The following is a 72,089-nucleotide window of genomic DNA, read 5'->3' as shown; positions in this document are numbered from 1 at the left end:
TAACGAGGATATGACCAATCTAGATGAGCAATTCGATGAGTTTCTTCGAGAAGGTGATGAATCACCCTATCAATAACTACTTTGCACAACATCCACCTCGATTCCCCTCCTTCCACCCTTTCAAAGGAATCTCGAGTTTGCACTCGATCCTTTTGTTTCTCCTGTGCTCCATAATTTTGTGCTAAAACCATATCCTCATTGTTTACAGGCTGTCTTTCTACAACTTATCCATATCCACCATATTCTTCAAAACAATTCACTTTTCCACACTTATTTACTAGAACACCCACTCATTCAAAAATGAAAAATAAGGTGCATGATAGGTTACATAATAGGGTTATCCGACTTCGCTTCCATTTCACTAGGTTGAGTCATAGGAAATCTTGGTGCTTGATTGTGTTTGGATATGTTTTCTGTGATATTTATTTATGGAATGATCCACAATTATTTCGGTTGTTGATATATGATAAACTGCATGTTCATACATACGTCTAGATAAACTCTCGAGTATCTGACTATAAACGACTCAACTTTTGTGTTTGGTGCATTTCCTTTCATTTCCATATATTGGTGAGTGCACCATTAAGGTAACCGGCCCATCCTATGGAGTGTGTGGCTGTAAGTACGGATCCGAAGTCCACGTTTGACATAATTCACGTTTTCCACTCTTGCATGTTTTCTCGGATTTTTTGAGTCATGTTTCTCTATGGGGTGAATTATGTCTTTATTGTTTATTGTTTTCTTTTTAAAATTAAATATATATATATATATATATATATATATATATATATATATATATATATATATATTAAAGAATAAGCATAGTAACCTAGGAAGTCTCGGAATCGACTTTAAAAGACCCATTGCTAAAACAAATTTTCTAAGCTTCGTTGTAAAAATTTGTTTGGGGTGGGGTGTTAAATGTTTCCGCATTACTAAATATTTATGTCCCATTAGAGTTGCTTAGGCCGTTTTATTGTATTACGATTCGGGTTGACATAATCCATGAATTTAGAGTTCAATTGTTCGTGATAACGTACGTCATGCACGCACTTCGAGGCGTTTTCCACTATCTTATATGTCATCCACGGTTGGAATAGAGTGTTTTATGGATCAGTGGATTGGAAATTCTCTCCTGATCATTTCCATATCTCATTCGCAAAAATCAGACTGGTAACGAAGCGGCAATTTTGATTTGAAGTTTTCGCGAAAAATCAAAAAATCACAAATTTCGATTTTTGGCTTGGGCCCAACCCATTCAATCGACCGGCGCGACCCAGCCCTTCACCTTCACCATCAATTCATTTTTTCTTCTCCATCCGCCATTAGCGACCAAGCTCCAAAACCTAAAAACAAAATCAAAATAAAAAGAAAACAAAAATTTACCCACGGCCCAAATTAAATCCCAACCCAAATCGATTCCAAACACCACCGACCACCACCACTACCGATTTCCATCACTAAAAACCACCGAAAATTCAAAATTTTGGTGATGCCGACCACCACTCCACCACCACCACCACTGGTTGCTTCAACCGGTCTATTAAAATCACACCACTACATCACATTTAAACCCCCACTACATTCCAAACTTCCAATGGCTCAACAACGCCGAATTTTGCAGGAGCAAGCTTTTACCGTCGACCACTTCGCGCCATTTTACAGTGACGAGATGATCAGTCGAGACTGGAATAGCTTGTGGTACTCGACTGAAGCCTATTACCACGAAGACTTAGTCCGACGGTTCTATGATACGAGGGAGTTGGAAAGGACTAGGATTTTTGTTATTGTAGCGAAGAGGCGGAAGGAAGTGACGACTGGGTTGTTGGCTGAGATTCTAGGCATTCCGCCTAGAGTCCATCTGGATGTCACCCTACAGGAGTCCCAACATAATGGGGTAGAGCCATTGATGCACGAGACAGTTATTGGAGGGGACTACAATGCAAGATCGCATTGTGTCCGACAGGCTTCCCTTAGGACCAACCAGCTAGCTACAGCCCAGTGGATTGGTCGGAATGTCCAGGGGAAGGGGAAGGTCAGCGATATCGGCCTGAACTGCCTCCATATCTTATGGATACTCCAAGAGCGGAAGTATGACTTCTGCATCTTAGAGTTTTTACTGAGCATGATTAGGGGAGAAGGGAGGACTGTTGCCCCTCTCCCTGTGTTGATAACAAAGATCATGCTTAAGTTGAGAGCAGCTCAGGCGACTGATCGGACATACATCACTCTCCACCGTAACCCTCGCATCTATAAGGAGTGTGTCCAACCGGTTTGGAGATTGGCTGAGGATAGAGAAGAAGAAGAAGAGGATGGAGGAGCTGAGAATGCCGAGGAGGCTGGGGGACATCAGGATGCCTCCGAGGATGAGGAGGACTTGACCTGTTTTGATGCGGATGCCTTGGAGAGTCTTTGGACGTGATTTAACGCATGGCTGTGATCCATCGAGGCACGCGTTCGCTTAACACTATCTATGAAGACCTCCGGTTCGATAGGCAACGATGCATCACAACTTCGAGCTCCGCACCCGGAGAGAGAGGACGGCGGTGGGAACAGATGAGCCGAGAGCTAGAAGCTCGGCGCCCGGTTCGAAGCGAGTTCTGACCACGATTCCCACCTCACGGGGACTCTCCTTCGAGGACACACCATCTAGGCACGGCGTCGTCGCCGGCGATCTAATGGTCCGGGCTCTTGAGGGCTTCGGGAGCGATCTCGGGAGCATGTTCCTCCGCCACCGATTCGGAGTAGCTAGGGATAGTATAGTTTGATGTTTTATGTTTTATTTGTAATTTCTTTATTGTTATTTATTTTAATGCAAGTTTATTTCCGTAATTTGAATTTTTGTAGTGTAATGTACTCCGAATGAAAATTTTAATATAAGGGGTTATTTTCAGTATGCGTGGTTGTTTCATATTGATTCCACTTTCCCAACTTGTTTGGGGGTGGTTTTATCAATTCAAGCATTATTTTTATATAACCCTCGTATTAGAATTTATTGCGGAGTCAAGGTGAAAATATGGTCGTTTAGGCATATCTATGATTAAGTATCATTGTAGGATGAAATCTAGATTAAATAGGTACATTCTATCATAAAATCAACCTAAAAGATACTGGGTTTGAATTAGAATCAAGGATATGAGTTGTTTCCATTTTCGGGTTTGAATTAGAATCAAAGCGTAATTTTGAGATGACATCTCCAACATTGATACCAGAACAGTCTTTCGAAGATTTGTTCCAAAGCACTACTTATGGTGCTTGGTTTCGCGAGGCGATCACATTCGTTGGCTGGGAGGCGCTTATGGTAAGACCGGATGCACTTTATTCTCCAACACTAGCATCTTATTTTTATGATAACTGCATTTTCTTTGAAAGACCAGATGGAGAACAAGTGTTCTCCATCAACATTGATAATGAACCAATGGAAATTACCGGGTTCTTGCTAGCATTTGTTCTTGGATGGCTATGCGCTGAAATACAAGACCCATGGTGCTATTGGGTCGATAATATGTATGTCTACACTTATGAGTTTTGCATGAGTCGTATGGCGGGCATTTTCTGTATTGAGGACCAAGGGGAATATAACGTCGCCTTTGGTAGCCTGTCCATGAACATAGGAACTGTTATGTTTTGGATCATGCTAAACATTTTAGGGGAATGGCGTTTTTCTTCTGTGAATGATGCCACTTGCAGGGTCTTCCTTGCTTTAGCCACGGGACGTATGTGTCACGACCTTCCCCAAACCTTGATGTCTAGTTTAGCTCGATCCCATAGCATGAGGCATAAGTACCTTCTTATGCCCGTTCTAGTTTCCCGTATTATGCTATGTTTCTTTCCTGTTTTTTGTACACGCTTCACGGATTGGATTACGGTCGACACTGTACGACCTACCAATAGTATTATTCGATCTTTCCGTGGAATGACTTGGCAAGTGTGGAGGATACAACCTCATCTGGTTGCACCCTACACCCCATCAGACCAAGTGGCTCTTAATAGGTTAGCAATCATAGATGATAAATGGCGGGAAGCCTGGCAAATTATCATGGCATGGCAGGACGCGAAGGAACCTCACTTCTTTATGGAAGAAGAGGATAAGTAATGCGGGGGGATAAGGTAAGTTTTCATTCTAGTTAGTGTCTGCTTATGTCCCAAGCAATTTCATTTTTGTTAACCCCATAATGGGTAGAACTTCGTATAGAGTTGTGTCAGGTTTTTATTTCCTATATTAGCATGCGTTCTAACCTTGTTTTCTGGATGTTCCTGAATTTCGGCGCTTCAATGGTATTTTTCCTACCCTCTTTATTTAAATGCTTTGAGGACAAAGCATGCTTTTTGTTTGGGGGGGGGGGGCATAGAAACACGTGTAATTAAGGCATCTGTTAGGATTAGATAGATATAATATGCATTTGTTTTCTAGTTAAAATTTTAAAAAAAAGTTCAAAAATATAAATAAATAAGTTCATGCTATACACTTAGGAATAGTGGTATTGTTTTCTTTCTCCATGCTCTTAACAATCTAGAAGTCTCACATAGGTCATTTGCATGATCGGAATAATTGTTAGAAACTTAGGTTAATATATAGGTAATAATCTTTGCATCTATCTATAAATATATTACATGAGTATCTATGATTGTTAGCTTGATAAAGTTTCTGAAATCTAGGCTAGAGTACTTATTCTACAAATCCTGTGAGAATATAGCCTAAAGCCTTATATGAGCGAAACATTTGAGAAATGACACAAGGGAGAAGTAAAATCCGGATAGAGATATCACACGTCCACTTGCTTGATCACTATGTCATATCTTAAGCGAGAATTTAGGCCCTCTTTGGATCGATATAGCCAGAAATTCAAACCTATGAATTATTTTCCGCTAGTCGCCCCTCTGAGCCTTTCTTTAGCCTTCCATAAACCACAAATCCTTTACCCTATTACAAAAACAAAACAAAAAAAAAAAAAAAATTTCAACCCACCCAATTTAGAATAAGTCTGAGAATAGAATGAGGAAGAAAGAAGAAGGGAAAAACCTGTGTAAACAAAAGTTAGTTAATTTCTTCAGAAAATAAAGAAAAGAAGTTTCCATCCAAGGAAAAGAAAAATAAAAATAGAAATAAAATAAAAACTCCAAAAATAGAATAAAAGGGAGTCAAAAGCCAAATAAAAAAAAAAAGAAAAAGAAAAAGAAAAAATATGGCTAAGGATGGAAACAAAGTGTAGAAGCAAAAGTAAATAACAAGGTTTTCTCTAGTTACATAATATGAAGACTCTATTATCTCAGACTTGTCCTTTTTGAATATCCATTTCCTTCCTTCTTAAACCATCTCCTAATCCCCGTAACACCTAATAAAGACCTCTAGCTCAATTAGGAATAGGTTAGTGTGATAGTAAGTGGCAGATGTGTTTGATCGACTCCGGCTTCCTTGTTGTCATTGAGATTGTAAGATAAAGTGTGCCCAGCAAGCACTAGAGTAGCTTGAAAACTTGAGTGGAAAAATCAGGGTGTTGTATCTTGACTATTATTGTGAGAACCTACTTAAGGACGCTTATTCGAAGTTTTTAAAACTTAACCGCTAGACATTTCATAGTATTACTCATTGTATATATGTTTATTATAGATGATTGATTATTATGCATATATTAGCTTAGGTTTTGACTTGGTTATTCTTGTTCATAGCTAGTGAGATGTATAGATAGTTTGGAGCATGAATAAGGAAACAATAGTTTTATTTCTTAGTCGTTGTAGTATAGATGAAGTTTGTGAGTACCTTCACTGGAAAACTCTCCGCGAGGCTATAACTTCGTCCACTAGGGAATTCCTAGTGGTTTAAGGCCTTGTTGCATATGGTCAAAGCAATCGCATTTTCGGAAAAAGCGAGAAGTAGATAGAACTCCATTTTTGGTCACTTATGTTAATTTCTCATCTTTGCTTGAGGACAAGCAAAATGCTGTTTGGGGTAGTTTGATAAGAGCCCAAAACTGTAGTTTTAACCCTTTTGATCATACTTTTAGACCAATTATGTGAGTAATAATTAAGAGTTAACGATTCGTGTTTTATGCATTTCAGGCTTCAAAGTCCATTATATGCAGAAATGTGCCACTTTAGCGAGATAAAGGAGCAAAGGTCGGTTACTAAGGAGTTCCGTGATTAAAGGCCAAGTTTCGAGAAGACAAAGCCTTTCTAAAAGCCTGGTCAAAAGCTGAAAAGTCGACGCGGGCAGAAACAGACACAAAGTCAGTAGAACTTCCGAAGGACATATCTTTGGACTCAGACCTCGAAATGGGGCCTACCTTATGTCAAAACGACCGGCTCGGAAAGAGCTTTCCAATGGTCTAAGGTTTGACCTAATCAGAAGAGCATAAGTGGACAGAAAGTCTATTGAAGCCAAATGCAGCTGAAGAGGCCTTTTTGGACTGAAAGATTTGGGTTTTGGGCCTGATTCTCTGGCCCAAAACATGGCTCCAAGCCCATGCACGATTTTTTGATATGAATGTATAAAAACAAAAGCTTAGCTCTTTGTTAGGGAGATGGTTAATGGTAGATAGTTAGACCTAGAAATAGATTAGATTAGTAGCCTCCATTAATGAATTCTAGATCTAGTTTTTCATGTAGATTAATTAAGTTTAGTTCCATTTCAATTATTGTATTAGATTAAACCTTTGAATCTTGTTCTTCATTTTGATTAGATCAATAAAGTAGTATTTTTATCAATTTCGATTTTTGTCATTTCCATTTCTAGATCCAATTTCAATTCCTGTCCTTATTGCATTTTAGTCATTAAATTAGATTTCATTATTGTTTAATTAAGTAAATTTCAATTCTTTATATCATGTTTAGTTTAAATTTAATCGAAATGATTGTGTAATGATTCTCGGCTAAACCTCCATTAGAGGGGTTGAGAAGCCTTGATGAAAGCTTGATTCCGATTAACGTAGATTCGTCGTAATTTCCTTTCCACTCTAGAAACATTTAGTTCACCATGAGAATGGGTTTAATCGTTCACATGCTAGTTATTAATTGGTAGAAATGCCATGTGTAATTAGGGATTAGGAAGAACCAATTGTTCGCAAAAGCAGTTCAATTTGGATTACTGACGATTTGTAGTTAATAAGATTAAGTCGAAGTTAAGGTGGAATCAATTCCCTCTAACTCCTTATCATCGAATCAACGTAGCATTCCCTTAGTTATTCCCATCGTCGACTAGTTGCATTTAGGTGGGTAGTTGCATCGTAGTCTAGTTGCCTTTTAAGTAAATCTCTCATTAGACTTTAAGTTTAGAGTACTTACACTTGAGAACATAGCATGCGGAAGGACTAAGAGTGGAACGAATCACTCTACTCCACTATATCTCATAGACTTGAGAGTAGAATCTTTGATAAACATAGACCCATAAGATTAGTTTAGTTTACTTACGTTTTGAGTTTCATCGCTTTATTCATTAGTAAAAGTAATCTTTTTACGTTTATCACTATCAGGTATTCCTTTCTTCCATACCTCGCATCTCCAGTTAGAGGTTTATACTAAAATATCAAGATTGTTTGGAGTGTTGTCGTGTTTAGACTTAGACTTGCATGAGATTAAGGTCTGGTCAGAGAAAAACACCGAACGTAATTAACCGTCAATGTCAACAAACAAATCTATCGAGTATACCAATTACTACACCTCTAGCTACTATTCCACCAACCACACCTGACATAATGGCTGAAGAAAGAGAGACTCCTCTCTCCGACTTTTACAAAGTCTTGAGCGATAGCCCTAAATCTTACATCGTTCTAGCAGACCCAGTGGGGGATTTTTGAATTCCCCCAAACATATTTAATTTGTTACCCGTTTTCCATGCGTAGGATTGAATAAGTCCTTACAACATTCCATCATCCTACGGTTGGTGCGGAACAAATTAAACTGAGGGTATTTCCCTTCACCCTTAGCCGATAAGGCAGCGTCTAGATTAACTGCCCAAGCGCCTAACTCTGTGGACTCGTGGGCTAAACTTGTTCAGCTGTTTATGGAACATTTTTACCCACCCCTAAAGACGGATGAGATGCTTTCCAAGATTCATTTTTTCCGACAGAATCCTCATGAATCATTTTCTGAGGCTTGGAATCGTTTCACCGATCTACTTATAGAGTGTCCACACCATAACCTAGCAAAAGACACGTTAGTGCGTGCCTTTTTCAAAGGACTTCAACATCACCATAAAGAAGTCCTTGACATAATGAATGTGAGTAGTTTCCTAAGTAAAGGAGCCTCGGAGGCTTACAAATTTTTAGAAGAGCAAACTAAACGCAATAACAATTGGGGGTAGTGATGATATCCCCCGCTCTGCTAGTTCTTCTTCAACAGTTAAGGCCGCCGGTATGTTTGAGATGAAATCCGATCAAGAACTTAAAAATTTAATCGAATCTCTAACTAAAAAGGTTGAGGCTATTTCTGTACAACAAAAGCCTATCCCCGTCATGAATGTAAACTCCAACCCATGTAATTTCTGTTTGAGTCCTGAGCACCCTGACTCCTATTGTCCTCTTGATGAGACTCAGTTCTTGAGTCTAAATATTAATTCGAATTGATCCTTTGATTAGTGATCAGCTACCAATAGTCTTTTGATTAGAGACTAAAACTACCTTTTTCTATAATATGAATTCAATTCCCCTTAAAGAACAATCCTACGACCTTTATATTGGTCCAAACCCTAACAGTTTCCTACTATAACTAGGAAACAATATTCAACAATATTCTATAAATAGTAAGTTACTTAAAATAAACTCTTAGGACACATAGGTGTGTGATGCGCGTAGAGCTCTAGCTGTCTGTCTAGTGAATGGTCTGGCAGCTGGAGTTGGTGTCTCAACATCCCCGCGCTCTACAAACAAGGCTTTACCGCAAGGCTTAAGCTGAGGAAAACGCTGCATCGGTTGGGAAAAATCTTCCCAAGTAGCCTCGTCGATGAAAATCCTTCCCATTGCACTAACCACTCCATTGTACCTTCATTAGTGAGCTGCGTCTCTAAAATTTGGTGTGGAATCCAAGTTGTCTTGTCGGGGCCGTGGCGGCAGGTCATCTGAAAACAGTTGATTTGCCCCAAGGACCTCTTTAATAAAGAGACATGAAAACTGGATGAATCTTGCAACCTCGATGGTAACTATAATTTGTATGCCATCGCTCCAATTTTCGGATAATTTTAAATGGTCCGTGAAACTTTGGAGATAGTTTAGTATAAGCTTGAGAGGCAGCAGCGGTTGTTTTGCCTATACTTCCGTAATCTTAAGTAGACCAGATCATCTAAATCAAACTCGCGTTCTGTTCGCTTGGTGTCTGCCAAAATCTTCATACGCTCTTGAGCTGCAATCATATTTTTCTTTAGAATCCTCAAGGTGTCATCTCTGCTACGTAGGTTTACATCTACTGCATGAACAGCGGTTGTGCCTGGTATGTGCTATAGAATCGAAGGTGGAGTTCTGCTATAAACTGCTTCAAACGGAGTCATCTTGATTGTAGCCTGATAGGTAGAATTATACCACCATTCTGCCCAGGGAAGAAATGTAACCCAAGTAGACGGTCTGTCACCTGCGAAACATCTTAGGTAGCATTCCAAAATCCTATTTGTTACCTCTGTTTGACCGTCAGATTGTGGGTGATATGCTGAGCTGCGACACAACTTTGTGTTTTGTAACGAGAAAAAAGACTCCCAAAAATTACCTATAAATATAGGGTCACGATCACTTACAATTGACCTCGGAGGTCCATGAAGCTTGACAATGTCTCGAACAAAAATCTCAGCAATCTTGCTTGCAGTATAGGGATGTGCAATGGCGCTAAAATGAGCATATTTAGAGAGCCTGTCAACCACCACAAGAATGACTGTTTTGTTGTGCGAACGAGGTAGACCTTCGATTAAGTCCATAGATAGGTTGATCCAAACATCTTCAGGTACTGGTAGTGGGTTAAGTAATCCTGGAGGAGCCACGGATTCTGCCTTGTTTCTTTGACAAATATCACAACGAGCAATAAAAGCTTTAATTGAAGTCTTCATTCCGTGCCAAAAAAAACTTGTTTGAAGTCGCTTGTAGGTCCTTAGAAACCCAGAATGTCCTGCTGCAGGAGAGGCATGGAATTCTTCTAGCAATTTGTTACACCAGTGAGAATGGGGGGCTACTACCAATCGTCCTTTATAGCGCAAGGTGTTAGCCTCATAAGTGAAGAACTTACGTGAAGATGGATCTCGCGTGATGGCGTCTATTAAGGCTTGCATGGCAGGGTGGGAAGAACATTATGTTGCTATTTCTGTCAAACTGACCAGTATAGGGCCGGAGAGTGTGAGTACTTCACTGACTTGAGGGAACCTTGACAAAGCATCAGCAGATTAATTGTGCTTGCCAGGGCGGAAACATATCTCATAATCATATCCTAAAAGTTTGGATACCCACTTTTGCTGCTCTAACGAATTTAATCGTTGCTCGTTGAAGTATTTCAACGTTCTATGGTCTGTGAAGATCTTGAAATGGCGTCCCAGCAGGTAGGGTCTCCACTTTTGTACCGCGGCAATGACTGCCAGCATTTCCTTGTCGTAGATAGGTAGAGACAGATTTCTTCCTGCTAATGCCTTACTGAAATAAGCAAGTGGCCTGCCCTTTTGCATTAAAGCTGCACCCAAACCATGTCCTGAAGCATCGCATTCAATATAGAATTCCATGGTAAAATTTGGTAAAGCCAACACTGGGGTTGTTGTCAGAGCAAGTTTGAGGTCGTTAAATGCAACAGTGGCTACAGGACTCCATTCATATGAATCCTTTTTAAGCAGCTGAGTGAGAGGGCCGCTAATCTTGCCATAGTCCTTTACGAATTTTCTATAGTACCCTGTCAACCCGAGGAATCCACGTAATTCTTTGATGTTGGACGGAAGTGGCCATGAAGTCACTGCGTTAATCTTTTCACTGTCAATGGAGACACCAGTTGCATCTATAATGTGCCCAAGATAGGCAATAGAGGGTTTTCCGAACGAACACTTAGATGCGTTGACAAATAGTTTGTGTGTCTGCAATATTTCCAATACTTTGCGGAGGTGTAGCACATGTGAGGACTCGTCCTTGCTATATACCAATATGTCATCAAAGAAAACCAATACGAACTGTCGAAGATAGGGACGAAACAACTCGTTCATCAAGCTTTGGAATGTTGCTGGTGCATTAGAGAGGCCAAAGGGCATGACTAAGAATTCATAGTGTCCCATCATGGGTCCTAAATGCTGTCTTAGGAATGTCACTGTCATGTACCCGAATTAGATGATAGCCAGCCCTTAAGTCGAGTTTAGAAAATATTGTGGCATTGTGAAGTTCATCCAATAACTCGTCCACAACTGGAATTGGAAAACAATCTTTGATTGTGATGGCATTAAGGGCTCTATAATCAACGCATAAGTGCCATGAACCGTCTTTTTTCTTGACTAGTAAAACGGGTGAAGAGAATGGGCTGGAGCTAGGTCGAATAAAACCTGACAATTGGAGTTCTTTAACAATTTTTTCGATTTCGGCTTTTTGAAAGTGAGGATATCTGTATGGTCTGACACTGACAGGTGAGGAATTTGGTTGGAGGGGTATGCGGTGGTCATGTGTTCGAGGAGGTGGTAAGCTCTGTGGGACTCCAAATATATCAGCAAATTGAAGAAGTAAGCTTTGTAGGGATACCTGATGTGGTTGTAGATGAATTTTCTGAGATGCTCCCACATTCGAATAAGTAACCGGTCGGCCCAAGGAAAGTAGGTATACTTGTTTCTCTTCTTTGGATTGCCTTTGTCATTGTTGAGAGTCGATGAGCTTGACCAATGGGGAACCATTACCCATTATTGTAAAGACTTGGTTATTAGCAGAGAATTTCATAACTAACGCCCAAAGTCCCATTGTATCTGACCCTAGTGTAATGAAGCCATTGTGTGCCTAGCACAATGTCGCATAACTTTTGATAGCAAGCAATCGTGAAATTCGTGGTGAAACTAAATCCTTGCACTTCTACTTTAATGCACGAACACACTGTTATTTTGGTAAATATCCACCATCTGCGATCATTACTTGGAGTGTGGCATAACTGGTGATAGACAGACCACAACGGCGAGCTGCTGTCGGATGGATGAAATTGTGAGTTGATCCTAAATCGATGAGCACGGATAGAGGTGTATGCTTAATTAGCGCTGAGGTGCGCATTGTGCTAGACCCAAATGATCCCTCGAGCGCATGCAGAGATACTTAAATGATGTCTTCTTGGTCTTTGGACTGTTGATCATCATTGAAACCCTCTTGGTCTTGCTCTGGTGAGTACGCATTCAGTAGCAGCAATTGAGTTGTCATACAATGATGGCCTGGCTTATAAATTTCATCACAGTTAAAACAAAGGCCTTTTTCTCTCCGTGCTTTCTGCTCAACCCATGAAAGGCGTTGAACTCCCGTTGGCAGCGAAGGATTCGAGGAGTTAGGTTTAGGGGTATTGGTCGGGTTGGGGTGTTTGGTATATTGGCGATAGGGATTGGTTGTTGCATGGAACGACTTAGTAGCCACTATCGCGTCCTCTTGACACAATGCTAACTCAAAAGCATGGGACAAACTTGTAGGTGTTAGAAGGCGGACCTGCCGTACATCGAGTTCTTAGTCCCGAAAGGAAACGGTGACCGACTTGGTGAGCCTCTTGTAAATCCGGAACCAAGTTAACCATTGTTTCAAATTATGAGATATAGGCAGAGACTGTACGGTTTGCACCAATTTAGATATTGCACTCATAGGATCCAAATTTTTTCTCGAACGAAATCGTTTACAAAGGGCCCTAGAAAATTGATTCCACGTTAAATCTTCCATCGAATTATGGAGCCACCGTACCAGTTTAATCGCTTCTCCACGGAGATGAATAGAGGCCATGATGACTGTTTTTGCAGGGGAGCCATAGGATTCAAACTAAAAACTGTTCCACTTGAAAAATCCATCCTTCAGGTTCCTCTCCTTCAAAGCGGGGAAAATCCAGGCGAAGTGGTCGTCCCTGGATATTGTGCTGCTGTTGAAGTCGTTGATGAGGGTTTAACGGAATAGGATTAGGATTATCAACCCTATCAAGCAGGAGCTACATGTTTGTGGTGAGATCGTTGAGGAGGGTGGTGTGATTGCCTAGCGTGGTGGTGTGGGTGGCAAGGGTATCCGCATGTCTTCCTGTAATCTCCTCAAGTTCGTTAACCGTCATGGTGAATAAAAAAAATTTTGAGAGAAATCGGCGCTCTCATTACCAAGATGATGAGACTTCGGTTCTTGAGTCTAAATATTAATTCAATTGATCCTTTGATTAGTGATCAGCTACCAATAGTCTTTTGATTAGAGACTAAAACTACCTTTTTCTATAATATGAATTCAATTCCCCTTAAAGAACAATCCTACGACCTTTATATTGGTCCAAACCCTAACAGTTTCCTACTATAACTAGGAAACAATATTCAACAATATTCTATAAATAGTAAGTTACTTAAAATAAACTCTTAGGACACATAGGTGTGTGATGCGCGTAGAGCTCTAGCTGTCTGTCTGGTGAATGGTCTGGTAGCTGGAGTTGGTGTCTCAACAACTCTCGCCTATGAACAACAACAATTAGAGCAAGAAAATGTTTGCTCCATTAATAGCTATCCTATTCCTAATGCCCCATGGAGACAACATCCCAACTTTAGTTGGCGAAACAATTAACAAGTTACACCTCCAGGGTTTATTAACCAAAATGTTAGGCAAGCAAACAACTATAACCAAGCTCCACCTAGGCAAGGACAAGGACAAGGTCAGGGAAATTATAATAATTATAACAACCAAGCGTAACCACGACAAGGTCTAGCACAAGGTCAAGGTAATTATAATAGTTATAATACCAATAGAGGTATCGTTCCGGTTAACAATAGTAACTATCACAACCTTGATAGTTCCAGTCGCACCACCTGTGACTACTACACCATCACAACCGGATCGTATAGACGCCTTTATACAGATTACCCAACAACTTTTCCAATCAATGACTCAATCAAACCAACAGATCTTACAATCCATAAATCAGGGCATACAACAATTAGCCCAAGAGAAAACCCAACCAAAAGGCGTGTTTCCAGGACAAGCGATAACAAACCCTAAAACAGCAAACACAACCTTTGAGGTAAACGGTAACACTAGTACGGAAACTACAATTGTAGGTGACCTTAATGCCATCACCACTCTCCGCTCTAGAAGAGTGGTTGATAACAAAATAACTATGCCTATAGTTACCCCATCAGTACTCCCTACACCGGATATCGAATTAGATACCGAAATAGAAATTGAAAAGCCTACCACTGTAGAGGTACCAGTTCAACAACAAACTAAGAAACAGAAAGCCAAGGTTACACATCAAGTCGAGCCATGCGCTAAATATAGAAGCGAAACCACCCGTTCCCTCGAAATTAGCCATGCTAACCAAGGATACAAACTTTAAGGAGATTAGGAGCGTTTTCAAAATCTAACGATAAACCTTCCTTTTTCGAAGCTATTAAAAGCTACCTAACCACACTAAGTTTCTTAAGGAGTTGTGCACTACTAGGCGTAAGACAAACATACCTAAAGGCGCCTTTCTAACTGAATAGTTCCCAACTTTATCGAAAAAAATAATGGAATTGTTAAGTACAAGAACCCGGTCGCCCTACAATAAAATGCACCTTAGGAGATTCCCACACGACGCTTTATTAGACACGGGGCGAAAGTGTTAACTTACTTCCATATTATTTGTATAAACAAATAGGTCTACAGAAATGCAACCTACAAAAATAACGTTGCAATTAGCGGGACGGTCAATTAAGTATCCTAAGGGTGTAGTGGAAAACGTGCTTGTTAAGGTTCAGGATTTCTACTATCCTGTGGATTTTGTTATCCTCGATACAGAAGTTGCTAACGACTCTGTACCGATCATCTTAGGGCGCCCCTTCTTGGCAACTGCCAACGCGCTTATAAATTGCCGCGATGGTAAGATGTCCTTATCTTTTGGCCATCTTCTTGTTGAGGTAAATGTTTTAAAATGATGAAAACAGTTACCAGATTCGTCTATAGATGGGGAGGTTAGCATGATCGAGAGCTTAGCTCAAGATTATTTTAACAACACATTTCCCGAAAACAATATGTACAAATTCCTTTCTTTGGGAACTTCAGATTTTGAAAATGACTCCTACTTAGAGGAAGTCAACACCATCCTTGAGTCCACACCAATTGTAGACCCTTCGGTTGCTCCATATACTGAGTATGAAGACTTGCTACCTAAGCAAGTATTCATTATGCAAGATGAGGACCCTGACGAAACATCTGTTGATTTTCCTTCCACCCCAGTGCTTAAACCTCTTCCCCCAGAGTTAAAATATATTCAACTTGATCCGGATGGTAGTCATCCGGTAATTATATCTTCTCTGTTATCTAAGAATGAAGAGACACATTTAATCCGGGTGATTAGGGAACATCGGTCTGCGATTGGTTGGTCTAGCAGCCGACATTAAGGAATTGACCTTAATGTTTGCACTCATCGTATCCATTTGGAGGATAAGCGAAGACTTCTCGCGAACCTCGATTCGTCGCTTGAACCCCTGCCATGAAAGAGGTGGTTAGGGAAGAAGTCTTACGATTACTTTCGATCCGGGTATCATATACCCAATCTCGATAGCGAATGGGTAAGCCCCATTCATGTAGTTCCTAAGAAATCGGGGAGTTACCATGGTGCGTAACGGAAGGGTGACTATGTTGTCACACAAGGTCCTATGAAATGGAGGATCTGTATTGATTCTGACGTTTAAATGCTATGACACGAAAGGATCACTTTCCTTTACCTTTTATAGATCAAATGCTCGAGCGCCTAGCTGGTCATGCTTTTATTGTTTTACGGATGGCTAATCGGGCTATTTTCAGATTATTATTGATATTGATGACCAAGAAAAGACTATCTTCACATGTCCCTTTGGAGAATATGCCTATAAGCGAATGCCTTTTGGCCTTTGTAATGCTCCTAGTACCTTCCAAAATGTATGCTTCATATATTTAGTGATATGGTAGGCTTTTTATGGAAGTTTTCATGGATGATTTTTCTATCTATGGAGACTCCTTCACAGATTTGTTTGTCTAACCTGTCTAAGGTTTTGACACGGTGTGAAGAAAAGAGCCTCGTTTTAAACTGGGAAAAGTGTCATTTCATGGTGAAAAAGGGCATAGTACTAGGTCACATTGTATCTAGTGATGGCATCGAAGTAGATAAGGCCAAACTAGATAAGATAGCGACTCTACCTAAACCACGGATTGTCCGTGATATTAGAGCCTTTCTAGGCCATGCAGGTTTTTATAGGCGTTTTATTAAAGACTTCTCGAAAATAGCTAGGCCTTTAACTAATCTGCTTTTGAAGGATGCAATCTTTGATTTTAATTTTAACTGTAAGCAGGCATTTGAAACTTTAAAAGCCGCCCTAACCTCTGCACCAATTATACAGCCCCCCGATTGGTATAAACCTTTCGAACTCATGTGTGATGCTAGTGACTATGCAGTTGGTGCAGTCTTGGGACAAAAACTAGATAATAAGTCCACTGTTATTTATTATGCTAGTAAAACCTTAAACGATGCTCAACGGAATTATTCAACTACCGAAAAAGAATTATTAGCCGTCATTTATGCTTTAGATAAGTTTCGTCCTTATTTGGTTGGTTCTAAAACTTTAGTTTACACGGACCATGCAGCCCTTAAGTACCTTCTTGCAAAGAAGGATGCTAAGCAGAGATTAATCCGATGGATCCTTCTCCTGCAAGAGTTCACATTATAAATAAAGGACAAAAGAGGGGTCGAAAACGTAGTTGCCGACCACTTATCTAGACTTACAAACGACGATAATAGTGATTCTGAGTCCATATCGGACTCTTTTCCTGATGAGCATCTGTATGCTATTTTTTCAGCACCATGGTATGCTGACATTGTAAATTATTTAGCGGCTGATATTATGCCTTATAATTGGTCAAGAAATGAACGTAAGAAGTTCTTGGCCAGAGTTAAGTTATACTACTGGGATGAGCCCTACCTTTTTAAGTGTGCGGATCAGATTATTCGTCGTTATATTCCCCAGTGGGAATATAATGAAGTTCTATCGTTCAGCCATGACAAAGAGTGTGGTGGCCATTTTAGTGGGATGAAAACAGCCACTAAAGTTCTTCAATGTGGATTTTATTGGCCTACCCTTTTTAAGGATGCCCAAGTGCATTGCAAGACGTGTATTCGTTGCCAACAACTTGGGCGAATCACGAAGCGTAATATGATGCCATTAAATCCAATCTTGATTATAGAAATTTTTGACATTTGGGGTATTGATTTCATGGGTCCCTTCCCTGTTTTCCACGGTTTTATTTATATTCTAGTTGCCGTGGACTACGTGTTTAAATGGATAGAGGCCTTAGCTTGCCGTAGCAATGACCATAAGACCGTTGTATTTTTTATTAAAGAATATATTTTCTGTTGGTTTGCCATTCCTAAAGCCATCATTAGTGATGGTGGAACACATTTTGCAACAGAGTTGTTGCATCCCTAGTGAAAAAGTATGGAGTTACACACAAAGTAGCAACTCCTTATCATCCACAAACTAGCGGACAAGTAGAAGTTTCTAATAGGGAAATTAAAAATATTTTAGAAACAACTGTAAACCCTGATAGGAAAGACTTGTCGAAGCGTCTATCAGATGCCTTATGGGCGTATAGAACTGCTTTCAAAACTCCTATAGGTATGTCTCCCTTTAGACTTGTATTTGGGAAACCATGTCATTTGTCCGTTGAATTAGAGCACCGTGCTCTGTGGGCTATAAAAAGCCTTAACTTCAATATTGATGAGGCAGGTGTCAAACGCAAGTTGAAATTGAATGAGCTTGAAGAAATCCGTAGCGATTCTTACGATCTCGCGAAGCATTATAAAGCTAACATGAAACGTGTTCATGATAAGCAAATCTTGCGCAAAGAGTTTGTGGTCGGTCAAAAGGTCTTGCTTTACAACTCCCGTCTACATATTTTTGTGGAAACTAAAACCCATTTAGTCCGGTCCTTTTTAAGTTCTTGAAGTCACCCTTACGGGGCAATCACCTTGGTAAATCCCAATGACAAACAGTACCTTTCAAGTTAATGGTCAACGGTTAAAACATTTTCACGAACTTCTGTCCCCTGATGTAGAGGAAGTCCTTTTACAGGACCCTGTCTATGAGGATTGACCCTTGTCATTTGGTGTACTTCCTTCCACTTCCATATAGTGGTAAGTGCACCATCCAGGTAACCGGGCCCTCCCTATGGAGTGTGTGGCTGTAAGTACCGGATCCTAAGTCCACGTTTCACATAATTCACATTTTCCACTTTTGCATGTTTTCTCGGTTTTTGAGTCATGTTCCTCTATGGGGTGAATTATGTATGTATTGTTTTTCATTTTTCTAATAATAAACTAATAAAAAAATAAAAAATTCTAAATCGTAGAAATAGCAATCCAACAAGTCTTGGGAATCTGACTTTAAACGACCCACGTTAAAACAAATTTTGTGTTTAAAAATTTGTTTGGGGGTGGGCAGTCGATCTTTCAATCCGGATTGCTCGAACTTTCCATTTGTGTTGCTTAGGCCCAGTAGTGTAGTTCAATTGGGTTGACGTTATCTAAAACTTAGATTTCCTTCGTTCGCATAACTTATGTCACACACGCACTTTGAGGCATTTTTCCACCTTCTTATATGTCACCCATGGTTGGAATTGAGTGTTTTATGGATCATTAGATTGGAAATTCTCTACTGATCATTTCCATAACTCATTCACCAAAATCGGGCCAGTAACGAAGCGGCAAATTGAATTTGAAATTGCGCGAAAAATCGGACAATTTCGGAATTCAAATTGGGCTTGGGGCCCAAACCGCAAGATCGGTTGGCGGACTGCGCGCCCTACGTTTCCATGAACAAGATCGCTAACAACCCACCACTGCCAACCCCAACAATTTTAAAACTCTGAAAACCTAACTACACCCACGCCAACCATTTTAATCAAACACAAATCTTCTCCAAACCATTACCACCACCAACCCCAACAATTTTAAAACTCCGAAAACCGCCACCAATTCAAGCTTCAACCACCACCGTACCCACCATCGCCAACACCGTGTCTTTGGTTGTTTTACATCAAACTCGCCTCCCCCACCGTCTACAACCCATTGGTTGTTTCAAACACTTCAATGGCGATACGACGAAGAATTTTGCCGAAGCACGCATTTGCTGCAGACAGCTTCGCGCCATTTTACGACGCGAAGATGATTAGGAGGGATTGGAACGGATCGTGGTACTTTAATCGAGGAGTTCTATCACTATGATTTGGTAGAACAGTTTTTTATAAGAAGCGAGAATTGGAGGGGGATAGGATTTTCATAAAGGTAGCAGGAACGAGGAGGGAAGTAACGAGACAGTTGTTGGCTGAACTGTTAGGAATTACGCCTGAAAGCAAACTAGAAACAACCATTCAGGAATCCCAGTATACTGGAGTTCCTGCTTTGATGAAAGATACTATCGTGGAGGGTGAATACAATCTGAAATCTCATTGTGTCCGCCAATCAACCCTGAGAACCAATCAATTGGTTGTAGCTCAGTGGATTGGTCGGAACGTCCTCGGGAAAGACAAAGTCAGCGATATCGGTATGCAATGTATGCACGTTCTCTGGATTTTGCAAATGAATAAGTATAATTTCTGCATCCTCGATTTAATTTTTAATGTGATTAGAGGAGTGGGAAAGAGCTTGGCGCCTCTTCCCGTATTGATCACTAAGATCATGCTCTCCTTTAGAGCTGTCGCAAAATCTGCTCCTATTAAGATCAAATTGCATTCTAATGCAAGTATCTATACGGATTGCAACCAAGAGACTTGGCCGTTGTCCGAAGAAAAGGTGGTTGAGTCGGAGGATGAAAGGGAGGATATGACATGTCTAGATGACGATGCATTAGATAGTTGTAGTTCTAATTTAGAACGCATGCAAGTGTTGCAAACTGCCTTGCGTTGCGTTTATGGTATTTGTGAAAATATCCGAGATAGACAGATTGTAATTCGAAATAAGCAAACGAACCTTCAGACGAGACTTGAAATGCTCGAAAGGAGTCAGGACGATATCTTGTCTAACTTGGAGACTATCCACCAGCATCACCAAGCCCAGTATGCAGTACTCAGGACTGAGATGGAAGCACAGCGCTTGTTCCGAATAGAGATGCTACGACGCATGGCACCCGTGGAGGATTGTGTTTTAGCCGAGTCTCAAAGGCATGAGCATCGTCGCCGAAGGACAGATGGTTCAAGCCAATCTCCATCTCAGGGTCCATCTTCACCACATAACTAGGTGTTCGCCATCAGTTTGTGTTTGCTGTTATTTCATGATTTTGTTTTATTAGTTGGATTTTAATTCAGTTGTTAAATTTAAATATTAAGGTGTTTGTTTTATGCTGTTTGGTTTTAAATTTTAATTTTAATATAATTGGTTATTTTCGAGTTCTACTTGTTTTTATCATTAATCTCACCTTCCTGACTTGATTGGGGGTGGTAATATTTATACCGAGCATACTTCGTTATATGATCATCTGCTGTAAAGTTGTCTTAGAGGAAAGGTTGAGAATTTGGCCGATATCGGCATATCTAAGATTTTGTGTGGTGGTAGCATGAAATCTAAGAGAGTTTAGAAGTTACTATTCTAAATCTAGTATAAAAGATACCAGGATTTTTAGAAAATCAAGAAGATGGTTTGTTTCCGTTTTCGGGTTTGGAATTTTTCTATTTCCGGAAATTGCCTTAAAACAATTTGGCAACTTGCCGATTCGTTTTGGAAGCTCAGAACCTATTTAAACTCCCTTCATTCTACACTAACAAACCACACTACACCCCACCATCATCCCTCACCTTTTACTCCAAGTTTTTCCTTCTTTTTCCTCTAAACTCCTGCTTTAGCACTTACGAGCGCGCCTGCGCCTCAGTAGAGTGCACCTACGCCCTGTACACTTTCAGAAACTTTACTCAGAGCGCGACCGACCCTCCTTGGCGACTTCTTCAAACACCTGTAATTCCAAAACCCCACGAGCGCCGATCCCGGCGACCAAAAAGCGCACCCCGCCATCTGTGAACACAGAAATTCCAATTTTCTGAGGGTCATTAAAGGATTTTTGGAACTGTTCAAAGAGTCGTTGAGATGACATCTCCTATAGTCATACCTGAACAGTCTTTTGAAGACGTGTTGGGAACCGAGACCTATGGACATTGGTTCCGACACAGGATCCTGCAATTAGGATGGCGTCATCTACTGGTAAGTGATGACGATTCATATTCACCACACCTTACTGCTTATTTCTACGACCACGTTAAATTCTATTGTAATCAAGATGGAGAACAAGAATTCTCCGTCGTAGTCGATGACACGACACATAAATTCAATAAAAATGTGGTCGCTTTAGTTTTAGGATTACCAATACCTGATCCTGTTCACACATGGGCATATATGATCGATAATGCATACCTTTATGATTATACATATTTCCATGAGTATTATGGGGGAGGGGTATTTCGAGTAATGGACCAGGGGCGATATAGCATTGCCCTTGGTAACCTTTCCCTAAACGTAGGCACCACCATGTTATTCATCCTGATGAATATTTTGGGGGAATGGCAGTTCATTTCTGCAAACAGTACTGCTGGTGACATTTTCCTCGCTTTAGTTGAGGGACGTCGCCGATATGACTTTCCCCGAGTTTTAGTCGCTAGTCTTAAGAGAGCCCAAAGCATGAGGCGTAAGTATCTTCTTATGCCTGTTTTAGTAAGCCGCATCATGCGTAGTTGTTTACCTGTATTCTATGCACAATTCACAGATTGGAAAAGGGTTGAAGTCATGAGACCCACCAATTGGAGTGGTTAATTTCATTCGCGAATAATGACTTGGCGGGATGGCGAGTGCAGACCTCATTTGGTTGCCCGTACATCCCATCGGACATAATAACACTTAACAAGGTTAGCATTAGTAGATGATAAATGGCGCAAACTTGGCAAGTTATAATGGGATGGCGGGATCTTGAAGGAACCTCATCTCTTTAATGGGGAGGAGGATGCTTAAAGCGGGAGATAAGGTAAGTTTTTAGTTTTGTTATAGTCCTGATTTTATGTCCCAAGCAATTTAATTCTGTTAACCCCATAATGGGTGGAACTCTTATAGAGTTGCGTCGATTATTTTTATTTCCTATATTAGTATGTTCTAACCTTGTTTTGCGGATGTTCGAATTTCAATGGCGTTTTCTATGGTATTTTTCTACCCTCTTTATTTAAATGCTTTGAGGACAAAGCATGCTTCTTTGCTTGGGGGGCATAGAAACACGCGTGTAATTAAAACATCTGTTAGGATATAGATATGTATAATATGCATTTGTTTTCAAGTTAAAATTTTCAAAAATATAAATAAATAAGTTTATGCTATACACTTAGGAATATTGGTATTGTTTTCTTTTCTATGCTCTTAACAATCTAGAAGTCTCCGTAGCTTTTGCATCGAGAATAATTGTTAGAAACTTAGGTTAATATGTAGGTAATAATCTTTGCATCTATCTATAAATATATTACATGAGTATCTATGATTGTTAGCGATAAGTTTCTGAAATCTAGGCTAGAGTACTTATTCTACAAATCCTGTGAGAATATAGCCTAAAGCATTATATGAAAGCGAAACATTTGAGAAATGACACAAGGGAGAAGTAAAATCGGATAGAGAAATCACACGTCCACTTTCTTGATCACTATGCCATATCCTAGCGAGAATTTAGACCTCTTTGGATCGATATAGCCAGAAATTCAAACCTATGAATTATTTTCCGCTAGTAAGCCCCTCTGAGCCTTTCTTTAGCCTTCCATAAACCAAAATTCCTTGACCCCTGTTACAAAACAAAACAAAAAAAAAAAAAAAAAAATCAACCTACCCAATCTAGAATAAGTCCGAGAATAGAATGAGGAAGAAAGAAGAAAGAAAAACCTCGTGTAAACAAAAATTAGTTAGTTGCTTGGAATAAAGAAAAGAAGTTTCCATCCAAAGAAAAAGAAAAATAAAAAATAGAAATAAATAAAAACTCCAAAAAAATAGAATAAAAGGGAGTCAAAAGCCAAAGAAAAGAAAAAGAAAAATATGGCTAATGATGGAAACAAAGTATAGAAGCAAAAGAAAATAACAAGGTTTTCTCTAAGTTACATAATATGAAGACTCTATTATCTCAGACTTGTCATTTTGAATATCCATTTCCTTCCTTCTTAAACCATCTCCTAATCCCCACAACACCTAATAAAGACCTCTAGCTCAATTAGGAATAGGTTAGTGTGATAGTAAGTGGCAGATGTGTTTGATCGACTATGGCTTCCTTGTTTGTCATTGAGATTGTAAGGTAAAGTGTGCCAACTGCACATTAGAGTAGCAAAACTTGAGCGGAAAAATCAGAGTGGTTTTTGTCTTGACATTTATGTGAGGACCTACTTAAGGACGCTATTTCGAGTTTTCAGAAACGAACCTGCTAGGCATTTCATAGTATTACGCATAGCATATATATTTGTATCATAGATGATTGATTATTATGCGTATATTAGTTTAGGTTTTTGACTTGGTTATTCTTATTCAATTGCTAGTGAGATGTATAGGTAGTTGAGACATGAATAAGGAAACAATAGTTTATTTCTTAGTCGTTGTAGTATAGATGAAGTTTGTGAGTACCTTCACTGGAAAACTCTCACGAGGCTATAACTCGTCCACTAGGGAATTCCTAGTGGTTTAAGGCCTTGTTGCATATGGTCAATGCAATCGCACTCAGCGAAACGAGAGTAGTTAGAACTCTATTTTTGGTCACTTATTCTAATTTCTCATATTTGCTTGAGGACAAGCAAAATGCTGTTTGGGGTTGGTTTGATAAGAGCCCAAAACTGTAGTTTTAACCCTGTAACAGTCATACTTTTAGACCAATTATGTGAGTAATAATTAAGAGTTAATACTTATTACGTGTTTTTATGCGTTTCAGGCTTCAAAGTCAATTATGTGCAGAAATATGCCACTTTGATGAGATAAAGGAGCAATGGTTGGTTGCTAAGGAGTTCAATGATTAAAGGCCAAGATTCAAGAAGACAAAGCCTCTGTAAAGCTCGGTCAAAAGATGAAAAGTCAAAGTCAACGCGGGTAGAAACAGCACTCAAAATAAGCAAAACTTCCGAAGGCCGTATCTTTGGACTCAAACTTTGGAATTGGGCCTACCTTATGTCAAAAACGACCGGCTCGGAAAGAGCTTTCCAATGGTCTAAGCGTTGACCCAATCAGAGGAGCAGAAGTGGACGAAAAGTCTGTTGAAGCCAATCAGAATGAAGAGGCCTTTTCGATCGAAAGATTGGGTTTTGGGCCTGATTCTCTGGCCCAAAACATGGCTCCAAGCCCATGCATGATTTTTGGATCTGAAAACATATAAAAGCAAAAGCTTAGCTCTTTGTTAATGGTAGCTAGTTAGACCTAAAAACTATATATAATTCTAGATCTAGTTTTCAGTAGATTAATTAAGTTTAAGTTCCATTTTCAATTCTTGTTTTAGATTAAGTTCTTGAATCATTGTTCTTGATTTATTAGATAAATAAAATAGTTATCTTGTCAATTTCGATTTTTGTCATTTCAATTTATAGATCTAGTTTTAATTCTTGTTGATTATCATTTCGTAGTTTAAGTAGATTGAAACATTGTTCGTTAAATTAGTTAAGTTAGAATTTTAATATGATGTGTAGTTATAATTCAATGGGAAATGATGGGTTGATGACTCAAGGCTAAAACCTCCATTAGAGGGGTTGATGAAGCTTTGATGAAAACTTAGTGGTATAGTGTAGAAGCGTTGTAGAATCTATTCCACTCTAGAAGGTCGTGATTCGCCATGAGAATGGGTGGACAACCTCACATGCTAGTTAGTATTTGGTAGAAATGCCATGAACACTAGGGATTAGAACTCGAAATTCTTGTCGTAAGAACGTAAGAATCGAGATACAAGAATCTATGCTAGGTTATTAAGTTGGATTCGAGGTGGATTCAATTCCCCTCTTATCCTTTATCTAGATTCAAAAACAATCATATTTCCATAGCATTCGTAGTTTAAATTCAACATAATCAATTTCATATTGTATCGTAGTATAACACCCTTCATAAAGCTCTCATTGGGCTTAAGACCGATTAGTTAACTACGAAAGCATTCCATGCTAGAGAACTAGGAGTGGAACGAATTTGTTACTCCACTCTATTTCGATAGAATTGAGAGTAGAAAACTTGATAAATATAGACACGACAAAGTTTTAGTTTACTTACGTTTTGAGTTTCATCGTTCATTTCGTAGGTAAACTATTGATTTTATCATTTATCACGTCCTTAAGTAGGTCCTCACATAAAAGTCAAGACAAAAATCACTCTGATTTTTCCGCTCAAGTTTCGCTACTCCAGTGTGCAGTGGGCACACTTTACCTTACAATCTCAATGACAAACAAGGAAGTCGGAGTCGATTAAACACATCTGCCACTTACTATCACACTAACCTATTCCTAATTGAGCTAGAGGTCTTTATTAGGTGTTGCGGGGATTAGGAGATGGTTTAAGAAGGAAGGAAATGGATATTCAAAAGGACAAGTCTGAGATAATAGAGTCTTCATATTATGTAACTTAGAGAAAACCTTGTTATTTTCTTTTGCTTCTATACTTTGTTTCCATCCTTAGCCATATTTTTCTTTTTCTTTTCTTTGGCTTTTGACTCCATTTTATTCTATTTTTCGAGTTTTTATTTATTTCTATTTTTTTTTCCTTGGATGGAACTTCTTTTCTTTTTAGAAGCAACTAACTAATTTTTGTTTTACGAGTTTTTTTCTCTTCTTCTTTCTTCACTCATTCTATTCTCGGACTTATTCTAGATTGGGTAAGTTGAATTTTTTATTTTGTTTTGTTTTGTAACAGGGTAAAGGAATTGTGGTTTATGGAAGGCTAAAGAAAGGCTCTCGAGAGGGGCAACTAGCGAAAATAATTCATAGGTTTGAATTTTCGGCTATATCGATCCAAAGAGGGCCTAAATTCTCTTTAGGATATGACATAGTGATCAAGCAAGTGGACGTGTGATTTCTCTATCCGATTTTACTTCTCCCTTGTGCCATTTCTCAAATGTTTAATTTCATATAAGGCTTTAGGCTATATTCTCACAGGATTTGTAGAATAAGTACTCTAGCCTAGATTTGAGAACTTATCGCTAACAATCATAGATACTCATGTAATATATTTATAAATAGATGCAAAGATTATTACCTACATATTAACCTAAGTTTCTAACAATTATTCTAATGCAAAACTACATTGAGACTTCTAGATTGTTAAGAGCATAGAGAAAGAAAACAATACCAATATTCCTAAGTGTATAGCATAAACTTATTTATTTATATTTTTGAAATTTTTAACTTGAAAACAAATGCATATTATACATATCTATATCCTAACAGATGCCTTAATTACACGTGTTTCTATGCCCACCCCCAAACAAGAAACATGCTTTGTCCTCAAAGTATTTAAATAAAGAGGGTAGGAAAAATACCATGGAAACGCGTGAAATTCTGGAACATCTGCAAAACAAGGTTATAACACACTAATATAGAAAAGAAAACTGACGCAACTCTATAAGAGTTCCATCCATTATGGGGTTAACAAGAAATAAATTGCTTGGGACATAGCGGACACTAACTGAAACTAAAACTTACCTCGGCTCCGTTTATTTCGTCATCCTCCTCTTCTATAAAGAAGTGAGGTTCCTTCAAGCGTCTGCCATGCCATGATAATTTGCCATGCTTCACGCCATTTATCATCTATGATTGCTAACCTATTAAGCGCCACTTGGTCGGATGGGGTGTAAGGTGCAACCTGATGAGATTGTATCCTCCACCCTTGCCAAGTCATTGCACGGAAAGATCGGATAATACAATTGGTGGGTCTCACAATTTCGACCCCAACCCAATCCGTGAAACGGGCACAAAAAATAGGGAAGAAACATAGCATAATACGGCAAACTAAAACAGGCATAAGAAGATACTTATGCCTCATGCTATGGGCTCATGCTAAACTAGACATCAAGGTTCTGGGAAGGTCATGGCACATACGTCCCGTGGCTAAAGCAAGGAAGACGCTGCAAGTGGCATCATCCACAGAAGAAAAAAAAAACGTCATTCCCCTAAAATGTTTAGCATGATCCAAAACATAATAGTTCATATGTTCATGGACAGGCTACCAAGGGCGACGTTATATTCCCCTTGGTCCTCGATACGGAAAATGCCTGCCCCATAAGCCTCATGCAAAAAGTCATAAGTGTAGACATGCATATTATCTACCCAATAGCATCATGGGTCTTGTATTTCAGCGGGAATGGCAAGTCCAAGAACAAATGCTAGCAAGAACCATAAGCAGTTCGGCCTACGTGTGTGATCACCTTTATAAAACCAAGCACCATAAGTAGTGCTTTGAAACAAATCTTGAAAAGATTGTTCGGTATTATTGTAGGAGATGTCATCTCAAAACTACGCCCTCTACGGGACAGCTGCAAATCACCCGGGAACAACCCTTGAGAAAACTGGAAATTTCCGGTTCACGGAAGTCGTAGCAGCGCTTCCACTTGAAAGCGAGTCGCCTCGAGGTGTTTTGACTTACAGTGTTTTTAGCGAAGTCGCTCAACTTGGGTGCAGGTGCGCTCAGTGTAAAATTTCAGAAAATGGCTAGGGCGTAGGTGCGCTCGGAGGTGCTGATTTGTGAAAATGGTGAAGAACAACGGGAAACGTGGGAGTGAAAGGTGAGAGATGGAAGTTAGGTGTAGTGTGGGTTGTGAGTTTAGAATGAATGACGTTTTTATAGGTTTTGAATTGTTAAAACGAATCGGTAGGTTGCCAAAAAGCTTTATGGCAATTTCCGGAAACAATAAAATTTCCGAACACGAAAACGGAAACAACTCATATTTTTTATTCTATAACAACCCTAATATCTTTTATACTGGATTTAGACTAGTAACTTCTAAACTCTCTTAGATTTCATCCTACCACCACATCTAATCATAGGTATGCCAATTACGACAATATTCTCAACCTTCACTCCAAAACAAACTCTAAAATGGAGGATCTTCTACAAATCATGATAGAATAAATAATACCACCCCCAAATAATTTGGGAAGGTGGGATTAACAATAAAATCCATAAACAATTTGAAAAGAACAACATTATATTAAAATTGAAATTCAAACAACATTTAACTACCAAATTCAAAGTTAACTACGGAATTTAACAACGTAACATCCTATCTACTAAAAATAATAAAAAACAACATCAAAACAACAAACAAGGAGAAATCTAGCTACTCTTAAAGGGAGCGAGGTGGGGATAAGAATAGGAAGTTTAGTGATCAAGCATGGAAAAACCAAACACCCCACCCCCCAAACAAATTTTTGAAAACAGGTTTGTAAAAATTTGTTTTAAAACGTGGGTCTTTTAAAGTCAGATTCCCTAGACTTAAAGTGATATATATGTATTTACATGCAGTTTCCCATATATCAATAATCTAAACAATTGTGGATCTTTCCATAAATAGTTAACATGGAATGCACCACCAAACAGAATCAAGCTCCAAAACTTTCTACGACGCAACTTAGTTGTATAAGAAGGTGTCCAAGTGAATGATCATGAGTAAATGAATGGTTTTGGAAAATACTTGGAATGTGGATAAGTGTTAGAAGAAAAGGGTGGGAAGAATGATTGGATTTTATGAGGGATTAACTCAGGTGGATGGTGGTAGGGTGGTGCTCTAGGTAGTGCTTCAGAAGGTGGATCGTCACAGGCTCTTAGAAACTCGTCGAATTCCTCATCTAGGTTGTTCGCATCCATATAATTATGGTATTCATCTCCATCTTTAAGGAATTCATCTATCTCATCTATTGTGAGGTTTAGTCCATCTCTTCTATGGTCAGAAGGCAGGGTTGAAATTCTTTCTCTACTTCAGTTATGTTCAAAGAGTCAAAATTGTGATATTTGTCTTCTTCCCTAAGAGGGATATGTACTAGTGTAGGGACGACATCGTCGGAAGCACTAATGTGATATACAAAACTCTCAATAGACTTAACTTCACCTTCTACAGGAAAATCTAGTTGTTCATGCGGTGTTTTATCCCTATACCTAATATGAGGGGGAACATATTTGTTAACCGTTGCTTTATCTTTTATCACTTTCCAACTAGGTTTCCATATTGGAACCTCTACAGGTGTAGGGTCTTCAATTTCTATGACAGTATTTGGTATGGTATCATTTATAGTTTGTGGGTGATCTTTAGGCATAGTCACTTGGTTATCAACTACTCTCCCTGAACGAAGGGTAGTGACTGCCTGTAGGTCCCCTTGGTTTATATTACCATTACACTGAATACTTTTTATTTCGAAGGCGGTGTTTGTTAACTTAGGATTAGGCATCGCTTGACTTGGAAACACGCCCGGTTTGGTTATTATTTTGGTTAGAAGACATGTCAATAACCTTTTGGCACAAAAGACGCATCATTTGCATCGTTTGTTTCATCATATTAGAGTTTTGATCATGCTGATCTTTCATCAAGTTGGAGTTTTGTTGCATAATTTGATTTTGTTTCTCCAACAAGGTCACTACTACTTTGTCTGTAGATGGTTGTATTGGAATTAAAGCTTGTTGAGCGTTCATGTCTTGATATTGATAGTTCTGGGTTATGGGTACTAAACCTCTATTATGGTCACCTAAGTTTCCTTGTCCTTGATGTTTAGTTAACTGGTTGAAGTGTGGTGGTTGTGGTGGTGTTTGTGCATAGACAAGAGGACAATAGAAGTCGGAATGCTCAAGACTACAACAGACATTACAACTACTAGAGTTAATGTTCATGACTGGAGTGGGTTGTTGTTTAACAGAGATGGCATCTACCTTTTTAGTGAGGGCACCGATAAGAGTTTTAAGCTCGGGATCATGTTTAACCTCAAGAGAAGAAGGAGAGGAGCGGGAGGAATCGTTTCCTCCCCAATTGTTGTTCTTCTTAGATTGATCTTCTAAGAATTTATAAGCCTCCAAGGGTCCTTTACTAAGAAAACTACCCCTACCATGATATCTAGAACCTCCTTATGATAATGTGAAAGCCCCCTTTGAAGAAAGCACGAACAAAGCGTGTCTTTTGCAAGATTATGATCTTGGGCATTCAATGAGAAGATCGATGAAACGATTCCGTGCCTCCGAAAAGGATTCATGAGGATTATAGTGGAAGAAATGAATCTGTGAAGCATTTCATCTGTCTTGATGGTGGGTAAAACTGTTCCATGAACAATTGAACAAGTTGAGCCCATGAGTCCACAGAGTTTGGCGTTTGGGCGTTAACCAAGACGCCTTTGTCGGGTAGGGGTGAAAGGAAACACCCTAAGTTTAACTTGATCGGACTTACGCTAGGATGATGGAATGTAGTGAGAACTTGGTCTATCCTAACGATGTGTGTTGGTAAGGCTTCTCGTGGTCTAAACCATGAAAAACCAGTAACAAGTTAAATATATTAGGGGGGATTCGAAAATACTCCACTAGGTCTGCAAGAACGATGCACGACTTAGGGCCATCGTTTAGGGCTTTATAAAAATCAGAGAGAGGAGTCTCTTGTTCTTTAGCCATTGATGCAAGTGTAGTGTGTGAAATTCTAGATAGGCGTGTTGTATTTATTTCTATGAAAAACAAGCCTGATTATACTAGAATTAAAACTCCTCTGACAGAAGAGGCGAGGAGTGGAAGAAGGAGTACCTGAATGCCTCCTTGCTACGCATTTGAATAGCGTCTTGTATACGCGATCTCAGTGTATTTAACAAGTTAGAAACACTGAGTAACTTGAAGAAATAGAAATTTAAACTAACCTGTGAAAATTGGGCTGTTCATGCTGAATTTTCCTTCGAGGGTGCGGGTGCCCTCTGTTTGGGCGCAGGTGCGCTCAGGGTTTTCGAATGTCCAGTGTTTTGAGCGCTGGTCGCGCCTCAGGGTTTTCAAATTTTAGGCCTTTTATCGTACTCCAAAAATTTTGAAATTTTTATAGTAATTTGCTAAGACATCTATCAAGTAGCCTGTAAAATTTCAGATCAATCGGAGCTATGAAAGTCCTTCTACTGCCCTGCAAAGTTTGCGAAACAGTTTTCGGACATAATACAAACAACCGAATGGTTAACCCATCAAAACAAAGCCAAAAAATTTTAAATTTGTACTGGAGACTCCTGACAGATCCTAATTATTCCTGTAAAAAATTTAGAGCAATTGGAGTTCTACAACCTCTCCTTATTGGCTGGTGTTCCAGATATTAAGTGTTTGCAACACTGCAGAAACACACTGGAAACACTCTACTATTCAGGAGGTCAAAACAAATCAAAAACTCATCAAATTTTTACTACGAACTCCTAACTTAGGATAGATACTCCTGTAAAAATTATAGAATTTTTAGAACTCCCTAAGTAACCTTACTTGTCTATTTTTCAAGAACATACGGTGTGAAAACTGAAATACAGCACTGTAAAGATCGTATTTTTTTCACAAGGTAAACCAACTTTGAAAAATCTGAAAATATTCCAGTAAATCAACAACACATTAAATATTATGTATGAAAATTTTCAGAATTTTCGAAAATTTAGAAATACCTTCACCGCAGTGTTTTTCTCTGTGAATCCCAGCCCCTATGCCTGAAACAAATTGAGCAGGTTCGAAAATTCAAGAAATAAGAATGAAAAATTAAAAGGGTGGGTGGGTAGAGAATGGGGGATTGCCCCTTGGATTCAAACAATTGAATTCTTGTCTTGAACGAGATTAAGATGGCAGCGGCGCTATTTGATAAAAATAATTTTACGTATTCTAACTATCTATGCGTAAACACAAATAATCAATTTACGTAAATACGTGTTTATATCAATATTCCTACTCTCAATAATGAAGTAATATAAGAGAGTCAGGATTCGTTCCACTCTTAAACCTCAAAACTTAAACAAATTCAACTAATCAAACCCAAAAAGAACAATGGTGAGAGTAATGATTTGATGTGAAATTTCTATACTACCATTCCCAACACAAGAACAATAATAAGAACAAGACATAATTAAATTAAATTGAAATTAAAACTAATTTAGAACTAAGATTGTGAATAACTAATTATGAATTTAAGACAACTAAATCCAAATAAGAATTTAAGCAATAATCTAAATTGAAATGAAGAACTAATACTTTATTCTAAAAACTATATATGATTCTAAACTAACTAATTGAATGAATGTAAAAAACTAGATCTAGATCTAAAAACTAAGGTTTAATGACTACTTTTCTTATCCTAACCTAATTTATTTTCTAACCTAACTATCTACCATTAAGAAAGAGCTAAGCTTTGGTTTTTATATGTTCAGATCCAAAAATCGTGCATGGGCTTCGATCCATGTTTCGGGCCAGAGAATCAGGCCCAAAACCCAATACTTTCAGTCCAAAAAGGCCTCTTAAGCTGTAGTTGACTTCGACAGACTTTTCGTTCACTTCTGCTCCTCTGATTAGGCCAAGGCTTGGACCATTGGAAAGCTCTTTCCGAGTCGGTCGTTTTGACATAAGGTAGGCCCAATTCCGAGGTCTGAGTCCAAAGATATGGTCTTCGAAAGTTCATTGACTTTGTTAATCAAGCTTTTTTTACTTTTGCGTGGATTTTGACTTTTCATCTTTTGACCGGGCTTTACAGAGGTTTTGTCTTCTTGAAAATTGGCCTTTAATCACAGAACTCCTTAGCAACCGACCTTTGCTCCTTTATCTCGCTAAAGTGGCACATTTCTGCACATAATGGACTTTGAAGCCTGGAATGCATAAAAACACGTAATCAGTATTAACTCTTACTTATTATTCACATAATTGGTCTAAAAGTACGATTGTTAAGGGGTTAAAACTACAGTTTTGGGCTCTTATCAGTCGCGCTCAAGAAAAATTTTGGCTGACAGTGCCTAGGGCACAAGTGGCGCTCCACTAGGGCGCAGGTGGCACTCCACTGGGGCACAGGTGCGCTTCGAGGTGCTGAAATGTGGAAGTGAGAAGGAAAAAGAAGGAAAAGTTGGGAGTGAAAGGTGAGAGATGAATGTGAGGTGTAGTGTGGAGAATGATTGATGTTTATATAGGTTTGAGTTTCCAAAACGAATCTGGAAGTTTCCAAAATGTTTTAAGGCAATTGCCGGAAATAGAAATTTCCAAAACCGAAAACGGAAACAACCCCTATTATTGATTCTAAAACAACCCTAATATCTTTTAGATTGAATTTAGAATAGTAACTTCTAAACTCTTTTAGATTTCATCCTACCACAACATCTAATCATAGGTATGCCCATATCGACAATATTTTCAACCATCACCCCAAAACAACTTCTAAAATGGAGGAGCATATAACAAATCATGCTAGAGTAAATAATACCACCCCCAAACAATTCGGGAAGGTTGGATTAACAATAAAAACAATGCACAATTCGAAAAGAACCATATTATATTAAAAATTGAACTTTAAATACATTTTAACTACCAAATTCACATTTAACTTCGGAATTCAAAGTTTAACATCCGAACTAATAAAAAGAAATACATAAAACATAAAAGGAAAATAAAACAACATCTAATCCATAAGAGTCATAATTCACTCGCTGCTGGTAGTGGAAGTCACCTGAGAAGGAGATGGCTCCTGAGTTCCCGATGGGCCAGAGCCCTCCGTCCTGCGGGGACGACGCTCGTGCCTCACAGACACCTCCTCAGAAGAAGAACCCCCGTGGGGGTGGGAAGCGTGCAAGCATATCTTCTCGGAACTTGCGTTGGGCATCCATCTCGACCTTCATCTCTTCCCAACGCTCATCCTCGCGCTCGGCTCGATTCTCGAAGTTATGATGCATGGTAGCCTGCCGAGTCCGGAGATCTTCACAAATAGTATTAAGGGAACGCATGCCATGATGAAGCACTGACATGTATTCTGCATCCGATCTACACCTCTCCAAAGCATCGGCATCAAGACATGTCGTGTCCTCCTCATCCTCCGAGTCATCCTCCTCAACTACCCTCTCTTCAGGCAACCTCCACGTCTTTTGGATACACTCCGTATAAATAGTAATATTTCTGTGCTTTTTCAGCCAAATCCTATCAGACGTCGGAGTCACTCTCAAGGTCATCATGATCTTCGTGATCAAAACAGGGAGAGGTGCAATACTATTCCCAACTCCTCTAATCATATTACCCAAAAACTCCAGAATACATAATTCATACTTTTGCTCCTGGAGTATCCATAGAACGTGAAGGCAGTTCAGACTGATATCACTAACATTCTCCTTCCCTATGACATTCCAACCAATCCACTGAGCTACAGCCAGCTGGTTGGTTCTCAGAGATGACTGGCGAACACAATGCGAGCTTGTATTGTAGTTCCCTCCCAAAACAGTCGTATTCATCAAAGGCTCGATCCCAGTAAATTGGGATTCCTGTAATGTGGCATCGAGATGGCATCTAGGCGGAATGCCTAAAATCTCAACTAACAACCCAGTAGATACTTCTCTCCTCCTCCCGGCCACCTTAACAAAAATTCTATTCACATTCAATTCCCTCGTCCTATAAAACTGTCAGACCAAATCTTCGTGGTAAAAATCGTCTGTCGAGTACCACAAACCACTCCAATCTCTCCTAACCATCTCATCACTGTAAAACGACGCAAAGTGGTCAGCCGTAAACATTTGTTCGGCAAAATCCTTCATCTTTGAGCCATTGAGATTTTGGAACAATTTGGGGGTTTAAATGGAATGTGGGGATGGAGTTTGAGACTCCCTCACTAACAGAACAATGGTGGTGGCACGGTGGTGGCGTGGCAATTCATGTTTCTAGGATTTTTGGTGGTTGAAATTGTTGGAGGTGGTGGTGGGAGTGTTTTAGAGAAGATTTGGGGTGGGCTTGTATTGTGGCGTGGGTGACTTTAGGTTTTCTTTTTTTTTTTTTTTTTTTATTTTGGTTGCTAGGTTTGAAACTTTGTTAATGGCAGTGGGAAACAAACTCGCGACTGTTGGTTTGAAGATGGAGACGCACGTGAGCGCGAGATTGGGCCCAAACCTAATTTGATTTTTCAAATATTTCGATTTTTCGCACAACTTCAAACTAAATTTGCCGCTTCATTACCGGTCCGATTTTTGCAAATGAGCTATGGAAATGATCAGGAGAGAATTTCCAATCCAAAGATCCATAAAACACTGTAATCCAACCGTGGGTGACATATAAGAAGATGGAAAATGCCTCGAAGTGTGTGCATGACGTAAGTCTAATTTCATAGATAATGTCAACCCGAATCGAAATACGATTAAACAGTGTAAACAACACAAATGAAAAGTTGAACAATCTAGGACGGAAACGAACACCCCACCCCCAAACAAATTTTTGGCAACGAAGTTTAGAAAATTTGTTTTAAAAGCGGGTTTTTTAAAGTCAGATCCCCGAGACTTCCTAAATTTTTATTTTTATGATTTTAGCAATTTTTATTTTTTATGAATAATATTTAATATAAGAAAAATGAAAAACAATAAATACATAATTCACACCATAGAAGAACATAACTCAAAAACTGAGAAAACATGCAAGAGTGGAAAACGTGAATTATGTTAATCGTGGACTTATGATCCGGTATTTACAGCCACACACTCCATAGGGAGGGCCCGGTTACCTGAGTGGTGTATTTACCAATATCTGAAATTGTAAGGAAGTTCACCAACCAACAAAATGAGCCATTTATAGTCAGATACTCGAGACTTTAACAAATAACTGGATATATATATATATATATACCTGTAGTTTTCTATATATCAACAACCTAAAGATTTGTGGGTCTTTCCATAAATAAATAACATAGAATACACCCCCCAAACAGAATCAAATACCGAGATTTCCTACGACACAACTTAGTGAAATGGAAACGAAGTCTGATAGATCTAGAACGTAACCGCGCATGCACCTTCTTTTTCATCTTTGAACAAGAGGGTGTCCAAGTGAATGATCGTGAGAAAATGGATGTTTGTGGAAGATATGGTGGATATGGATGAAATGAGAATGTGGGTTTAGCACAAAACTCATTCATGGTGTAGGTGGGAACTGTCTAAATTTTGAAAATGAAGGTGTCAACTGCCTTTTCCTTGAGAATTATTTATGTATTAAGAGGATTTAGAAAATCATTAAGTACAGAAGAAGCAAAAGGGTCAAGCGCAAACTCTAGGTTCCTTTGAAAAGGTGGAAGGTGGGGAATATTGGTGAGGGAAGATGAATGAGTGTTAGCTAGAGCTCTCAGGTCTAGATCATTAGAAGCTTTGAGATATGCTAGACATTCCTCAATAGGTGGGTCAAAAGAATCACTGGGATAGAGGGTGAAAAATTCATCTTCAGTCATAGCGTCAAGAGATAAATGGATGTTGGTAGGGTGGGACTCACAAGGTGGCAGGGAAGAGTTGCAAAAGAGTTGAAGGAAATCTTCCTCAATTTCATCTACGTCCAAGGAGTCCTTGTTGAAGTTGGAACTTCCAAAGGAAAGGAATTTGTGCATCTGGCCATCCGGAAACGTGGTTTTGAAATAATCATGAGCTAAGCTCTCGATCATGCTAACCTCTCCATCGATATTCATATCAGGAAACTGTTTGATTGTTTTAAAAACATTAACCTCAATGGAAAGATGGCCAAAGGACAAGGACATCGAACCATCGCGGCAGTTTATAAGCGCGTTGGTAGTTGCCAAGAAAGGGCACCCTAAAATGATCGAAACAGTCGTTAGCTTAATTTCCTCGTATCGAGGATAACAAAATCCGCAGGATAGTAGAAATCCTGAACCTTAACCAGCACGTTTTCCACTACACCCTTAAGATACTTGATAGACCTATCAGCTAATTACAATGTCATTGTTGTAGGTTGCATTTCCTGTAGACCTATTTGTTTATATAAATAATAAGGGAGTAAGTTAACACTCACCCCCAGGTCTAATAAAGCAGTGGTCGTGTGAGTATCTCCTAAAGTGCATTGTACAGTAGGACGACCAGGGTCCTTGTACTTAACGATTCCATTGTGCTCCGTTAAAGTTGGAAACTATTCAGTTAAAAAGGCATCTTTAGGAATCTTTGTCTTACGCCTAGTAGTGTACAACTCTTTAAGAAACTTAGCATGGTGAGGTAACTTTTTAATCGCTTTAAGAAAGGGTAAGTTTATCGTTAGATTTTTAAAAACTTCTCTAATCTCGTCAAAATTTGTATCCTTGTTTAACGTAGCTAATTTATGAGGAAACGGTGGTTTCTCTTTATATTTAGCGTATGGATCAACTGGATGTCTAACCTTTGCTTTATGTTTCTTAGGTTGTGGTTTAACTGGTACCTCTACAGAGGTAGGATCTTCAGTTTCTATCTCGGTATCTAGTGTATTATCTGGTGTAAGGACTACTAGTGGGGTAACTATAGACATAGTTACTTTGTTATTAACCACTCTGCCTGAACAGAGAGTGGTGATGGAATTTATCTCACCTACGTTTGCATTTTCGTTACTAGTATTACCATTTATCTCAAAGGCTGTGTTTGGTGATTTAGGATTAGGTATCGCTTGTCCTGGAAACACACCTTTGGGTTGTAGTTTCTCTTGAGCTAACTGCTATAAGGAAAGTTGGATGGCTTGTAAAATCTATTGTTGAGATTGCATAAAGTTATCGAAACGATCCGGTTGTGGAAGAGAACTAGCTATAGGTTGTGTGACAGAAACTATGTCACGTTGATTATTAATGGGTGGATTTTGATAGTTATTATTTACCGGAACGATACCTCTATTAGCATTATAATTATTATTGTTATAATTATTATAATTACCCTGACTTTGTGCTTATCGTGGTTGAGCTTGGTTGTTATAATTATAATTACCCTGACCTTGTCCTTGCCTTGGTGGAGCTTGGTTGTAATTGTTTGTTGGCATAACATTTGGGTTAAACAACCTTAGAGGTTGTTGATTATTTCGCCAACCGAAGTTGGGGTTTTGTCGCCAAGCTGCGTTAGGTTCGCTATTAATGGAACAGACATTATTTTGTTGTTCATAGGCGAGATGACAATAGGAGTCTTGATGCTCAGGACTCAAATAGAAATTACATGGATTAGAGTTGACATTCATGATGGGGATAGGCGTTTGTAGAACAGAAATAGCCTCTACCTTTTTAGTTAGAGATTCGATTAAATTTTTAAGTTCAAGATCGTGTTTCATCTCAAACATACCAGAGGCTTTAACTGTTGTAGAAGAACTAGCGGAACGGGGAGATATCATCACTACCCCAAGTTATTATTACGCTTAGTTTGATCTTCTAAAAATTTATAAGCCTCTGAGGCTCCCTTACTTAGGAAACTACCTCCATTCATTATGTCAAGGACTTCTTTATGGTGGTGTAGAAATCCTTTGAAAAAGGCACGAACTAACGTGTCTTTCGCAAGGTTATGGTGTGGACACTCTATAAGAAGATCGGTGAAACGATTCCAAGCCTCTGAAAATGATTCATGAGGATTCTGTCAAAAGAAATGAATCTTGGAAAGCATTTCATCGGTCTTCAGTGGTGGGTAAAAATGTTCCATAAATAGTTGAACAAGTTTAGCCCACGAGTCCACAGAATTAGGCGCTTGGGCAGTTAACCAAGACGCTGCCTTCTCGGCTAAGGTGAAAGGAAACACCATCAGTTTAATTTGTTCAACAACAATCGTAGGATGATGGAATGTAGTAAGGACTTGGTCAATCCTACGCATGTGCTGAAAAGGTTTTTCATGGTCTAACTCATGAAAAACGGGTAACAAATTAAATATATTTGGGGGGATTCGGAAATCCCCCACTGGGTCTGATAGAACGAAACAAGATTTAGGGCTATCGTTCAAGGCTTTGTAAAAGTCCGAGAGAGGAGACTCTCTTTCTTCGGCCATTATTTCAGGTTGTGTGTGTGGTATGCTAGCTAGAGGTGTAGTGAGTGGTATACTAGAAAGGCGTGTTTGTTGACGTTGCCGGTTGATTACGTTAGGCGTTTTTCTTTGGCCTGACCTTAATCTTATGCAAGGCTAAGACCAATCTTAACAAAACACAACAACACTCCAAACAATTCTGATATGCTAGTATGAACCTCTAACAGGAGATGCGAGGTGTGGAAGAAAAGAATACCTGAATGGCTCCTTAATTCGCTTATGAATAGCGTCTTGTTTACGCGTGCTCAGTGTATATAACAAGTTAGAACACTGAAAACCTTGAAGAAATAGAAGTTTGAAACAAACCTGTGGAAATCGGGCAGTTTCAACAGAGGCCGCGGTCACGCTCAGAATAGGCCTAGGTAGGGCGCGGGTCGCGTTCAGGTCCAACTCGAGCTCCAGGCGCTTCAGCGCGGGGGGCACTCAAGTTTAGCCTTGGCAAGGCGCAGGTTGCGCTCAACTAAAAACTGGAGTTCCAGGCATTCGTTCCACTCCTAGCTAAAAACTAGGGCACGGGTCACGCTCCGTGTAATTCTGCGAGGAAAATTTCAATGCTGAAACGGACAACCACAGTTAGAATCAAACAAGGGTGGGTGGGTTATAGGACTTTGGAAAACTAACAATTCTAAAGAATACAATGCTAAAAGGGAACTAAGATGGTAGCGGCGCCATTTGATAAACGAAAAAAATATAGTTTTACCTACGAATAAGTAACGAGACTCAACGCAAGTAAAACTAAAACTTTACGAATACTATGCTTATCAAAGATTTCTATACTCTCGAATCTATCGAAATAGAGTTGGAATAGAAGATTCGTTCCACTCCTAGTTCTTTAGCATTCAATGTTTTCTAATATTGCGAGTCTATCCAAAGTCTAATGAGAGTAATGGTGGGATTATACTACGATGCAAATTCAAATAACAAGATACTAACTAGAATGATTCAACTACGAAATGCTACGGAATACTAAGGTTTGAATCTAGAACTAGAATTAGGGGGGATTGAATCCACCTTGAATCTAACTTAATAAACTAGCATAGATTATTGTAATCCAATTCTTAATAAACTAACATTTGATTATATATCACAGTGAATTTCCGAGACCAATGTTAGAACAATTAAGTTCTATATCCTGTGAGAATCTAGCCAAAAGCCTCATTTGAACGATAATTGAGTGATGACACAAAGAATGTCCGGATAGAAAGACCACACGTCCACTTGCTTGATCACCACGCCATATCCTAAGAGAGAATTTATGCCCTTTTTGGATCGATACAGCCAAATAAACATTAAAAACCCAAAAATATAGTTTTTCCTCTAATTACCCTTTTTGAGCCTTCACCATTTTCTAAAAGCCTTTTTATTCTTCGTCATAAATTTCTGACCCGTTACAACACACAATAAAAAGTTTACCCAGCTGACAAGTTGAGAATTGGAAGGATATCAGAAAAAGAGAAGAGAAGACCTTGTACAAAAACAGATCAGTTAGTTGCTTCAAAAACAAAATAAAGAAAAGAAAAGAAAGACCCATCAAAAACCAAAACTCCAAAAAATCAAAGGAGTCGAAAATCGAATCTCCCAAAAGTTCAAAATAAAAAAGGAGACAATATCATAAACAAAAGCAAAATGAAATAAAAGCAAAGTTAAAACTCCCAAAAGTGAAAATCATATGGAGTCACAAAGCCAAAGGGCTAAAGAATCACAATTCGAAAGCAAAGAACAAAATGAGGTTCTTCTCTAGTTACAACTATCGTGAAGACCCAATTTCTCAATTTCTCAATTTCTCAACTTATCATATTTTTGTTTTTTCCTTCATTTTTCTTTCTAAACCATCACCCTAGCCCCATAACTCCTAATAAAATACCTCTAGCTCAATTTGTAATAGGATGGTGTGATAGTAAGTGGCAAGCGTGATCAATCGACCCACCCCAATTTCTTTGGAAGTCATTTGAGTATGTGAGGAATATATGTGCCCAATGCACTTGAGAGAACAAAACTTGATTAAATCTATCAGAGAGTTGTGATTGCAACACACCCCTGTGAGAACCCACCTTAAGGACGCTCTCCAAAAGTTTCGGAAACGACTCCGCTTTTGCATTTCATTGCTCATGTTTTGCACATTTGTCTTTAGATGATTAAATTACTGTACATATGTTATTCTAAGTTCAAAGGAGCTTGTCCTTATTCCCCGCTAATGAGATGTATAAACTTCTGAGAATAAATAAGGAAACAAGACCCTTTGTACTAGATAGAATGGTTTGTGAATACCTTCACTGGAAAACTCTCTTGTTGCATATGGTCAATGCAATCGCACTCCGCGAAACGAGATTAGTATAAGGAATAATAAATCACTTATTTGTGATCTAGTTTTTCTCTCATCTTTGCTTGAGGACAAGCAAAATACTATTTGAGGGTGGTGATCAACTCCCGAATGTGCATTTTATTACCCTTACATTACTGTATTACAACCTTTCTTACGCATAATGAAAAGATAACTTATAGCTTTTATTGCCTTTTTCAGGTTACAAAGCAATTCAGACCACTATCATAAAAGTTGCATCTTAGCACCAAAAGGAGCCTTATTTATGTTTATTATGAAGACTCATAGCTACTATAAAAAAGTCAAAGTCAAAGTCAAAGGTCAAAGGTGAAGGACTCATAACCAAAGAGCTGAAAGTCAAGTCCTTAACTTAGAAGACCAGAGATAGATGTCCTTGATACAAAAGAAGGCTTTCTCAAAACCTAGCTTGATCAAGAAGAAAAGAAAAAGGAAAAGCATAAAGCAACATGAGAGGTGTCTTGATTATAAAGGAGGAGGTCAAATTAATCTTTTGTAAAAGTAGGGGTATAAGAACCAAAAGTCAGGGAGAGAGAATACGTCTAAACTTATTCTAGTGTCATGTAGGATTTATTTTCTAGTCATTTTTCATTCAAGTCATTTACTTTTTGTTCTTCATTTTCAATCAACTTGTTTACTTTTTGTTCTTCATTCAATCAATCATTTCTTTCTTTATTTGTTCTTTCTTTCAATCAATCATTTCATTTCTTTCAAGTTTGTGTTTCCAACCATTTAAACAACTTACTCTTTTCAAGCTTATTCAATACCATAGAGTTAACCAATACAAGTTCTAAAACTAAAGAAATATACCTACCTTCCTTCTAAAATTCCCAACCATTCAAGCTCCAAACAATTTATGGTGAACCTCAATCAATACTTTTTAAAATACTCTTCTATACACACTTCAGTTTTTTCTTGGGCTAACAAGTTCAGAGATTGTTGCATGGAGGCTAGAATTTGTGTTTGTTGTTACATGACTGATAGCATTATCTCGGTGGGCTTATCTGTTTGGGCGCTAGTTGATGGTGTAACTGGAACTAGGTCTCTTTAGTTGTTGATAGGTGAGTTTTGGTAGTTCTAGTTAAAATGGCATGGAACCAATGCTCTATTCTGATTGTTATAGGTACCTTGTCCTTGTCTAAATGTATTTGGTGGTTTATTGAAACATGGAGGTGGTTGGGTCTATGAATTATTAGTCTATGCGCAGTTTGGGTGTTGTCTCCATGGTGCATTTGGTTAATTGAAAGTACATACTTCTTCTAGTTGAAGTGATGATAGGTTTGTGATCAAGGGAGAGGTGGTATATATATGATTTAAGCTTAAACAAAAAGTGCATGGTGAGGTATTTATGTTTATGATAGGATGAGGAGTTTGGTCTTTTTGTTTGGTTGTGAGGGCATCTATTTTTCTTATGAGGGTTTCGATTAAAGTTTTGATTTTTGGGTCGGATTTCACCTAAAAAATACCACTACCTTTAGATGTACTGGGTTGGGCTGTTCTGGAATTATTTATATCGCCCCAATGGGTACTCTTTTCAGCTTGGTTTTCAAGAAAGGTTAAAGCTACGGTTGCACCTCTATCCTAAAAATTAACATTACTCATGATGTCGAGGGTTACTTTGTGTTCTTGGAGAAGACCTTTGACGAAACATTGGACAAGAGTGGATTTTTCTAGTTGAAGCTAGTAACTCAATCAACAGTTGGTTCTTAAACAGTGGAACAAAACTCTGTGGAAGAAAATATATGTGCAAACATGGTGGTTGTACATTCTACAAACCCACAGAGAGAAGCAAATGTTACAGGATTGGAAATTGTTCCATTTATTTAGCCGGTGATAGTTGAATCCATTAACAGTTATGCAGTAGTAGCTCGAGAACAAGGTGAAATGAGCCAAATCCACTTATTGTCCCCAGGCAAGGTGATGCGTACACACTCAGGCCCAGATGGAATAGGAGATAACATAAGTCTGGAGTTTGTAGCTAATACACCCCCCTTATGCAGTTCCACAAACCAATGAAAAGGAGGTAACTTACTCCTTACAGCACAATATGTATGCCCAGCTTGTAAAGGAAGGGGAGGAACTTGAGGATGACTTGTCAGAATTAGAGGAGGAATTATTTGGGGATAACAGTACTTCCCCTATGATAACCCTTGTAGTGGAAACAAGATCAAAAGCTCAACAAAAAAGAAACAAACAGGGTGGTCAAAAGGAGGTGGAACCTAGTGTGTAAGGGCAGACTCAAATTAACAACTATGGTAAGAAGAAAGTGGGTAGGCCAAGAAGGCCAGGGAAAAAGGAAAAAGGTCACTAATTTTCTAAGTTTGATTAATGGAATATAAGGGGATTGAATAATTTAAACAAAGCTAAAGATCTAAATGGCTTTAGAAGAGAAAATAAGTTAATTTGTTTTGGATTATTGGAAACTAAGGTTAGAAGAGATAAGTATGCGTCGATTATGAGTAGTTGCTGCCCAAATTGGGAGCATATAAACAACTACGCTAGTGACCCTACGGGGAGAATATGGTTAATTAGCATGGGATCCTGAGGTTATGGAGGTGGTCAAGCAAGTGGAGAGCTCTCAGATGATCCACTATACTGTGACTATGCTTCAACAGGCTCATCAGTTTAATTTTACTATGGTTTATGCTAGCAATGCTCGGGCAGAGAGATTATGTCTATGGGAGGAGATAAATGTTTTGCACCATAATCTTACAACTCCAAGCTACGCGATGGGGGATTTTAACAATGTGTTACTATCCTCAAAGAGAATAGGAAGGGATCCAGTACACCCAAGGGAAACCTTACCCTTTGCAAGATGTTTAAATGCTACTGGATTGTATGACCATCTAGCTATGGGCTATTTTTTTACTTCGACAAATAATGGAGACAGAGTTACTAGAAAATGGTCCAAGTTAGACCAATGTCTGATAAATGTATACTAGGCAAAGTAGTTGAACACATCTAGTGTAGAGTTCTTAACAAATAGAGCATACTCAGATCACAGCCCCATTATGCTTACCTTGTCTCACTTGGTAAGACCTCGACCATCTTTTCGCTTTTGCAATTTTTAGAGTATGCACTCAGAGTTTTAGGCAACTTTAATGGACAGTTGGACTATACCTACACAAGGGAGCCCTTATTTCATGTTGTTTAAAAAGATCAAGCACTTAAAGAGTTCTTTAAAACAATGGTCTAGAGTTAATTGTTCAAACCTACAAAGGGAAGTCAAAGCAACGAAGTTTCAGTTAAAAGAGATACAAGAGAAACTCAAGTCCAACCCTCTTGATCATGTGGTTGGTGCTCTTGAGTGCTCTGTCAGAGATAGGTAGATTCAACTTGTCAGAATGGAGGAAATGGATGTGAAACATATAACCAATATTGACTGGATGCAGTATGGTGAGAGATGCAACAAATACTTCTTTAATGTTCTGAAGGAAAATAAAAGTAAAAGATGGTTGTGGTCTATTGAGGATATGGATGGCAACAAAAGAGAAGGGTAGGCAGATATGGCTAGTGCTTTTGTGGACTACTACAAAAAGCTTTTTGGGGTCGCGTCCCATCTCCAGCAGCTTGTACTCCATAGTTCCTAAACAATCTAGACTTGAATGAAGTTGATCATGAAACTGGGTTGCAACTCACGTCCCATATTACAGGAGATCCCATATTACAGGAGATTAAATAGGGAAAACCTTGTTTGAGATGGATGATAACAAAGCTCCAGGACCAGACGGATTCAATTCTTTCTTTTTCAAGAAGTGTTGGAACTTAGTGGGCGAGGATTTCTCAAAAGCTATTAAACATATTTTTGAACACAACTGCATACAGAAAGGTACAAATTCCACGTTAATATGTTTAATCCCTAAATGCCTTTCCCTTGCTAGAGTAGATGAATTTCGACCTATTGCATATTGTAATATCATTTATAAGTGTGTTACTAAGATTCTGGCTAACAGGCTGAAAGCATGTATTTCCTCTTTGGTTTCTTGTAACCAATCTGCCTTTGTTCTTGGGAGAACTATACAAGAGAACATCCTCCTTGCCCATAAACTTTTGAGAGGATATAAAAGGAAAAGAGGGCCTCCTAGATGTACCATAAAGCTGGATATTAAGAAGGCCTATGATTCAGTTAGTTGGAGTGCACTGGAGCTGATTCTTCACAGATTCAAGTTCCCACATGCCTTCATAACATGGATAAAGATGTGCTTCACCACTCCCTCTTATTCTATTATGGTGAATGGCACCCTAGAAGGTTATTTTGATGGCAAGAAAGGTTTGCGACAGGGCAACCCTATCTCCCCATATCTCTTTTTGTTAGTCATGGAGGTACTGAGAAGTCTCTTACATTAAGGAATGAGTTCAAAAGGCATTCTCCCTCACTCAAAATGCAAAAAGAGATAGATCTCCCACCTGTGCTTTGCTGATGATGTACTCTTATTTTGTAGAGGTGAGTCGGCCTCCATTCATGCAGTCAAGGAAATTCTCTTAGCCTTCTCTCGAGCTACAGGACTGAACCTTAACTATGCAAAGACAACTATGATGACTGGTAGTATGTCTTTCAAAGATAGTAAGGAGTTGGCAAACATCTTAGGCATTGAACTCATCTCTCCTCTAGTTTCATACTTGGGCTTGCCTTTGACTTCTGCAAGGCTAGGCCTAAAGGATTGTCTCCCCCTTATTGAAAAGATTACTGCACGAATCTCAAACTGGAAGAATATAACCTTATCCAGAGCTGGGAGGCTACAACTAGTGCAATTTGTCCTTTTGTCTTTTCAAATATATTGGTCACAAACCTTTGTTCTACCAAAGACTGTCCTTGAAAGAGTTGGGAAGACTTGTAACAAATATCTATGGGCAGGGCCAAACATGAAGAGGACCATGCACCATGCTAGTCACGATACACTAAGGATAACAACAAATACTCTCCCAGCAATGAAGATAGGGCCTTCATCTAGAACCATTTGACGATCCTCTGAGCTTGTAAAACTCGTGTACAAGAGTTCTTTATTAGTTGTGATATCAAAGGAACCTTTTAACTTCCATTATTTCTTCTATAGGTGTTCTTTTACGGATAGAAAGGAGAGTCTTTTATCAAGAAAGTATCCAACTAGATATTCATCCCATTCTTTTATACCTTGTTCTAGTAGCTCAGTAGAAAATTGGGCTACTCCATCTACCATGACTGGAGTAAAAGCTTTAAAGGCAACTACTGACTCAAGAAAGCCAGACCTTCAAACATGCTAGCTACAAGATTGCACGGCGTGTTGGAAGTTATTTATGTTTCTGAGCATAGAACTTATAACGGCATAAAGGTTCGTCATCTTAACATGTTAGATGTGTCTGGGCTATGTTACTCAAACCATGGTTTGCGCCTGAGCTTGATGTGTGGGCTAAAGGCAGCTAGATGTGTCCCATAATGTCAGGTTTCTTGAATACTAAGTTTAAAACTAGGACACCCAATAGCTACCAAAAGATAAGTTACAGAATTTTCATAACAGTTGGATGGATCTAGCTTTTCCAGGAATATACAGAAAGGCACAACCAAAGGGATGCTGGAAGTGGACTGGAAAGTTTGCCACGTGAACCTACTTCCTGGGATATAGGTAGGATAATTGTATAGTGTCTGCACCCCTTATTTCTTCTGTAAATGTGCCAAATGCCAGTGTTTTCGAATAAAAAATAAGAAAGAAACGCTAGCAGAAAGCAATAAACATAAACAAGATCATCTAAAAGATGGCTTTAGTTAAAAACGTATTAATAAGATTACAATGTCAAATGTATATATATAATATTGTACACACAAAAATATGTACCTAGGTATAAGCAATTGATTTTAGAGTCGCCACTAACTTTATTAAGGAAAAGTTGAGTAAAACCTATGTGAAAGACTAGCCCTCGAATGAGATGATTATTAGGTTCAGGAGTCAAGAAGAAGTTTGTGCTTTCAATGTACCAAATGCACCATGGAGGCAACACCCAAATTTTCAATGGAATAGTAATCCACAAACCCAACCACTCCAGGGTTCATAAATCATGTCAAACCACAAAATATATTCAATCGGTTCAGACAAGGACAAGGTATCTACAACAATCAGAATAGAGTGATGGTTCCATCCAACTTTAACTAGAATTACCAAAATCCACCAATCAACAACCAAAGAGATTTAGTTCCAGTTGCCCAACCTAATAATATCCATTAGATAAAACATCTGAGATGAAGCTATCTTCGATGCATAAACAATCTCAAATCTTAGTGTCCATGCATTAATTTTTACGGGTTATCATGCCACAGCTTGTCAGAAGTGGTGATGTGAAGAATAAAAAACTTCTTTTGTGGGCGAGTGCAGAAGGATTGGTATCCCACACTCCCAAGTTTAGTGATTTTCTTTATATAGAAGTGAGCAAGGATATCGCAGAGTTGGATTTTGGGGGAGTGGGTCTCATTGTAATAGTTGGTGACATACATAACACGCCAGAAGTTACATATGCCTTGGCACAGCGGAATGTTGAAATGGTTATAGACCTCGACGTCAAGAAGAGTTAAGGGAAAACGCAAACCAGCCACTATTTGTCCTACAGTAGAGACGAGATAACCAGGGCGTGGTGTTACCAAGTGAGGAAAGTGGGTGACGCCAGACACGTGTTCTAGAATAATGTCACTAGGTATGCCATAAGCGGCTTTAACGGCATCCAAGTTGGGTCTGCGGTAGTAGGACGGTGGGGGAGGCAGAGAAGGTTTCCTCCCAGAAGTAGATGGAACAGCGACTAGATCAGTGGAGTCAGAAGCTGGGGATTCAGATTGATCCGCGGAGGGATGGCTAGATCTGGGGGTAAAGGATTCAGATCTGTCGGATTTGGTGGCGGAGGTAGCCTCCGATTCCGATCCAAACATGATGGAACCAATGCTAAGAGGGGAGTTTCACACAAAGAGAAGTATTGCAATTCTAGAAAAGAAGAAAGTGATGAAGCAGCACCCCAAAAGCGATTAAAACAAATAACGAGAGGAAAGGAAAACAAATAAGAAGGGGGAAGACAAACCTGTGATGAGAGGGAGCCAAGACAATGGAAGTCGTAGAACACGAACAGTGCTGAAGAGATCTACCGGAGGGAAGAATAGTGGGAAGAAGTTGGAAAGGGTTGAAAGAAGGGAAGTTGAAAAGAATAGTGAGGGTTTGGGGTTTTGGGGTTTTGAGAGAAGAGAGAGGTTTGAGCGGGATTTGAAGGGGCAGGGGCAAAAAGGGATTAGCCAACAAAAGAACCAAGAAAAGTGTGACACGTGGAATCTCAATTTTCGAAGAGGCAGAGTATGATGCGCGTGCGCCGTATTTCCACATGGCAATAAAGAGGAAGCACGTGGAACACGTGCTGGGAAAGAAAAGATAGGGGGACAGAGTAGCAGTGTCAAAGAAGAGAGGTATACCGCGAAAGGTGTATAAGATGAGAAATGTTAGTTCTCGGCCCCATAGTTGTTCGCGGACCATCAATAAGACCGAGAGAGGGCATCTGTATGGGTCGTATTCATGACCTAGGAGGTTAGTGGTGACAATTGGACCCGATGCGGTATAGTATGGGGGAACAGGTTGCATGGGATCATATCCGCAGTATCCTAACTGTTTTGGAACTGCTGCGAGATGTGGAGAGAGAGAGAAAGCGGAATCATAACTGTAAGATAACTGCCACGATATGTGGAGAGAGGGGAGACAATGGATGGAAGGAGATCGATGAACCAGAAGAGGAGGGAAGTTAGAAAGGAGAAAAGAACATAAAAAGGAGAGGGAGAAAAAAAAGTGAGAGAGAGAGAGACCGATAATACAAGTGCGTTTATAGGTTGTAATAGTTGAGTATACAGAGTTCCCTTCTTAGAATGCAATGTGGGACATTATTTGAGTGAAACAACTCTTTCCAATGCATCCTTGTGTTCTTTTTTAATCTTTCAAGTTTTTGCGTTCTTGGAGCAGTCATAACATCCTCAGTGCTTTCCCTCAGCCTCTGCGAGAAGTTAATAAGACTGTATAAGTGTGTGATACTAACATACAGTGAGTACATAGATGCATCTTTTCTTAAATTCAGTCATTTTCAAACAAGTATAAAAGAAAATGTGCCAAAAGAACTTCATAGCAATAGGACGGTCTGTAAGATTCATACACTAAATCAGAAAAGTAACATCCCACCTTTAGCAATTACAGGTTCAAGGTTTAGTCTCCACTGTTTTGCCAATTTAAAATATGGTTTGAGAATGAAACATGATAAAGATGCAATATTCTCTTTTGATGTGCGACAAAATTTACAGATTACTAGACAAGTGATGCATTGGTTGAGGAATAAACCTAGAGACGAGGCATCCGCGGTTTTATGAGCTATCAACACACCAACTGCCATTCCTCCACAATCAAAGATATTGACTTGAATGGATAATAGTACCTTAGGCCCCAAGCCATATAAGTTATTTTCTTTTGGAAGTAACTGGTTAAGCTCTTAAGGTATAGGATGGTTAAGCATTTCAGAGAGCTTACCATTAACTCGTTCCTCAAAGAAGTTGACACCCTCATCATTACAATCGATAAACTGATTACCATCAATTCTTCCTCCTAATACATGAAAATGAGTTAAAATCTCCGACAAGGATTTCTTTAAATGGTGAAGTCTTTTATCTTCGATCTTTTACATCATACTTGCCTTTAGCAGAGTAGAATAGAACCAAAGGCACATAAACTGGAAACGCATACTGGTCTATGAGGGAGAGTTTGAAGGTTCTGAGGTGGAAGAGTGTTGGAGAGGATGGTTTGATGGTTTCTTTGGAGATAACTTCAACTATAAGCGGCATCTTGCTGCGCATGTATGCGACACTTTGAATCAACACATATTGATCGATCCTATATATGGTTTTTTGTAGAGATTAAAGCCAACTGAATCAGTGTCCCTAACTTACTTAGTAGGTGGTTCAACATTCGACTATTGACCACACAAATCACATGTGCGGTGAAACTGATCTTGTAAGATAGGATCATCATTATAAGCAAGACTTGTTTCTTTTTATGGGGTTGGTGGCCTCTCTCTATCCTGCCTAAAATACTATCAATCATATCAAGCAATAAAACTATCAAAGAAAAAAAAAAAGATATTGGTACATCCAGTTAAGCAACACAACATCCAATGTGTATTCAATATTTGAATCCAACCACCGTAACAAATTTGACAAGAAGGAAACACCCAAAAAAAAAGACAAACAATATAGATCACTCATGACTATATTTGTCCAAATGAAGACCAGGTCAGAAGAAATTATCACAAAAGTAATTGTAGTCAAAATGATTGCAACTAAATTATGAAAAAGTGTTAGTGTCCATGTGGATCATTTTATGTTTTATAATAGACTATTATAATACCCCTAAGTGACTAAATGACTAGTAATCACTTTTTGCAACTAAATATGTTGAAATTTTGGGAAATGATAGTAATTAATTAGTCTCGGGAAAACACAGAATATGATTTCAGGTATTGTCTAGGCCCACTAGGCAAAGTACACTTCATTCAAAACAAAACTCCGAAATAGTACTAAACATGCAATACTTCAAGGATATGAACCTGCGAGATTCATACATTACAAGTTACAAGAACAAAACAGGAAAAATATAATGAAAGAACAACAGCTGCTGATATTTTCACCTAAACTTCATATCTGTTAGGCCAGGTGTACTCACGATTCAAATCTATGACTTCTTTCCCCAGTATACAGAAATTTTGTGAAACCGAAGATGTAGTTATCCAATACAGTGAAATTCACCAAGGAGAATTAACCTCTGCCAGTAACTTCACTTCATGTCTTCTAGCCTTTTCTTTCAGAGGTTCTATCTCAGTATCTAACCTTTTGGAGGTCTTTTCCAGTTCAGAAAGTTTAGCTTTCACAGTTCTCATCTCCTCCTCTACAAGAGCTCGCTCGACCACCACTTCCCTGTACCGCCTCAAGTCTGCCGCCCCTTCAGACTCAGCAGTAATGTTCAAAAGTCGTTGGAGTCAAGCACGTAGAAAACTTACATTCATGCCAAGCTGCTCCAGCGCTCCCAAACTCTTATCCCAGGCCGCAAAATCATCTTCAGAGTTGCTTAGCCTGCAGGCTTTTATAGTGTCGGCAATGTCAACAATTTCGGAAATTGCTCCAGCTGCCAACTTCGCATTAATTCCTTATAGAAGATTTTCATGAAGGAAAGCATTTTGACTAGAGCAGAGTTTAAAGTACTTTATCCTCATACTTTCAGAGAACTCAGAGTCAAGGATGAAGGATTGAACCGTTCACAGGAATGCTGAAACTGTCATGGACAAATATAATCATGGACACTACCACATGATCAGCCTATATTAGCAGGGGTTTCGAGTTATTGCTCCTAATCATGGGCACTGCCACATGATTGTAAATACAAAGAAAATAATCAAGCAACTAAATATATCCAAGGAACTTGAAACTATGAGTAACAGGCAAAGTTTAAAGGACCTCAAAAGCACCAAGGACTGATATCGTTGATTCTTATCAATATTGGCAATTGAATCAGAATAAGTAGTTAATACATAGACATACACAGAATTCTCAGTTGCAAGACAGTAGTTAGTTGATCAACGAACTACAAAATTTAAAATTATAAAAGTAAAAAAAAATGACAAAACTAAAAAAACGTGTGCATAATTAGAACCCTAATATCAGTGCCCCTTTGCAAACAAACTACAACATAGTAGTTTCACTCGAAGACATATACACAAAGCAAAAGTAAAAATAGTACCTTTTGCAGCAACTTGAACCAAACTCGGACTGAATCAGACCGAACAAACCCCTGCATCATAATGTAGTACAAAACGAGAGAGAAGTTAGTGCTACTAAACAATTAGCAAACCTTAGGTAATTGAAAGGAAGGGGAAGGGGTACTTACGGCGCCGGCAGCAAACATCAGAGAGAGAGAATGAAAGAGAATAAAGAGATTTGAGAGAGATAGCAACAGAATTGAGAGAGAATCGATGAATCAGCAGAAATGAGGAAAGAGTCGTGAGAGATCGTGCGATTCATCTTGTTTGTTTGTTTGTTTGTTTTTTTCTTCTACTTTTAACTTTTTTTGTGAAGCGTTTCTTAGACGCAGGAACATGCAAGTGTTTGAAGAAAGCGGGCCGGGAGATCGAACGTGGGTTTAGAAATAGTTTTTTAGTGTAGTTGTGGGGCGGGACTAAAAAATTAAAAAATTTGAATTTAGTTTTCTATGACTGTCATATATTTTTTTTTTAGTTACCAAAAAAAAGTGTAACTATTTTAGTGAAATAGTGACAAATAGTTCTCCACACATTTACACCTTCTTTAGAAAAAAAATTATTTGTGGCTATTTCGAAAACGCACGTCACAAAAAACTTTTTAAAACAGTCACAAAAACCATTTTCTGTCATTTGTGACCGTTTCAAATAGAACAGTTGCAAAAAACATTTTAAAACAGTCACAAAAACCCTTTTTTGTACTAGTGAAAAGTCTTGTTTTCCTTTTTTTATAATGAGCAAACGGTTTAGAAGTCTCATTATAGTAATAGAGTAAGGATTTGTTTGTTCTTCAAACTTAGACTATTATACATATAATAGTTTCTACATATTTTCATGAATGACATGCATCAGCATCATTGATTGTATATAGTAGTGAGTTTTCGAGACCAATGTTAGAATAGTTAAGTTCCATATCCTGTAGGAATCTAGCCAAAAGCCTTATCTAAATGATTATTGAGTGATGACACAAAGAATTTCCGAATAGAAAGATAACACGTCCACTTGCTTGATCACCACACCATATCCTATGAGAGAATTTAGGCCATTTTTAGATCGATATAGCCAAATAAACGTTAAAAACCCAAAAAGATAGTTTTTCCACTAGTTACCCCCTTCAATCTTAACCAATTTCTAAAAGCCTTTTTATTTCTTCGCCATCAATTCCTGAACCGTTACTACACACAATAAAAAGCGTACCTAGTTGACGAGTTGAGAATTGGATGAACAGTAAAAGGAGAAGAGAAGGCCTTGTACAAAAACAGAATAGTTAGAAGCTTTGAAAAGAAAAGAAAAAAAAATAAAGAAAAGATTCAAAAATCGAAATCTCCTAAAAGTTTAAAATCAAAAGGAGTCGATTTCAAAAGAAACAAAAGCAAAGTTAGAACTCCCAAAAATCAAAATCATATGGAGTCACAAAGCCAAAGGGCTAAAGAATGAATCACAAATTCAGAACAAAAGAACAAAACGAGGTTCTTCTCTAGTTACAAATATCCTGAATACCCAATTTCTCAACTTATCAGAGTTTGTTTTTCTTCCTTTTATTTCTAAACTATTACCTTAGCCCCGTAATTCCTAATAAAATACCTCTACCTCAACTAGGAATAGGATGGCGTGATAGAAAGTGGATACTGTGATCAATCGACTCCGATTTCTTTGGACGCCATTCGTGTATGTGAGGAGTATAAGTGCCCTCTACACTTGAGAAAATGAAACTTGAGTGAATCTATCAGAGAGTTGTGATTGAAACACACCCCTGTGAGAACCCACCTTAAAGATGCTCTCCAAAAGTTTCGAAAACGACTCTACTTTTTCATTTTACCGCTCATGTTTTGCACGTTTATCTTTAGATGATTAAATTACTGTGTATATGTTATTCTGAGTTCAAATGAGCTTTTCCTTATTCCACCGCTAATGAGATGTATAGACTTCTGAGAATAAATAAGGAGAGAAGACCCTTTGTGCTAGATAGAGGAAGTTTGTGAGTACCTTCTATGGAAAACTCTCACGAGGCTTAAGCTCATCCACTAGGAAATTCCTAGTGGGTTAAGGCCTTATTGCAAATGGTCAATGCAATCGCACTCCGCAAAACGAGACTAGTATAATAAATCACACATTTGCGAACTTAGTTTTTTTTTCTCTCATCTTTGCTTGAAGACAAGCAAAATAAAGTTTGGGGGTAGTTGATCAGTCCCCAAATGTGCATTTTATTATCTTTACAATGCTTCAATTATGCCCTTCTTATGCTTAATAAACAAACAACTTATAGCTTTTGTTACCTTTTGCAGGATACAATCCATTTAGGACGTATATTCCTAAAACGTGCATTTTAGTGCAAAAATGATGTTATTTATGCTGCTTGGGAAGATTCCAGTTTAGGAGCAAAAGTGTCGAAAAGTCAAAGTCAACTGTCAAAGTCAAGGACTCAAAGCTAAAATCTATGAACTAATGGACTTAAAGCCAAATCAAGAATTCAATTATATGGGCTTAAGTCAAAAGCCCACAAAGCTTAATCTTATCCTTAAGGTGTTTCTAGAAGAAGGGGCAAATATGTAATTGGTGTCCTATATAAACCAAAGTGGGGAGAGAGAGAACCTTACCCTAGAATTAATCTTTGGTCATTAGGAGTAGATAATATGTTTTAATTAATAGTTTAATTTGTTATTTACTTGTTTTCCATTTTTATGTTTTTAAAGCTTTAGTTGTTAATACAAGTTCTTATTATCTTAAATACAAGCTTTCAATCTTGTCTTCAATACAAAGTTTTCACTACTTCTCTTAATCTTTGATTCCACCCCAAAAACACTAGTCATACTCATTTGACAAGTTCAAACAAGTATAACTTTGTGAGCAAGATATTCATCTAAACCATTTCCATACATGTTTCTCTATCAAATCAATAGTTTATTTAAGATTTCAACCCATTCTAGATAAAGAACTAGTGTTTCCACCATTTAAAACATGAAGAACAAGAGTAAGAAAGACTAGAAAGTTTAGAAAGAGATTTTCGACCCATCTCAACCACTCCTCCTAACAAATGATCTAAGATGAACAATAAAACCCAACTCACCACTATTTCTAAATCTTCAATCCCCCTGCTTGATTCCTCTCTTCCCCATGAAGTATCTATGTAGGGCTCCATTGATCATAATGGAGTAATGTGGTGTCTGTATGCATACCATAACACACTCAATAAATCTAGCTAGAAACCCATATCTATGCAATGCAAACTCCACTGTTTCCCATCTCACCGAGTCATATGCCTTTTTCAAATCAATCTTTACTGCTATTCTTGGTAGATTCTCATCTTTGTGATAGTTGCGCAACAACTCATGTGACAATAGAATGTTGTCCTATATGTTCCTTTCTGATATGAATGCAGATTGGTTTGGGGACACCACATAGGGCATTATCTCCCTTATTTTTTAGTTCATGACCTTAGTAAAGCATTTGTAAATGACACTATAACATGCTATTGGTCTATAATCACTCAGTGAATAAGGGCTCACATTCTTAGGTATAAGAGTTACACATGTAGAATTTACCTCCTTCAACAGCATTCTCGAGGTGAAGAAATTTTTAATGGCTTTGACAAAGTCATCTCCTATAATTCTCCGTGCTGTCTTGAAGAAATGTGCCCCAAACCCATCTCCCCCTAGTGCTTTATCACTACCAATGCAAGACAATGCTTCCACAACCTCATCTCTAGTTACATCTTTCTTAAGCTCCCCTTTAAATCTTGTATCCGAAACATATCTTGGTTGCATTTCCTCAAATATAGAGAAATCCAGTTAATTAAGATTGCTAGGACTATATAAGTTTCTATAAAACTCAACACATTCTCTCCCAATCTCATCCCCCTCTTCAATAACATGCCCTCTATCATCTTTTAAATAGTTTATCTCATTCATCATTTTTCTAGCCTGCATAGACTTGAAAAAGTATGTAGCGTTATTATCCCCAAGTATAATAACTTGATCTCTTGAGGTCTGCTTCCTCATGGATTCCTCATTCAAAGATGCCTTTACATACCCTGTAATGGCTTCTCTCTTCTCCTGTATAAGCTCTGTCTCCAATGGTTGTTGTTGTAGTAGTTTATTATGTACCTCATCTAGCCTCTTCTTTTCTTTCTCTAGCCGCACCTCTATTTTACCAATTCTTTCCTTATTCCACTCTATCAGTGCAAGTTTCACATATTTTTACTTTCTTATAAACACATACATTGGATTCCCTACAACTGGGTTTCCCATGCTCTCTATATCAGTTCCATGTACCCATCCTCCTTAGACCAGAAGTTTAAAAATCTAAAACTTCTTTTTTTTCTTATGCCTCTGAGCCACTGAAAACACTACCATAGCTGAATGATCTGATGTAGCTGTCGGGTTTAAGAATATTGCCTCATAATCATTATACTCATCTACCCATTCTGAATTCACCATCACTTTGTCAAGTTTACACCACACCCTTGCATCATGTTTGTTATTCCATGTGAGAAAACTACCACTGTATCTCAAGTCTACAAACCCTGTTGTAGACACACACTCAGACAACTCTGCAAATTGTTACGGTCTCAATGCTAGTCCTCCCACCTTTTCTTGTGAATTCAAAATGGAATTGAAATCACCCATTACCAGCCATGGGACCTGTATACTGTTAGACATACTAATAATATCATTCCATGTTTTTCTTCTTCTCCTGTAGTCTGTGCTAGCATACAAAACAGTCACCACACAAGTCTTCCCATTATTCAAAGCTAAATCCAAACTGATATACTGGAGCTTCCTTGTAATGTTTATAATTGTACACATAGTTGAGTCTACACAGACCCAAATCTTTCCTGCTTCACTCATCTCATAATTATGAATGACTTCCCATCCAGGGAATATTTTATTCATGATTACCCCCATGTTCTTCTCTTGTATTCTAGTATCTAGTAGCCTTATTAAACTGAGTTCATGTTTCCTTATTAATTCCTTCACTTCCATCTGTTTAAAAACCGTATTTAACCCTCTTATATTCCAAGCTGCTATATTCATCATTTAATTTGAGAGGTTGGTACAATCTTTGACCTTAGGTGGTCCTTCATTCTTGTTTTTGGTGCTCCCCCTGAGGCATTTGTCCCACCTTTACTTTCCTTAGTTGTGGGCTTGCTTGCCTTTCCTTGCTGCTGTGCTCTCGGGCTCTCATGCTGTTTCTTTTGCACCTTTTGTTTGTGTTCCCCCCCTCACTTCCCTGTGCAAGCACTATTCCCTCCATTGGTTCGGAAACCTTTGGCATGTTATGTTTAGGTCTTGCCCTCGCCGTGTGTTTCTTTGATGGTAAGATCCATCCTTCATATTGGCTCTCTGGCCCACCTTCTAGATCATTATGCTCTACCTCCTTTTCATGTTCATCAGTTTTTGTTTTCTCTTCCCTTTGTTCTGGCTTCCTCATATCATCTTTCTTTTTCAGTTATACCTTAGCAGTCCCCTTGTTCTCTGTCTCTGCTCTCGGGCATTTTGACTGCAAGTGTCAAAACACTTTGCATATTTTGCATATTGGGGGCTTCCAGTTGTACTCTATTGGTATGCTCATTGCCCTTACTTCATCTATTATAATTGGTACTTCCGACTGGAACTTGCAATCTGTATCCATTTCAACACATATTCGTGTGTATGTGGTTATTGTCATCTCCTCTGTTGGCTTATCAGTGAACATTGGAATTCCTATTGCACTTGCAACTTGACTGAACCCCCTTGAATCCCACATTTCAAATGGAAATTTATTCATAATGATCCAAATCGATATTGTCTTGAGTTATTTAGTTTCTGCCTCAACAAACAGCTTCCATGGCCTCACCACGAATAGCTGACTTGCATTGTCGAAACTCCCCATGTCCAGTACCAATTCTCAGTTTTCCTCAGATTCAAACTCAAAGGTAAACATTTATTCACCATAAGTTTTCATGGTGAACCAATTCTTTAGGTGCCATGCGCGTGTTTCTACCTCTTTGACAAACATAAACCCTGGCTTCTTCCCAACAAAGCTGCCCACCACCAGTTTATCGTATTTCTTCCTTACATGATCAAACTCACTTGACTTGATGTGAACTACAGGCTTCCCATCCACCATTGTTGGTTTGATGTATGTAAGGTTTTTCTTCCCCACTGATTTTTGTCCAAGAATATCTGTCCAAGATATTTTTGGTTTTCCCCCAGATCTATTATTCTCGGAAATAGGCTCTGTATCCTCCCCGCCTTCTTTTCCTTCTGTCACTACTGCTGTGTGATCCTTATGTATCACTATTGCTTGACTCGGGTCTGTGCAAACTTGATTATCTATAGCTGGCTCACCTTGCAGCAAGTCAGTATGAATCTGCAACATTTTATTATGTATCAACTTCTCAAGTGAGCCCTCTCCAAATCTGCTCACCACCATAGCTTCTACCTCTTCCACATCATAATCATTACTAGTACTACCCCCTTTCGAGCCTCCTTCTCCAGTGTAGCAAGGAGTAACCCTAGTTGCCGAGTTCACAGTTGCCATATTTTTTTCCTAATTCCTAATTTTTTGGGTGAAAAGTCTGTTTTGCCCCTAAGATGTAAATCTCTCTTTAGTTGCCACCATTAAAGCTAATCTAATCTATTCTATTCTCGTATCCGTACTTTGTTTGTATCATTCATCATAGTTCATATTTTTAGAGAAGGTAATGATGTTGAAGGCCGAAAACAACAAATTTAGTTTTCGATAAGTAAATTTAAGTAAAGTGAAGTGAGACCAATAGGTTTTCCAACTTTTGAATACCAATACCATGTCCACGGATGCTTTACGTTAGAGCATGACCAATGGGATTGTGTAAACCATTTTTAGTGTAAATTTAAACATCCAACTCTAAAATTTCTTATGGAGATATGTAAAAGTACGTGCTTTTAGTTTAAAAATGTGTAAACACATGTTTAAAAATGAAAATAGTTTTACACATTTTTAAACTCAATTAATTCTAACTACCCACTACTTTAAAAATGGGAATCCATAAATTTTGTATCCTCATTATTTTGAAAACCAATTAGAAGCCAACACCACTTGTTTTTACACATTTTGCATCCTCATTGGTTTACTATTAGATGTGTTTTTAACCTATTAAACTCATTGTGTAAATCTTTTTTAAAAACACATGTGGCTTTTATGTGGAGCTTATGTGGCTGTGTAAATTTATACAACCCATTGGTAATGCTCTTATATGCTCCAACTATGCAACAATGGTTTTAAAATTGGAATGATGATAATAATTAGAAATATAACAAAAATAAGTTCATTCAACTACTTTTTTTGATTTGTCGGTTTGTTCTTTATGGTCATTCTATTCTTTCTAAGTACATCCCTTAACCTGTGCAATCAGTAGACTACTGATCAACTCCCAAATGTACGTTTTATTACCCCTACATTATTGCATTACAACAATTCTTACGTTTAATGAAAAGACAACTCATAACTTTTATTACCTTTTTCAGGTTACAGAGAAATTCAGGCCACTTATCATGAAAGTTGCGTTTTAGCACCAAAAGGGGCCTTAATCACGCTTATTATGAAGACCAGAAGCTGATATGAAAAAGTATTGAAAAAGTCAAAGTCAAATGTCAAAGCCCTCAACTCAGAAGACCAGAGATGGAGAACCTTAGCATAAAATATGACATTCTCTAAAACCTATCTTGATTAAGAAGAAATCAAAAAGGAAAAGGAAAAAACAAAAGCATAAAGTAAAGGGTGAGGTGTCTCAAATGTAATAGAGAAGGGCAAATCAGTCATTGGCATAAATTAGGGGTATATAAACTAAAAGTTAGGGAGAGAGAATGCACCTAGACTTAATCTAGTGTCATGTAGGATTTAATTTTTAGTCTTTTTTCATTCAAGTTATTTACTTTATTGTTCTTCATTTCAATCTTGTTATTTGTTTTTATATTTCAATCAATGAATCTTCTTTTTGTTGTTCTTTGTTCAAATCTTTCATTTCAATCCTTTCTTTCAATGTTTGTGTTATTTCAATCATTTACAACTTAAGCTTTCAATGTTCTTCATAACTAGCAAACCAATACAAGTCCTAAACTAAGATTCTACCTTCCTTTCTTCAACTCCCAAACATTCAAACTCTAAGCAATCTATGGTGAACCACATCAAAATCTATGAGATACTCCAAACTAGACTATTTCAAATGGAGCCGCCGTCATGGATTAAAGGAGCAAGAATGCTTGGTTGAGCATCTAAGGAGGAAGCATCACTCTCACCTTTTCACTTCTTATTTTTCTAATTTTCATTGATTTATTTCATTGTTTTTTTTATTATTGACTTATCTTTTTCCAAATCTAGGTTCAAGATCAACATATTGGAGAGGAGCTGAAGTTGTAGCTGAAAACCGACACATCTTGGACGGAATCCGACACGCGACCGCTCCCTTGCCGATGGGCGACCGCGAGGCCTCCTCAGCATTCCAGTGTCCAGTTTTTTCACAATTCAGTTGTTTTATGATGTGTAGTTGAACTCCAGACCCGGATTTTGTAATAAAGGAGTAAAAATCAGTGGAACTTGTTTGTAATTGATAGAGATATAAAGAAAAAAAAGGAAAAATAAATTTTTTTTTAGAAAATAGGAGTTTTGATTGATTATGTGGATGGACTTGGGTGAACACTTGGTTGAAGTTCTAAAATTACCAAGAGATTAGAGTTTTCATTGCCTTGAGAACTTCAAGTGTGCGAGGCGAGTCGTGAATCATACGCTCGCACACTTTGAATCAACTTGGTAATCAATACTCTAACTAAGTTAGCTCTAGTTAATCTAGATAATCTATCTAAACTAGTTAATTTATTATATTAGTATAGTATTAGTTTAGTTTTATATTTTGGGCCCTTGAAGGCAAAATTGTTTAATTATCAAAAACCCAACTTGTGGGCTTTTTAAGTGGACACTTATTGTAACTTAAAACAGGGAAAAGCTCGGAAGGTTGGGCCTGATTCTCAGATCACGCGCCAACCAAGTTCACCTTCTCCTTAACCAGTGTGTAAGCACGGCTTGAGAGGTAAATTCTAAACCTTCTAGAAGCTCATGTAAGAGGATACCTTGTGTGTTCAAGCATGCTTACATGATTGTTTGAAATTTAATTTGCGCACTGCAATTTACATTAACGCATAAGGCTGAACCTGAGCCACATAACAACCATTGGGAAGTTATTACCCAATGTTAGTAAATCAGATAATGCTTGATTCTTGAAGCCCTATACCAAAAAAATGAATTAAAGTCAACTAACTAGAACCCAAAGTAGTCACACTCCTCCAGAAAAGGACAAAAATATAGCTGCGAGGATTTAGAGTAATTAGTTACCAGATTTCGGTGGACCAACTACCTTCCTCACTCCCCTCCCCCAAATTCATCGTGAGTGATATTCTTGGTAGCACACCACTCAGTGAAGTGACTGCCTACTCTTCTGAGACATGTAGTAGAGCCATCCTAGTCTCACGCCTAATTGTTCTCTTGAACATGGCATAGTAAATTATAGACCAAATCAAAGTTTTCAAAACTCCATACTTGCAAAAATGAATTTCGATTTCTTGAGCATACTTGCATCTTTTGCACATGTTAGGATAGTTTTGTGGTCTTGCTAAAAGTGCATGATACTGCGTTCAGGCACTACAAGTATGAGCAAGAATGAAACTTACTCACGTAGGAGAGCACGTCATCCTAGACAACCTCCTGTTTCTAGTCCTCCATCTACTAAGTTGGCCAACGAAGTAGTGCAAGCTGAAGAGCCTCTCTCCAACTTCTACACACCGTTGCAAGGTGGGCCTCCATATTATATATGACTCACACCACTCACGAGCGATTTTTGCATTCCATCGAACGTGTTCTATCTTCTACCCATCTTCCACGGATTATAACACGAGTTGTCGTACGAGCATCTACGCCGGATACATGAAGTATGAAATACTTTCCACCATCCAGGCGTCATCGACGATTAGGTTAAGCTACGAATGTTTCCTTTCACTGTAGCTGGTAAGAGTCACGCATGGCTTCTTTTGATACTTGGGAAAAGGTTGTGTTCTCTTTCATGAAGAAGTACTACTTCATGAAAGAGAACATAACCTTCAAAAATAACACAATCTTTAAAAAGTAAGATACAGTTCTTCAGATAGAGTCCAAGTGAGACATTTTCCGAACCATGGGATAGATTCTCTGACCTACTCCATTCATGTCCTCACCATAAACTAGAAAAATCCACTCTTGTCCAATGTTTCTTCAAAGGTCTTCTCCATGAACACAAAGTAATCCTCAACATCATGAGTAATGGTAATTTTTTAGATAGAGGTGCAACCGAAACCTTAACCTTTCTTGAAAACCAAGCTGAAAAGAGTACCCATTGGGGTGATATAAACAATTCCATAACAGCCCAACCCAGCAGTATATTTAAAGATTGTGGTATTTTTTAGGTAAAGTCAGACCCAGAAATCAAACCTTAATAGAAACCCTCACAAGAAAGATAGATGCCCTTTAACCAAACAAAAAGACCAAAGCCATCATCCTGTCACGAACATAAATACCTCACCAAGCAATTTCTGTCTAAGCTTTAATTATATAGATGCCACCTGTCCCTTGATCACAAACCTATTATCACTTTAGCCAGAAGAAGTATATGCTTTCAATGTACCAAATGCACAATGGAGGCAACATCCAAACTGTAGGAACCATTATTTTCAGAACGAATATTTCTACAAACCGCGAGAACCCACGCACAGCGGAATCAATGGGGTTCACGATTTTGGATAGAGAACATAACTTTTGAGAATCGACTTAGATGTAATCTCTGAGAATCAAAGCTTTATCAGATCCGAAATCAACCCCTTGATCTTCTGTTGTATTCCTTTAGAATGGATTGGACGTTGTGTCGCAAATGATCTACTAATCCCCTTCTTTCTCACAAAGCTAGATAAAATTTTGGATCTATCTTTCCTTGCTTCTTTTTCTAATCCAGATGAATAGTGAATAGATTAATTTCGACCAGAGAGAAGAAGGATTCTATATATATAGGCTACAATAGGGACCATGAGGAGAAATTAGGGTTGGGCCTCCTGACGGGCTTGGGCTTCCCATGTTCGCCCAGAACACACGGCCTAAGTTCGTCAACAAATGACTTATTTCACTAAAGGCCATTGTTGCACTACCGCCCTAATCCCAAATTACTTGTCAGCGTTTATGGGCTCCATATTATATACTTGTTGATCTCCCCGTATTTAAGATATCGAATGTCCGTTGATTAAGTCAAGTTACTGACAACTACATTAATCAACTTTTTATGTCCTTGAATAGTACCACTCAACCTCATTGTCATGTTGGAATAAATCCATCTGCAGGGTTTGCATGACAATTTTTTTGAGCTCCTCAAGGGGACATCATCAACCCGACTTCCTGTGGATCACGGATTCCTTCTATAATTAACAGCACACCTTACATACAATGTCATTACCCAATCCATCGAGTTTGTTGATTCACAAATGAATCTCACTCATTGATGATTTAAAGCAATGTACAATGCACGTAGGTGCCCGTTATTATATCTGGATTGAGAGGACAAGCATCCATAATAACATAGGCGTTTGTTTTATTATATAGTCAATATAAAGAGAAACAATCTTACTTGGTCCTGTTCAATACACACAAAGTGTACTAGTGTAATCATATAGTCAAGATAGACTAATACCAGATTATACTACAACCGTACCAATGGTTTGTCCAAATCTATCTAGGTTGTGAACGATTACTTATACTTTATAAGGTACTGATGATATGATCTTCTGTGTGTTCACACCATATCATCTATAACATAAAGTATTAGACACATGCATATAACTAATAATATATATAATATGCATAACATTTGCCCATTTGATTTTCATTCAAAAAATAAAGAATTAGAGTTAATACAAAAGTAATGCTTTTAGTATATAACCCTATCAATCTCCCACTTATACTCAAAGCATTGCTTTTTAGTATACTACTAACACAAACTTCGTATGGACTAACATTCCACAAAACCAACCACCTCCAGGTTTCAACAAACCACCAAATACATTCAGACAAGGACAAGGTACCTATAACAATCAGAACAGAGCATTGGTTCTATCCCATTTTAACCAGAATTACCGAAACCCACCTATCAACAACCAAAGAGACCTAGTTCTAGTTACACCATCAACTAGTGTCCAAACAGATAAGCCCACCGAAATAATGTTATCTGTCATGCAATAACAAACCCAAATCTTAGCATCCATGCAACAATCTCTGAACTTGTTAACCCAAGAAAAAAACCCATAAAAGTGCATTGCCAGGCCAAAAAGTTCAAAACCTTAAAACCCAAGAGATTAAAGCGGTCACAACCTTGCGATCTGGCAAAATAGGTTACAACAAAGTAGTCTTACCATAAGACCCAGCACCTATAGAAATACCAGTTCAAGTACCAGAACCAGAAATTGAAAGCCAAATACCTCCACATATCCCTGTCAATGTTCTAATTCCTAAAGCATTAATTTATTCGTCTAACCCAGTTAGGCAATACAAACCAAAAGCACCTTTTCCAGCTCGCTTAATGACACCCAAGGAGGATGAAAATTTTGATGAAATCAGAGGAACATTTAAGAGTCTAACCATAAACTTGCCATTTCTAGATGTCATCAAACATTTACCCAAACATGCGAAGTTTCTCAAGGATATGTGCACCAAAACAAGAAAAACTAACATTCTAAAAGATGCCTTCCTTACAGAAAAATTTCCATCCCTCACAGAGACAAACAAAATTGTCAAATACAAAGATCATGGTCATCCAACCATCCCTTGCACTATAGGAGACAAGTACACTGCCACTGCCTTGCTTGATCTTGGAGCAAGTGTTAACCTCCTTCCATACTACCTATTTAAATAACTCAGTTTCCACGAGCTTACACCTACCACCATAACATTGCAATTAGCCGACCGATCCATCAAATACCCAAAAGGAGTGGTCGAAAATGTGCTTGTCAAGGTTAAGGATTTTTACTACCCTATTGATTTAGTCATCCTTGACACTGAAGTAGCTCATAATTCCATACCCATCATTCTAGGGCGCCCATTCTTGGCAACTGCCAACGCCTTCATAAACTGCCGTAATGGATCTATGACCATGTCTTTTGGAAATCTCTCAGTATAAGTCAATATTTTCAAGATGATGCAACAATAGATGGAAGAAGAATTGGATGAAGAAGTTAGTATAATAGACAGTGTAGTGCAAGAGTATTGTGATAGGACTTTCCCAAAAAATGAGGTGCATCAGTTCTTATCCTTCAGAGATTCAAAATTTGATATGGATCATTATAAAAAAGATACAACTGCCACTTTAGAATCAGTTCCTTTATACAATTCAGATGATAAGTTACCTAAATATGAAGAGATGTCACCAGCCCAACTATTTACTGTGGAAGAACAGAATCCTGTAGAGACCTTATTACCCACATCACCTACTCCTGCCTAAAATACCTCCATCAACTTGAAACACAACTAGTTGTGAGTCACTAAAAACTGTGAGGTATGTTAGACCCAGGTCGAGAGCCATTGTGAGGCCAGCAAGTGTCGCCTCATACTCTGCCTCATTGTTAGAGGCATTCCAACCTAACCTGATGGATTTCTCTAGTTGTATGTTGTTAGGAGTAACTAACACAACTCCAACTCCTACGCTTCTATCATTTGAAGACCCATCAATAAACAGTCACCATCCGGAGCTCGGCTCCCAAGGGTCTGGATGGGTGTTTGGAGATTCAGGTAGGAGGCCATCATCTGAACTGGGGGTTGTTGAGTCTTACCCAGTGTAGGTCATTGGGAAATCTCCTAGGAATTCTACTAGTGATTAACCCTTCTCTGAGATTCGTGGGACGTAGATAATATCATACTCTGACAGTTGCACTGACCATTTAGCTAACCTTTCGACTAATTCGGCATTTTAACGATCAGAATGGTACTCTATGATTACTCTGATTGTGTGGGACTAGAAGTATGGTCGTAATTTCTCTACTACAAAAACAAGGGCTAACGCGACTCTTTCGAGTTTAGGGTACCTTGTTTCTGCTGGAAAGAGCGTTCGGCTCAAGAAATAGATAGGTTTTTCAACCTTCTTTTCGTCCACACATATCAATACAGAACTGATGCTGTAGTCAGATGAATAGAGATAAAGACCCAAAACTTCTCCTTCAACTAGTTTGGAAAGGATTGGTGGTGCCCCCAAGTACGTTTTGAGTTGATCGAATGCTTTTTGGCATTCTTCCATCCATGAAAATGAGGTATTCTTTTGCAGTAACTGAAACAGAGGTTTACACTTATATGAACTTTTAGAGATAAACCTGTTTAGAGTTGCTAACTTGCCTGTAACTTTTTGAACCGCTTTCATGTTTTTAGGTGAAGGCATTTCTATGAGCGCCTGGATCTGATCTAGGTTTGCCTTGATTCCTCTCTTAGTAACCAGATACCCTAAAAACTTCCTTGATGAGACAATGAAAGCATATTTTGCAGGGTTGAGTTTCATGCGATACTCTCAGAGAATGTCAAATGCACGTTTCAGGTGGGAGAGATGATCTCCCCGTCTCAGGCTTTTGATCAAGAGATCGTCTACATACACCTCCATAATGTTGCCTATCAATCTTTTAAACTTTTGTTTACCAAACGTTGGCACATGGCTCCCGCATTTTTCAGTCCGAACGGCATGACCTGATAACAGTACAGGTCATTCTCGATTATGAAACTAGCACGCTTATGGTCTTCCTCATGCAATAGGATCTGGTTGTAGCCAGATGACCCATCTGTGAAAGATAACAGTTCCTGTCCATCCGTTATATCTACCAATTTGTCAATCCGTGGCAGAAGGTAACTGTCTTTTGGACACGCGCGATTCAGATCCGTGAAGTCGATACATATTCTCCATGACCCATTCTTCTTACGTACTGGGACAATATTGGAAATCCAGGTGGGAAAATTGATTTCCCTGACAAAATTAGTTACCTTTAGCTTTTCAACTTCGGCTTTTACCGCTTTGGATCTGTCGGCACCTATCTTTCTCGATTTCTGCTTGACTACTACTACATCACTACAGACATTGAGCCGGTGACATACCACATGGGGGTCAATTCCTGGCATTTCTTTGAATGGCCAAACAAACACATCTTTGTGTTCTCGGAGGAAGTGTATTAGAGGCTGGTGCTCTACAGAACTCAATAAGGTGCCGATGAAAGTGGTTTCTGGTGAGCTGCCTCCCATAATTTTCACTTCCTCTAATGGCGCCAGTGAGGGGGGATCCTCCCTCTCTCTTGGGACCAAGTCCGGGAGAGGGGGATCCAACTGTAATTGCTATTTGGCGGGTTGCCCCACCTTCATTGATTCAAAAGGGAGTGGGGACTGCTTTGTCGCCAGAGCATAGCATGCTTTGGCGGCCACCTGATCTCCTCTGATTGTCTCAATTTTCCCGTTATGTGGGAATTTTAGACATTGGTGATAGGTGTTGGGAACATCGCGGAGTCTATACAGCCAGGTGCTGCCTAAGATCATCTGATAAGGTGTGTTAGCTTTTACCACAACAAAATTTATGATGAGAGTTACCAAACCAGTAGCTACAGGTAGTTGGATCTCCCCAACTGTTAGAGCTTTGTCCCCACGGAATCCATACAGGTTGGAGTTGGTGGCGACCATCTCAGCGTCAGGAATCTGCAGCTTTTTGAATGCGTCATAGTATAACATATCTACTAAACTTCTTGGATCAACCAATATGCGATGCAAATCATAATCTCCAAAAGGGAGTGTAAGAACAAGTGCATCCTCATGTGGACTCTGGATGCTGAAACAGTCAGCCTCAGTGAAGAGGATGAGTGGATCTTTGTGGGTACCATATTGACTTGAGCACCCATAGTCAGTTCGCTGTTCATGATCCTCATTTGCTTGGCGACGCGCATTTGATATCATACACCCTTTTCAGTGACCTTCCCACTTCGTTTGCTTGCCTTTCCTGAAATCATATTTATCTTGAGCCTACCATTGAGTGGTCCAAGCACGGGGATCCCCGAACTAATGTCTTTGATCTCCTCGGGTTTATCAAGGCTTGCCTACTCGTGTGCTACAAACTGCTTTATATACCCCTTTCAATCAGTTCCTGTAGTTCATTTTTCAGGGTCCTGCAGGCTCTGGTACTGTGACCCTTACTCTTATGGAACTTGTAGTAGGTTTTCTGGTCTCTGGTACCCAAGGAGCCTGGCTTGAGTGGAGCTGGCCACTTGAGATAACTCTGGTTCCTGATCGAGTCCACGACCTCGTCTGGTATTTTGTTCAGAGGGGCGAAGTTTATGTCCATTAAGGGAAGAGCTTCTTCAGCTCCTTCCATCCGCAGCTTCTTTTGTGGTTTTCCATCTTTATTACTGGCCATATTTTGGAATTGCCCTATGGATATTCATCCCTTGGATGGGGATTCAGCCTTTTGGAGACCACGATGACGTTCTCTCTTTGGCTTTTGAGGTGAAGAGTTGTCGTTCCCCTCATGTGGGACCATAGGGGTTGTCCGATTAGTCTTTTTTGCTTTTTGGCGTCTGTTCAGGACATCCTCTTCCCACCCTGCATGAGTTTCAACCCTGTCTAGGAGTTCCTCCAAATCACAAGGTGGTTTTCGGGAGAGGGACCCGAATAAGGTGTTATTTTCATCCAACCCTTGTTTGAAAGCTATTATAGCATTCTGTTCATCACAAGACTCTATTTGGATTGAAATTTACATGAATTGTTGCATGTAGGACCTCAATGCCTCTCCGCCTTTTTTCTTGATGTTGAACAGTGCATCGATCCATTTTGGTTGGTGCTTCTTGCACGAGTACCTATCTATGAAGGTCCTAAATAGTTCTTCTGAGGACTTGATCTGCCGCTCAGGTAACCTGTGGTACCACTGGAGCGTAGATCCAGACAGTGAAGCTTTAAACTCTTAAGACATGACGTGGTCATACCTTTCATATTATCCCATAGTGGCACGATATCCGAATACGTGATCCACCGGATCTGACTTGCCACTGACGACACTGAACTTTGGTTGTCTGTAACTATGGGGATATGGCTTTCTCATTACTCGTGATGCGAAAGGAGATATACCTGCCCCCATTATGGTGGATTGAACAAGGGAGTCTTGCATTTTTCTCCCCTTACCTATCATCTGATGCATCTGACGGATCAGGTCGTTCTTCTCAGTTTCCCATGCACTTTCTTTGGTAGAAAGTTTCTTGTTCTGGGTTCTTTTTTGGTGTCGGGGGTCGACATCACGATCCTGGTCAGCTGACTCTAGCTCTGATGCTGTATCCGAATCATCATCTGAGTTACTGTATTCTGACTCTGATGGTTCACATCAAAATGGATCCCCACGCCTTGGGTTCCTAGCACGACCGCCTTCTGGAAGGCCATCATCATCAAGATCCATGAGTGGCGCCTTCTATGTGTCAGATTGATACAAATGCCTCAGTAGCTGTAACTCTCGCTCAAGGTTGCTTCTTTGTTGTTCTAGAGCTTGTACTGCCTAGCTCGCCTGAATAGACTCTGGGTTGGTGAGAACAACATTCTCACCATTTTGACGTTCCTCTTGAGCATTATTCCTAGGGTCTGCATTGGGAGCAACTGGTCCATTAGTGCTGGTCACAGGTCCTTGGAGGGGATTATTTGCATCATGGTGACCGACATTTCTCCCCCCCCCCCTTCAGGCATCTTGTGCTATTCTTCTCTGACAGCGACGCTGCGTGTGGTAGCGCCACCCTTTGTTTTCTTTGCTTTTACCATCACAATGGTAAGAGTTTTTAAACTAAATCAATCATTTGAAATGAATGTTTACCTCCTCGCATCCCCATAGACGGCGCCACAAGATGTAGGGGATTTTCTAAGTATCCCCTGATCCTCCTCTGTGCATTGTGATTAAGGAGCCCTGTTCTTGAAAGAGAAGGGATAAGATGATATAGAGTTCAGGGTTAAACCGCCTGGCGACTACCTATGTATTTCCTTATTTATTTAGGAGAATCAAACCCTATTTTGCGTAGGAAGAGCTTGTGAGAGTCATAGGGTTAGGGTAAACCTCACCACTTGTGAGTTCCCTTCCATCTTTGGACTCTGCCTTCTTATTAGGAATCCTCTTCTTATGGAAGTCTGAATCTATACCATATCATATTAGAGGTAGGTTTTCTTGTTGATCATAATGTCCTATCGTTTATGGGAAGATTATATCTAAAAGGTAACTCTTAAGATATGTCATTACGATTCCTTCTTTATCATCAAAGATCGCCCTCTTCAATTTCCTTCTGTTCATGAACTGTCCATATCAATTCCTAACGACTTGGAGAACTGTTATGCTTAGAGGCGATTAGTCACGTGTCTGACACATGCCTACTAAACACTCGTGCTAAACACGAGATCACTTATTCACAGAACTGATCCAATGGTCCTCATCTCATTCTGGACATCTATAGTCTTGGGTCATTTCCCATACACGTGTCATCTAATCAATGACGGGAAATCCCCCTTACAGATGCCCCCTCTCGTGCCATCTAGCACATGGGCCCTTGAAACGACACTGCTGTTAGCGCGATAATATTTTTTATAAACAGTTGTTGGAACTGCTTATGTACTCAACTAATTTAGGCTATGAAAAGACGGCTTAAACAGACATGTCGTTTCCCAAAAAAGGTAATGATGACAGTTTTATCCCGAAAAGACGCAATGCTTGGGCTAATCGTAACCATCCATCATATATGTATAAAAAGGATCTGGTGAGAGAACCCTCATTATCTCTTCCGCTACCTTTTCCCTGTATACTGAACCCTTTGATCTCCCATTAGGGTTTAACCAAAACTCCAAACTTTCTTTCTTTTCCGATCATGAATCCCAACTGGTCACTTATAAACTTTGGAGATCTTTCCTCCCTGGAACTGATCCGAGAGAAATTTCACATCCCTCCCGATATTGGTCTTGAGTTGGGGAGATTGCCTGACGAGTTGGCCTACAAGGAAGTAGCGCTCATCACCATCGGTCAACTTAGGGCTGGACTCACTCTTCCCCTCCACCCACTATTAAGAGAATGTCAGATTCACTTCAATCTTGCTCTTGGTCAAGCAACAGCAGCCCTGTTCTATAGAACTGTTATGTACTCCAAGAAACATGGATTCGTTCTGAATCGTTGGGTGTTTGGATATTTCTATGTGGTCCGCCGCATTAGGGACCAATCTTACTACTACCTCATGACTAGAGACAAGAATTCTCCTATCGTCTTTTTCGAGGGAAAGCAGAGTGACGAGGGCTGGGCTGATCACCACCTTCGAGTGTTGGGTAATACGTGGGACGTTCGTCCTCTTGATACTGATGGTGAGCCAGTAGGGATTCCAGTTCCCAGAAAACACACTCATGCTCCAACCTGTAAGTATATTTTCTCATGAATTTTACAATCATCATAAGAGTTTTTCGTCTGAGTTCTTTTACTACTCTTCCTTAGATGACTCTTCCCATTGGAACAAATTAACAACAACTGATGTTGCTATGGTGGATTTCATCAAGAAGATCCCTAAAGATCAAAGGATGCCCTGGGTGATAGTTTCTGACCCCACCCGTCTTTTTGAATATTTCAACATGTCTGCTAAAGAACTGCTAGCACTTGCCCCTGGCTTTTCCCCTTTTGGGATAAATACAGTGAATTCTGGGCGCACAATACTTCCTCCTCCTGTGGATCAGGATGCTGAACTTCTTCCTCCTCCAATTCAAGAAGAATCCTCTTTGAGTACTAAAAGAAGAGGAAACCACAAGGAGAGGAGTTCTGTGGCCACCTCCAGCGA

The 72,089-nt window shown here is 39.0% G+C and overlaps 1 protein-coding gene and 2 long non-coding RNA genes across 3 annotated transcripts; all 3 read right to left on the bottom strand.

Annotated features, from left to right (window-relative positions):
• Positions 1-49,233: 49,233 nt before the first annotated feature.
• On the bottom strand, positions 49,234-50,420 carry LOC147474912 (uncharacterized). The gene is made up of 2 exons (XR_015208674.1): positions 49,761-50,420; positions 49,234-49,422 (listed from the first exon to the last, which is right to left on the bottom strand). It is a non-coding gene; the product is annotated as an uncharacterized LOC147474912 (long non-coding RNA).
• A 502-nt stretch (positions 50,421-50,922) lies between these two features.
• LOC147474911 (uncharacterized) lies at positions 50,923-52,587 on the bottom strand. The gene is made up of 2 exons (XR_015208673.1): positions 52,353-52,587; positions 50,923-52,256 (listed from the first exon to the last, which is right to left on the bottom strand). It is a non-coding gene; the product is annotated as an uncharacterized LOC147474911 (long non-coding RNA).
• Positions 52,588-56,009: 3,422 nt separating this feature from the next.
• LOC147474910 (uncharacterized) lies at positions 56,010-57,203 on the bottom strand. The gene is made up of 3 exons (XM_086585231.1): positions 56,843-57,203; positions 56,571-56,743; positions 56,010-56,390 (listed from the first exon to the last, which is right to left on the bottom strand). Exons 1-3 carry the CDS (start codon positions 57,201-57,203, stop codon positions 56,010-56,012), a joined length of 915 nt encoding a protein of 304 aa, XP_086441357.1.
• Between the last annotated feature and the right edge of the window lie 14,886 nt (positions 57,204-72,089).

The sequence above is a fragment of the Coptis chinensis genome, chromosome 9 (assembly GCF_015680905.1).
Source record: "Coptis chinensis isolate HL-2020 chromosome 9, ASM1568090v1, whole genome shotgun sequence".
Classification (NCBI taxonomy): Eukaryota; Viridiplantae; Streptophyta; class Magnoliopsida; order Ranunculales; family Ranunculaceae; genus Coptis; species Coptis chinensis.
This window is presented reverse-complemented; position numbering and strand designations above follow the sequence as displayed.

Coding starts and splice junctions, on each gene's coding strand:
- LOC147474910 (XM_086585231.1), bottom strand. CDS start 57,203: ATGGAAGTGAAGGAATTAATAAGGAAACATGAACTCAGTTTAATAAGG. Junction 56,744..56,842: donor GGTCCCATGGCTGGTAATGG/GTGATTTCAATT, acceptor TGTCTACAACAG/GGTTTGTAGACTTGAGATAC. Junction 56,391..56,570: donor CATCAGATCATTCAGCTATG/GTAGTGTTTTCA, acceptor GCACTGATAGAG/TGGAATAAGGAAAGAATTGG.